A 72,089-nucleotide genomic window follows, 5' to 3' on the forward strand; every position below is an offset into this window, starting at 1 on the left:
TATAGTTGCACTATGCACCATCACATCTGCCCTGACTCTTCAGCTAAACTCAAACACAAGTGTATCTATTGGCACTGAGAAACATTGGAGTTACTGGCATCCTGAATGTGCAAGTAATTCCAGGCTTCCCATGGTGGGTTGTATCAATAGGCGCAGTAGACTTGTACCAAAATGATCACATGTGAATGCCATTTTAGCATAGGCTGCCAGAAGCGACACAACCTTGATTCTGAAAATCCACCTAGTTTGCTACAATACAAATATTTTATACAAATATGACTTCAGAAAATAAGCCACAAAGTGACTGAAACTCAGTCTTATTAGCTTCTGTGTTCCTTCTCTTTTCCAAAGGCACAACTTTTCCCTCTAATATCATGCCAGATATTTGAAGGCCAATAGGCAATTTATCACAAATCTTGTGATAAGTCTTAAATTCAGACCCCCGCTTCTTTGCCAGGTTGGACATAATTCCATAATTCATTTCATGGCGCCAGGATCCCCCAAAGGGCACCTCTCTCATCCTATGTGTAATTTGTTCTTTAAGAGGCCCCGCCAATTCAGTATGGAGGATTTCCAGATTGTATTTTTATTTCTTTTTCTTGTTAAGCTAGTGCCATGAGTTGGTTTTTCATGTATTATTATTTATGTATGTATTATATGAAGTCCAGCCCGTTGCACTCCAGCATACCTGGCAGCCAAGGGCAGGGCTGAAAGTACACATGTATTTCAAACATAGACTGTCAATGGCTGTAAAATATTGGGTTACAATTTTTTTCTGGTTTCCATGCAGTAATATGAAGAATGGATGCTCCTTTAAAGAAAAATGTTAGAACAGGAGAAGAACGAGGAAGCATTTCCTAGAGTTAAACATAAACACAGTGAAGGAAATACCTGAAGTGAATTCTGCAAGGATAAGTCAGCATTTCCTGCCTATGAATGGCCACACTTGCCTCTCACAATTCCCAAGGTGAATTAACTGCCGTATATACTCGAGTATAAGCTGATCCGAATATAAGCTGAGGTACCTAATTTTACCTAAGAAAACTGTAAAATCTTATTGACTCGAGTATAAACCTAGGGTGGGAAATGCAGCAGCTACTGCTAAGTTTCAATAATCAAAATAAATACCAATAAAATTACATTAAATGAGACATCATTGGGGTATATGTTTTTAAATATTTATTTCAAAGCAGTAAACTAGCTCTGTAAGTGGAGAAGAGGGTCAACAAAAACAATATGGTATCAACGATGATACCTTAAGAGTACTACCCCCTCTTAGCTCAATCAGCAACCAAGCTAAAACACAAAGAGTTAAAATCCTTCAAAACTATATATAGTTTATATAGAATATAAAGTGAAATGTCTAGTGCAGAATGGGACAGGTGAGGATGGTAGATGAAGATAAATTTGGGAGTGGGCCAGGGCACTGGAGGGTCTGGTTACGGGTGGCCTAATTTGCACACAAAGGACAGAGGGTGCTAGTCTGGAGGGACCCATGGCACCCGAATCAAGTGCTTGGAAGCTGCACAGTGAGGCTCTATAGTGAGTTGCATCACTACACTGTAAGTAAAATAGCCAAGAAATAAAGTCATGTAATAAAGTAGGGTAAATGAAATGCAGTGTAAAAAAATGACTATGTTATGGTTATGTTACTTTGATATGTTTACAGGACTATTCTGCTCTGTCTTTAACTAATCCAACTGCATCTGATCTCGTTGTAGGGAACATTTATACCAGAATTATTAAATATTATGGCATTTGCTTTAAAGCCATTAAAGATGTAGAGCAAGGGTTTCCTGGCTTTAGGTCCATCTTTAGGTCATACTTAACTAATAAGAAGGTTACTGAAAATAAATCAAATATATATATTATATATATATATTAAATAAATATTGCCATATCAGACATGGAGACATAGTTCCATGAATATGGCAGCAATTGAGAATTTGTCCTAAACCTTAACCTTGTTGAACTTCAAGCTGGGATTGAGTATCTAGGAGACCAAATGGGCATTCTTGCCAAATCTTACCCTTCATTCTACCCCCTCAATTACTGCTCCAGGCACCTACCTCTGGGGAAAGTAGCCCACAGTCTGGAAATCGGTGCAGTGAAGCGGCCATTGCTGGTGCCATAAGTAGCTATTTGGGGGTCCTTGTGAGCTGACTTTAACCCCCTCTGAGCAATCATGCATTAGCAAGCGTGCCATAAGTATGTTCTCTGAACAACTGACATTTAAATATATTATACTAAAATAAATAGCCAATATCCATTTTAAGTATCTAAAAATGTTTTTTACAAAAGCAAAATTAATATTTATATCCAAGGGTGACATGCTGAATGAATGGGTATAAAAGCAAAATCAATAGATAATGTTATGTTACTCTGCAGGGATAGTTAAATGAACTACTAGGTAAAATAGAAATTTGAGATTTTAGAATTTTTAAGATATTTGAATGCCATCTAGTGGTACGGTTTGTATATACAACTGAGTCTGATGAAAGGGTTCACTTACAGAATGGCATTCTGGCTGGTTTTAGAAATGCTTTTGACTATTTGGCAGTGAATATGTTCAACATACATAGATAGTGGGATCAATGGATTTTCAGAAAAAATTTAGAATTTATAAATAAAGCACCTAAGCACAGAGTGTTTTAAGGTCCCAATACATGGGCCGATAGTAGCTGCCAATATTGGTCCCTTATATCGATTCGGCAGCTAATCGGCCCGTGTATGGGCAGAACCTGCCTGGCCAACCGATATCTGGTCTGAAATTGGCCAGATCTCGATCGGCCAGGTTAGAAATCCTGTCGGATCGGGGACCGCATCGGCTCGTTGATGCGGCCCCCGAACTGACTGCCCCATGGCCCTGGGGCCAAACGATCGGATAATTTTTTTTTTTAGCTACTTGCTACCCGATATCGCCCACCCGTAGGTGGGGATATCGGGTGAAGATCCGCTTGCTTGGCGACCTCGCCAAGCGAGCGGATCTTATAGTGTATGGGGACCTTTAGTCTTTAATAGAATACTATTCCATTTAATGGGCACTGTTTCCTTTTGTAATGATGAAGAAATTGCAAGTGGAAGTTTTTTTTTGTTTTTTTTTGGTAATGTCCTATCTTATTCCATCATTCCAACATTGCATGGGCGTATTGCCCTCATCTAATACAATAACTATGAAGTGTGGGACATGCAGAACAGTAACAGACTAACCAATGGCCCAACACATTCAGCAATCCCTGTCTTCCCTTGAATGAATTGTAGCTTGGAACTTGAATGAACTATGCAGGATGGAGACTGTGAGGGTAAATTGAATGACTTCTGTACAGTTCACTGCCCCCTGCCCTCAGCTAAGGGTCAGTGATCACTGGAGAGCTCATCTTTGGAGTGGTATAGGAACATCCAATTAAATAGAAAATGGGGAGTAAGGCATTATATTTCCTGTTTATAAATTACAATGCCAACAAGCTACTGAACAATTAACCTTGCACGTGTGGTGGTATTGTGTGATACCCAACACAAAGGCTGGGTCACTGTAAATCCATTTGCTTGGTCTGTGAGGTGAATGAGCAGATCATAGGAGACTTGACACATGCGGTTTGCTGTATTGCTCTAATCAGCTAATTTGGATTAAGTGCTGAACTAGCAGATCATAAAAGAAATGGGCAGATGGTGTCATCACCTTGATGGGATGGATTTTTTTTTTTTTTAATGATTTTTACCTATTGCAGTGATCCCCAACCAGTGCTCGGGGGCAATATGTTGCTCACCAACCCCTTGGATGTTGCTCTCAGTGCCCCCAAACAAGGTAGTTATTTTTTAATTCCTGACTTGGGGGCAAGTTTTGGTTGAATAAAAACAAGATTTACTACTAAATAAAGCCCCTGTAAGCTGATAGTGTGCATAGAGGCTCCCTAATAGCCAATCTTAGCCCTTATTTGGCACCTCCATGAACTTTTATGATGCTTGTGTTGCTCTGCAAGTCTTTTTACATTTGACTGTGGCTCACAAGTAAGAAAGGTTGGGGATCCTTGACCCTTGATGATTTGTTGAAACTGCCTCCTAAGGATCAAAGATGATTGGGCCACTTGGTTACAGTTAGCCAATGTTTAACCCAAAAGCCTCAGTGCAGGGACAGTTGGGAGAAGATTACAGAATGTTCTCTTTCAATGACAAAACAAAATATGTTCACATATCTTCTGCAAGTTAATGTAAGTGAATATCTTCTTTGTTTTAATAGTTATTGAGGTGATTCTGGCGCCATGTGGTTTTGGTAGTAGTATTGGCTATGTACATTAAGAACAACACAGAAAATGAAATATATTTTAAAGCTTACCAAATTGTATGCAGCGCATCTTGATTCTCTAGTATTTCCAAGATCTGAATGAACTGACAGAAGTAGATGCTTTTCTATGTAAAAGTCAGACTGGCGACCTTCTTCTGAATCTAGTTTCAACCTTTGTCCATCTCATATTTTGTGCATTCTGTTATTTTTCTGGTTTTTTTTGTGCTGAACTTCAGGGCTTTGTCTCCATGTGTGCCCAGATGAAATTGATTTTGCTTTTTAAATTTTTAATCCACTTGAAACCATAAGTGAATTAAACAGATCTCTTCATCATACATTGTTTTGCTTTTAGAGAATAATTTATTCTTTATAAAAAAGATAAATGTTTCATGTGTGTTTGTGTTGTTTTTCTTCTGTCCACAACCTTTCAAAGGGTTTTCTTGCTACTTAGCACCTAATAAAGCCACTGCAATCTTATACAACTGATACTGGAGGAACTTTATTATCATTTTTTATTACAATTGGCTACCTAGCTAGGCGGCTGAGGCTCAGGACACCCATTGCCCCACGACAAACATAGCCATCCGAGACACAGTTCTTACAACTGCTTATATAAAATAAAGGTTGCAGAGTCTTCAAAACAGTATGAAGGGTATCAGAGCCTCATCCATACAGTTTGCATTATGTGCTGAGGTTGCAGATCAAAAGATAAGTTGGCATCAGGCGTGCTACCTATAATTTCATCGGCATACGATTGCTTCTAACATACACTAACTCATACAGAAAGTACCATACAACCCATCACAGTAACCCTGCCACTGGGAACCTTTCATCATGTTGGCCTTGGGGCAATTACAACCTACTTACATTAGCCTTTTATATGTTATTTAGGACATTCTGTTAATAACTCTTAGAAGTAACAACTATAGGCTCCTATAACATCTGTTATTTGCACAATCATTTTCTGTAGTAAACATGTATACAATGCGCAAGGGGCAGATTTATTGTGCTTTGTAAAAAAATGCAGACAAAGTTGGCCACACATCGCCAGGCTTTGCCATGTAAAAATGATGTAAAATTGGCTATATTTGCTGGAACTTACGAAATATAGCGGTGTAAAATCTGGCATTTGCACAGCGAACTTTTGCATTAATTTTACACAGCTTTTTACACAGTTTTTGGCGAATTTAATTTTACACGGCATAATAAATAGGCCCCCAAGTGTACAAAATATATAATAAAAATCTCTAATAATATCTCAGAGTTTTTTTAATTAGACACGTGTACCGGCCTGCAGGCTTCCAACTGCTAAGGAGCCTCTATGGCAGGAATCCCCAGCCTTTTTTACCCATGAACCAATCAAATGTAAAACAGTGATGGGGAGCAACAAGCATGCAAAATGTTCCTGGGGTGCCAAATAACTGCTGTCATTGGCTATTTGGTTGCCCCTGTATGAACTGACAGACTACACAAAGCTGTTTGGCAGTAAACCCGGTTTTTATGCAACCAAAGTTTGCCTCCAAGCCAGGAATTCATAAATAAGCACCTGCTTTGTGGCCATTGGGAGCAACATCCAAAGAGTTGATGATCAACATACTGCTCCCGGGCCACAGTTTGGGGATCAGTGCTCTATGAGGTTGTGGCAAGAAAGCCAGGACTACACAGAACAGAAAGTCTTGTAATACCATGGGTCCCAACAGAATGTAGTTAGGTAGTAAATGAATGAAACACCCACAGTGCTATGTCAGTCATGTATATATGGACAAAATTGACCCAAGGGCCATAACCGCAAGCCAGGATTCATAAGGTCACCTGACTCCAATTCTATAAGAAAATCTAAGGGATATCCAACTGAGACATGTCCTCTACTTTCAGTTGTAGAAAAATAATGCACCTATTATATAAAGCTCAATTTCATGACTGCGAAGTTCCTAAATGGGCTTTTATCAATATCCCTTCTGTCAAGAGAAGGGGGAAATGCTTATATGGACAGTGTTTATGAAAAGAGAACTCCAAAAAAACTTTTTATTGTTTAATTGTTAAATAGCAAAGGCCCCATCTAGAATATGCTGTTCAGTTTTGGTCTCCAGTGCTCAAACGGGACATTATTGAGTTAGAGAGGGTCCAGAGAAGGGCAACTAAGCTGGTAAAGGGTATGGAAAGTCTCGGTTATGAAGAAAGACTGGCCAAGTTGGGTCTATTTACACTGGAGAAGAGGCGCTTAAGTGGTGACATGATAGCTATGTATAAATATATAAGGGGATCATATAATAACCTTTCTAATGTTTTATTTACCAGTAGGTCCTTCCAACGGGCACGAGGGCACCCACTCCGTTTAGAAGAAGGGAGGTTCCATTTAAATATTCGGGAAGGATTTTTAACTGTGAGAGCTGTGAAGTTGTGGAATTCCCTCCCCGAATCAGTCGTGCTGGCTGATACATTATATAGCTTTAAGAAGGGGCTGGATGGCTTCTTGCCCCTCTTTGGCAAATTAGAGAGGTTTAAGATGGGGTTTTTTGCCTTCCTCTGGATCAACTAGAAGTTAGGCAGGTTATATATAGGGATTATGGTTGAACGTGATGGATGTATGTCTTTTTTCAACCTAACTTACTATGTTACTATATTACTATCAAGGCTATTTTTCTGAAAGGAATTTTTTTGTAACTAAGTTCCAAAAAAATTAATTTAGAAAAAACCCCAATTAAACAGAGTAGATTTTAATCAGAATATTTTTAAAACTAGATATTTTACTTCTATGTGTAAATAATACTGAAAAAGGCTATCCTAGTGGAAAATGTTAAAAATGCTCCTCCCAGTAGCGGCTGCAAGTAAGTACATCGTTGGAATCAGTGCAGCTCCTAATTTATTACATTCCGTAGAGTAAATATTAAGATTCATTGCTCCTTCAGGGGGATATTGACCTTGGCTTCTTCCTTTTCACCTCAGAAGGAGTCAATATCTGGCTGTTGTTATGTGAGCTGTTAATGGCTTTTTAGACATCAATAAAATACTTGTTTCAGAATGTCTGATGTTGCAAACCTTATAATCAGAGCTGTTAAGAAGGAAGTTCCTCCTAAGATGAAAGTAAATTAAGGACAGTGGAATGTTTTAACGGTTTCCAATTTATGTCAGCTTAAATTCTTCTACAAGAATTAGCCTTGTATGAAATATATTTTGGTTGGATTAACATTGCTTGAAATTATTGTAACACAATAAATGATTGCAAACGTTTTAAATCATTTTCCATTAATGTAGTGTTTCATTTTGTTGAATTTAATAAAGATAAATGTTTTGGCTTCTTTATATCTTGGAGAATAAAGGTGGTTACAACTACACCAGGGCTCTAAGGGGGCTCCATAGACACAAATAATAAGACCTTTTAAAACAGAAGAAAAAAAATCTGCTTTGTTAAGGGACTAATTCACAAGCCAACACTCAAGAACTGGGGTATATGGGTAGGTATTGGGGGCAGGAATAAAGGTGCCTATACACAGATATTGGCTGCGTATTCAGCCTAATGGGGATCATCAGTAAGGCAAGGCTGGCAATCCAAACAGCTCAGCGTTGATTTGGCCATAAAGGAGCAATATTTATTGGAAGGGATGTAATTCCCTATTTTTGCTTGCCTCTGTTTTATTGCATGTTCAATGACCCTGCCAACAAGTAGAATGGGGCCCCAATAGGAAAAAAAACCGCCCTGGATTCATGGACATGCCCTTGATCTACTGCAGCCATGCCCATCACAACAAAACCCAGCCACAATGTGACCAAGCACTGCCTACCTTCTCACCCAACCCAACCCTTTTGTTACCTGCAAAACACACTTTTATTTCTCTAGGGCAGGGATCCCCAACTTTTTATAACCGTGGGCCACATTCAAATGGAAAAAGTTTTGGAGAGCAACACAAATATGAAAAATGTTCCTGGAGGTGCCAATAAGAGCTATAATTGGCTATTTGATAGCTCCTATTTTGACTGGAAGCCTACAGGAGGCTCTGTTTGGCATTATATTGGGTTTTTATGCAACCAAAACTTGCCTCCTAACCAGATATTCAAAAATAAGCACCTGCTTTGGGGCCACTGGGAGCAACATCCAAGGGGTTGGCAAGCAACATGTTGCTCACAAGACACTGGTTGGGGATCACTGCTCTAGGGGGTGCCCTCTGCTATAGAGCCACTCAGGGCCGCCATCAGGGGGGCACAGGGGGGACAGTTGGGGACAGCCAGGACGATGGTTGCTTTAAAGGGGCCCGGCCGTGATACAGTTTTTTAGCTCGGGCCCCCTTTAAAGTACTCCGGGCCCTGTCATTGGTTCATTGGTGGCCAGCGGGAAATTTGATTGAATATTCACATGCAGTGGGGAGCGGGCACATATCAAGAGGACGCAGGAGAAGGAAGTCACCGGTGGGGGAGCTGGATGCCAGAGGAAGCCACAGGGGAGTCGAAGGAAGTATCTGGGGTGGAGGAAGGGGAGCCGGAGGAAGTCACTGGGGGTGGAGCTGGAGGGATACTAGGGGGAGACGCAGGAGGATTCTGGTGGGAGCTGGGGGGAAGCCAGAGGATGCTTGGAGGGGGGTTGGGAGCTGGAGGATGCTGGGAAATACTCTGAGGGGGGTGCTGGAGGTTTCTCTTGGGAGCTGGGGGGCAGCTGGAGGATGCTTGGGGGGGAGCTGGAGGATGCTGGGAATTACTCTGGGGGGGAGCTAGAGGTTTCTGGTTGGAGCTGGGGGAGGGGGGTAACTGGAGGATGCTGGGGGACCCTGGCTACCAATGTTTTAGGGGGCCCTGGCTACCAATGTCTGTGTATCCTTTGTACTGATGGGGGGGCCCAGAAAATTTTGTTGTGAGGGGCCCCGTGATTTCTGATGGCGGCCCTGGAGCCCCTGACTTAATTACCACCTGTCTACCTCTGATGGTGGCCCTGCATCACATTCAATTGTTACTTCATGTATTACTTTGCGATTGTGTGGTATGAACTGCCTTCAGGAACATATAACCAAATAAAAGATTAGTTTTACTAATCCACTTTTTAGAGGAGCTCAGAAGAGAACTTTCAAAGCATCATACTTTCATTTTATTATAATCCATTTCCAAAACCCCACCCCCAAAAGGGTAGAGGTAATAGAACATAGGTGACTGTTTGGCAAGAAGCATTCTGGAACAAGGATAAACACATGTAATAATTACTGAGGGTGTCATTGGATTAGGAAGATATTAAGAGATTTTCAGTGAAATCTATACAATGAGACAATTTAAGGCAGAGACAATGTTCATGTGAGTTAAGCAGACTCTTATCATGAAAATCTCAGATAAAGGCACTAATGTAGTGTTAATGGACACTGAGAAGTATAAAAAGAAGTATGTCGGCAGTTATTGGATAGTGCAGAGTATTTGAGATACCCAGGAGATCCAAGGGTAAGGTTAAAACAAATGTTAGTATATTATTTAGTTATGACTTAGGAGGGTATTATTAAGATGAAAAGGTTTGATTATCATTTTGTGGATTGTTAAAAAGAACCTACATTTTATGTAATACCAAAAATTCACAACATGTATTGGATCTATTATTGTAGGAGTGACACAGAATCTATATCCATACATTGATTAATGTTTAAGCTATTCTTCTTGCACTTTTATGAAATACCCAAAAAGGATGTGATGTAAAAAATAAACTTCCAGTCAATATTAATCTGGCCACACAGTATTTTAAAAGTTTTTATTCTCTCCATACTGCACAACACTGGAATAAAGTTTTGTAATGTCTAGAGGCAATAAAAATATTGAGCATTCCAAGGGGCTGATTCACTAAAAGTCATTAACGCTTATCGCATAGTTTTTTGCGTTAAAAAGTGTTTGATAATTAAGTACCAATTCATCAAAGTTATTTCGCATGCGTTATCACTCATATTGAATGCGCAAAAAAAACCAAAGCGTTATTGAGGTAATTATCGAATAGAAATAATACTAACGCATAATTCACAGACATATTTGAAGCGTTAAAAGCATAAAATGTGGCGATGATTACTGTGAAACTTAACGCATCCCAGGAGTAGGCGTTACTAAACAAAATTGCAGCTGGTGATTGTGGGGACAAGATGGAGTTTGCAGTGGGATTTTTTCAAGTCTGTGTTGGCCCTAGAGTGATGCAGCCTCCAGTTTGCAGGGAAATGGGCATTTTCAGAACAGTAGTTTTCAGAAAGTAACTGCTATGTGCGTAATAGCGTGCGCTAATATTGCGTGCTACGAAATAACGCATAAATATATTGCATGGTTTAAAATAACTCTTAAAAATATGTCATCGCAACATAAATAACGACAATAACATCGCTTCTTAATTCAGACAAGTGTCCTTTTAGAGAATCGATCGTTAACTCGCAATATATAAGAAGTGATAATATTTTACTTTAAATATCACTTGTTTTTTTACCTTTAGGGAATCGGCCCCCAAATCTCTTATCAAGCTTGCTTGGAGTATGTGCTTCAAAATTATGTATTACATCTCCCACTTTATTAGGGGTCTGCTGAAAAAAATATGTATGGGATCTGTTATCTAGAAACCCATTATCCAAAAAGCTCTGATTTACGGCAAGGCCATCTCCCATAGACTCCATTTTAATCAAATATTTTGTATTTTTTAATTTTTCTCTGTAATAATATAAAAGTACCTTGTACTTTATCCCACCTTCTTTAAAATAATGGTTTTCTTTGCAATTATGTTGGACAGTCATGAAGGGCAAGATGTGTGACCATACTTACGCATGACTTCTTTATTAATGTTACAATGTTCAGGCACCTTCAAAGGGGCCCAATCAAAATTTTCAGTCCTGCCCTATAGTCGAGACGACCAATGGCCAAGGCTTTTACAGATAACGTTCGCCTCATCTCCTTCCATACAGGCACTGATTATGCACCTCATGACATAAACGCCCCATGCACATAAGTAGGGGCGTGGTTTATCAACTTTTGAGTTTGATTTTTTTTCACGATTCCAGTTATTTAGCACTAAAACTCGCAAAATTAGAATTATGGTTCAAAAACTCAAATGTCTGATATTTATTAAGGAAAAAAATCTTGAATATAAACCTTCAGCATCTAAAAGCTTGAGAGTTTATGTAGAAGCCAATGGGAGTCCTAGGCAAAGTCAAGTCATATTTCCAATTCAAGATTTTCGATTTCTCAAGATTTTTTCAAGTTGAGAACCTCACAAATTCAAGATATTCAAGTTTTTTTTTATTCAAACGAGTTTTCTGTGTTAACAAATAAGCACCCATTCAAATTTTTTTATAATGCAAGTTTTAGAAAAACACTCTCTAATTGATAAACTGAAAAACTGATAAATAAGCCCATGAATACATGAAAGTAATGTAGGAAAGCATTTTGATGAGAGTCATACAAGCAATCCAGATTCTGACAGGACTTTTGGTAATAAATGTAGGCTTTAGAGGTGATGACCTAAATGAACTTTTGTTGCAAATGGTTGTGCTGTGTGTTGTTTCAGGCTCACACATGCCTTAATTACCCTCTGGAAAGGTAAGAACTGTGGATTGTGGTAAATGAGAACAGCAGTTAACAATCACTACACGTTACCAGCTCTCATTCAACCCCCTTCCAAATGTTGGGCCTCACTCACAAAGCAATATATTATAAATATATATAATTACAACTGCCTTCTGTCATTCCTCAGCTGCTGAGTGTATATAAACTGTTAGAAATAAAACACTAATGTAGCCAATACAGAAAAATCAAAGGAATATGCCATACTGTCAATAACACTCCAAGAATTCAGGACACAATCTACAACTGGAATTTTCCTTTCTTCTCTTTTTATTATTAAATGCTGTTTCTCTTCATAGGCACAGTGGGAAATGAAAGTCTGAAAGCATGGCTGTATAAACGTTTGATTCAAAGAACCCCAACATCACATCACACCACACAATAGCAAGCAATCTTTGGACTTGTTCTTATGCATTTTATCCAGATTGAGGCTGTAGAAATCATTTTTGGTGTGTTCCCTAACAAAGGGCATTCTAGGTAGCCTTAGCGGACACATTAACAAACAAAACATCTAAAAATGATTTTGTATCAGATTGTTACTATTCTGCTAATAAATATGGAAGTTGCAACTGCTACTATTGTCACAGAAATGTTGAAAATGTCAAATGCTGTGGGTGCACCGGCAAGTACTAAAAATTTGCTGAGGTGGCAGTAGTCTGAATACACTGCTTATATAGTTGCAAGAGTCCTATAATGAATACCAGGTACTGCCTGCAATAAATAATGGAGTCCTATGATATTAAAAGTGGAAGCCATTACTTCATCAGAATGGGCACAGAGTACACCACTTCTGAATTGGAATCATGAAGATAACTATACTATATATTAGAGATGCACCGAATCCACTATTTTGGGATTTGGGCAAACCCTGGATTTGGCCGAATACCGAACCAAATCTGAATTTGCATATACATATCAGGCTGTAGAAGGGTTAAAGAGAACCACGCACGTAGCATGCAGTGAAGAATTTCAACTTCTGTGTTTATGTGATGAAAAGTTACATTACTTTAAGAATTTGGATTCGGTTCGGCAAGGAACATGTATTTGGCCAAATGCCAATCCTGCTGAAAAAGGCCAAATCCTGACTGAATCCTGGATTAGAAAACTGGCCAGCAAACTGGACAAAGAGGTTCAAAGTTATGCACTTTGGTAGAAATAATATAAATGCAAATTACACACTGAATGGTAGTGTGTTGGGGGGATCTTTAATTGAGAAGGATCTAGGCGTTTTTGTAGATAACAAGTGCTGTCTTGTATAAAAAAGGGCATTGACTCAAGGGAAGGAAACATAATTTTGCCTCTTTATAGGTCCCTGGTAAGGCCTCACCTTGTGTATGCAGTGCAGTTTTGGGCTCCAGTCCTTAAGAAGGATATTAATGAGCTGGAGAGAGTGCAGAGACGTGCAACTAAACTGGTTAAGGGGATGGAAGATTTAAGCTATGAGGTGAGACTGTCGAGGTTGGTGTTGTTTTCTCTGGAAAAGAGGCGCTTGCGAGGGGACATGATTACTCTGTACAAGTACATTAGAGGGGATTATAGGCAGTTGGGGGATGTTCTTTTTTCCCATAAAAACAATCAGTGCACCAGAGGTCACCCCTTTAGATTAGAGGAACGGAGCTTCCATTTGAAGCAGCGTAGGTGGTTTTTCACGGTGAGGGCAGTGAGGTTGGGGAATGCCCTTCCTAGTGATGTGGTAATGGCAGATTCTGTTAATGTCTTTAAGAGGGGCCTAGATGAGTTTTTGAACAATCAGAATATCCAAGGCTATTGTGATACTAATATCTACAGTTAGATACATATTGGTACATATAGGTATATATAGTTTATATATGTGTGTGTATAGATAGGGCTGTATAAATATGTGCACTGGGTTCATTTGGAGAGGTTCAACTTGATGGATTTTGGTCTTTTTCAACCCATCTTAACTATGTAATTATATTGGTTCCATGATACATATGCTACTGTGCTTGTGTTGAGAAAAGCAAACCTTGAAAGCATGTAGGAGTAATATGTCTAAAGTAAATGGATCGTTAAGTAATCTTGAAAACATTTTTAGGATCACTTAAAGGAACAGTAACACCAAAAAATGAAAGTGTATAAAAGTAACTAAAATATAATGTACTGCTGCCCTGCACTGGTAAGAGTTGTGTTTTTACTTCAGAAAGTCTACTATAATTTATATAAATAAGCTGCTATATAGCCATGGGGGCAGCCATTCAAAGGAGAAAAGGCACAGGCACATAGCAGATAACAGATAAAACACTATTGTATTCTACAGAACTTATATGTTATCTGCTATGTAACCTGTGCCTTTTCTCCTTTTTTCCAGCTTGAATGGCTGCCCCCGTGGCTACACAGCAGCTTATTATATAAATTATAGTAGTGTTACTGTAGTAAACACACCAGTTCTACCAGTGCAGGGCAACAGTGCATTATATTTTTATTACTTTAAAGCTCTTTCATTTTTTGGTGTTACTGTTCCTTTAACAAGTCCTGCTGGATACTATATATTATGATCTTGTTGAATGAAGCTCTTCATAGACAGACTGTTAAAGATACATGGAATGAACTATAATTGGAAAGATAACTTTCATAATGGCTATGAAAATGTAAATAGTATTTTATAAAATTAGTAACATGCCTGTTTGAACCATATCCAGTCATATTAATATTGTACATAACGATAAAACAGACACAGACTTAAGTAAACACCTTCTTTAAGTGTATATATAGAGACAGGGAACCCTGTCTCAGGCTGACTCCATGATAAGAAAATGTTACCCCAAAATTAAGAACTGGCAACATTGGAATATATATATATATAATAAGATTAACTTATTTATTGTCTTTGCATTTAGCTCTTTCTGTAAATTATTTAGTTCATATCCAGAATGCTCAGGGCATGGGGTTTTCCAGATAAATGACCTTTCCATGATTTCCATGATCCATCTCCATACTTTCTATCTACTGAAAAATCATTTAAACATTAAATAAACATATATATCATATCATATATCATGGCATATATATTGCAGTCATTTGCTAAGACTTTCTCCTTTGTGTATGGATATCCAAATGTAAAATGTTTAGGAATTCTATTAGTTATATTATAACTAATATATTATATTAGTTTTGTTTTAGCACAAAAAACTGTAAAAGATTTGGGCCAAATATGACACTAAAGGGCAGATTTATTAATGTTGAATTGAAACATTAATAAATCTGCCCTTTGGTGTCATATTTGGCCCAAATCTCCACTAATAACTCAACTAATCTCTCTTGGAAAAACGTCCACAAATTGTTGATCTGTTTTGTAAGTAGTTGTGTGCCCTCATAGATGCCAAGATCTTATTCTCTTTGGGGGCTGCTTTCTTAGCAGCAATTTCCGACTGCATTTAACATAGGTATATACTTCATATCTGTAAAAATGTTAAAAAGAATTTTATAACAATTATGCCTATTGACGAATATACTGTGTTATCGTCACAAAAAGAAAGAGGGCAAGAACAAGTGCTTTGTGAATTGTAAGAACAATTTTTAAATGTATTGTATTAAAATGATGCACAATGTCATAAGGCCATATATTCACTATGGATGCTTATGGCCACTGTATTAGATACAGTGCATGTTATAATGGTACATGCATGTCATAATGGCATCTAGCAAAGACGTACTGAGATATACCTATGTATTTAGGTATTTAGGCACAGTTTTTCCATAGGAGGTGAATAAAATTGGTATTATTTGTTTCCCTGCTTCCTAAAAATACCAATGACAACTTTCTAAATTATTTTCCCACAAACCTGCCATTCCCTTAGCACCTGTATACAGGCTTAGGGGCATATTTACTAATCGGTCCGAATGCGTTTCTTTTGCAATGATCGGTATTTTTGCGACTTTTTAGTCTCCGTTGCAACGTTTTCGTATTTTCCGTGATTTTTCGTCACCGCGACTTTTTCGTATATTTTTCGACGCCGTCGAGAAAAAATCGTATTGTTGCGACGAGTACGAAAGTTTCGGATTTATTCAAGCTTCAGTATTGTGACTTTCCTTGGGCCAGGTTGGAGCTGCAGAGTGCCATTTATTCCTCTGTGAGGTTTTCAAAATCATGCAAAGTCGGAAAGGTTTTTCCGCCGTTTACGATCGTTCAATGCGACAAAAAAAGTCGCAAAATTTTCGTTTCCAATCCAAATTTTTGCCATTCGGAATTAGAATTCGTGCTTTGGTAAATCTGCCCCTTAGTCTAGAAAAACAGTATAACATTCAGCTCCCCTGGTTGAGCTACCCAGTTTAGGACCTACCCCACTCAGCACTATATGACATTCCTAAGATATGCACATGAGCAGTGAGCATTCAGTGACATGAGAAGAGCCCCCCAATAGGCCCTGCCCCCAAACAAATAGGTTATGCTCCTATTTTTAGCAGCACGCTGTGTGCACCACCGATGTCCTAGGATACCGTGTTGCAAAGTTGGTATCTCTAACACAGGTTGCTTTAGGCTGATGACATTGCTTCCCCCTGGAAAATGTTCTGCAGGCACCCTTGTCTGTATCTGACACGGAATAACGATTTGTAAAAACATAATAATTGTCAGCAAATCATTCTCTAAACATAATGTAAACACACACACGAATTGATGCAAAAATCAGAAAGAAATAGAGTGACTCCATAACAATGTCATTCTGTGCTGATGGAAATTTATTGTGCTTGTTTTTATGAATTATAGGGCATTACATACAGCAAGTTTAGCTCTGTACATTGCTCTTTTGTTTACAAAGAATTCTTACAAAGCTCTTTCATTTGGTTGATTGTTTTCAAGGATATTATCAGGGAAAAATTACTTTCATTGAGATATAAGTAAGCTATTTCTCCAGGATTCAGGCTAGTGGGGAAGAAAGACATTGGTTTGGTTCTAAAATTGCCCTGGCACCCCAAAACAGGTTTCAGCCATGAAGGTGGGAGCGAGCCCTGCACCATTCCTGGGTTTCCACAGCAACCATTGTGTTAGATATTAGACTGGTTTCCCACAGCCCCATACTTGAATGCTAAGCTTTTATTTATCTTATTGCCAAACTTATTTACTCTTTTCTTAGACTTGTTTTATTACCAGCTAAAATGCTGAATGATGGAGTAATAAATGTTATTTCTATTTACCAAGTAACAAAGTTCTACCAACCATTGTGCAGCTTTCAGTACTCACTGTAAATATATATACCTTTTTAAACAGCAGTGTTCTCCTTCTGCCCAAGTCTCACTTAAAATTATACCCACATGATCATAGATCCTACGCTGACCCAATGGAGAGCTGGAAACTGTGTTTTGGGGTAATAAGCAGAGTGAATATCGTTTCCCTCATAACATCGCCCATTGCTGATAATTGATTAATGTGGATATCTAGAAACATGCCTAGATTCATATTTATCTAGAACAAAGCCAAAACAGACTCTTTTTGCCAGACTTTTGTAACCAATAACTCTTGTTGGTTATTGTGCTTTTCAATGTCTACTTTGCTTGGTTCATCTGAAGTCAAGTGCCGGACAATGTGAGGCACTCCATATTTTCAGTGCTTTACAAGGAGAAGCAAATATTTAGATATAAGGTAAAAACAGACTTCTAACTAGAATATTTGGATGAATTTGTCCTAAGGTATGTTTGTCTATGCAGTCGAGTGAATGACACAGGCACTCTCATTGATTAATGCTAAAACCAGAAATGTAATATTGTCTGGAAATATTTTATATTTGGAGGAGACATTGGGATTTAATTTACATTTAGTTATGGATGAAACTAAAAATAAATTTCCATGCCAATATACATTTCCTTACAGCACCCACACTAAATGGAATTGAGATCATTTCTATATATATATTTAGACTGCCAAGTGTTTTTGGCAACAGCTGTGCTATACTGTTGTATAAACTGAATAAGGGACTCTACACACGACTCAAACACAGAATATTGCATTTCTACACGACTGCTCTTTTTTTGGCCTCCCGTTTCTAGGTATAAAATGCAGTATTTATCATAATGTGCTGCTTTGTCGCAGCAATAACCTATACATTATTAGCTGAAAGCCTAACAATTCTAGGGAGTGCAGTTTTCCATCTATTTTTATTACAGGAAAGGGAAACATATTAAATAATAAAAATTACACATATTCCAACATTTCTAGCAATGTGTATGTATAACACTCTTATATAACACATACTTGAGCACACACATTGCTAGAAATATATTGAGCCCGCTTTACTATATACTGGTTTTTTATTTTTTTCAAAAATTCAAGGTCTGTGACATCATCTTCCACCATTCCATCATCTCTTCCTTCTCTTCCTCCTTTCTTTCTGACAAGGACTCAAGGTCAAAGTCAATCTGTGAAAGAAGACAAATACTGGTGAATAAATACCTTTCTCTACCCCTATTAAAGGAAAAAAAGTGTTTAGTACATTCAGGTCAGTTATTTTTAAATATTATTTTAGGGAACACTAAATTTGAATTTTAACTTTCAAGTATTGTCCACAGATTTGACTAAGAAATCCATTTACAGATCATGTATTTTAGTATTTTGTCTACGTATAGTAGTCTGTTGGACAGTCAGTAGTCAGTACTCTTGGCTTTTGCTCGTAATACATTCTCTTTGAATAATCTACTTAGTGGGTCACTTTTGATCTAACGCCTTAACCTGTTATATTATGGGCGGTGGGTAGAGGGAAGATGCTGCCTGTGCTTGTTACCAAGGAAGGAGAGTGGTACCAAGAGATGGTACCAAGATGGTACCAAGAGGGTACCAAGACATGGCTCTCAACTGGATAGCTTATAACTTTATACTTATATATTTATGGTAGTTGGTTTCTTTATGGGGTGACTTAGCTTCTTTAATAGTCTCCATGGCATCATTTCCTGTCTCGGAAATTATTGTGTGGCTTTGATTTTTAGCAATGTGGGAAACCTACCTGTACAGCTCATGCCACAAAATAAAATATAATTTGCACAGGCACAAAACCCCCAAATATTAACCCTTTAGAAAAACATCTGTGTTTTAATGACTCAGTAGTACCCAAATAAATATTAATGAAACTTTGAGTATTTAACCTCTTTCCTTATCTTTGCTTGACACCTACCTTAACAGCTGGGCTATAAGGAACAGCTACTTTTTTTGCTACAGCCAAATACCCAGGCGCTGAGGCTGTAATTTTATAATTTCCGGGTGCCAGCAGCCTCCAGTAGTCACCGTCCTTTGCTAAAATTTAAACGGAAAAAAAACCACTGGAGTTAATATAAAGCAATGTGATAGCGTCAAATAATTACGATTATTTAGAAAGCACAAGAATAGCGCAAAAACAGTGTGTGACAGGGATGTGCTACACAGAAATACTCACTCATTATTACATTATATGTGTCAATAGTAATGAGCAAAACTGCTCCGTTTCGCTTAACCAAACAATTTACAAACTTGCTGAAAAATATCAAAAAATACACTGACGTCAGCGGACAGTTTTTCTTGCACAAATGCAGTCAATGCATTTGACTCCAAATGCATTGGAGTCAATGGGCATTTTTTTCTGATGTTTTTTTTCCCAGTGAATTAAAACAAATGGCAAATTTTAGCAGAAAACTGTTTTCCAATACAGTAAAGCAGTAAAACAGAGTTTTACAGTTTTGGTGATAATAACCGATTGCTTTTTCTAAGCACTAAGTACAGATACTTTAAGATTCACAAAGCTTTTGTCAAATTATTTAAGCTCCCACTAACTTGCACTTACATGCTGTTAATTTCTTGATAATTAGAGTTCAGTTCTAAAATTAACAGTATTACTACACTGAAAAACAATTTCAAACTGCTGGGAATCCCTCTGCAGTAAACATTAAACCCAATAGGATTGTTGTGCCCCCAATAAGGAGTAATTATATCTTAGTTGGGATCAAGTACAGGTACTGTTTTATTATTACAGAGAAAAAGGAATCATTTAAACATGAAATAAACCCTATAGGGCTGTTCTTCTCCCAATAAGGATTCATTATATCTTAGTTGGGATCAAGTACAGGTACTGTTTTATTATTACAGAGAAAAAGGAATCATTTAAACATGAAATAAACCCAAATAGGGCTGTTCTTCTCCCAATAAGGGGTAATTATATCTTAGTTGGGATCAAGTACAAGGTACTGTTTTATTATTATAGAGAAAAGGGAATCATTTAAACATGAAATAAACCCAATAGGGCTGTTCTGCCCCAATAAGGGGTAATTATATCTTAGTTGGGATCAAGTACAGGTACTGTTTTATTATTCCAGAGAAAAGGGAATCATTTAAACATGAAATAAACCCAATAGGGCTGTTCTGCCCCCAATAAGGGGTAATTATATCTTAGTTGGGATCAACTGCAAGGTACTGTTTTATTATTACAGAGAAAAAGGAAATCATTTTTAAAAATTTGAGTTATTTGATTAAAATAGAGTCTGTGGCATATGGTCTTTCTGTAATTCTGCACTTTCTGGATAATGGGTTTCCAGACAGATCCCATTCTTGTATATGTGTGTGTGTCTGCCCAAAGGTTTTTTTTTGCCTTTTTGTAAAAGATTTAAAGTATATAAAAGCTTTAAAAGTATATAAAAATATAGTTTATTAAAAAGAGTTAGTAACTTTACAAAAGAGGAGGGCAGATAACAAGTCAAGGCAAATCTTAAACATTTTCTAGACTGGTTAATATGTGCGTGCAAGCATAGCAAATCATATAGCCTAACCACTGCTAAACACATACTTTATTATAAAAAAAAAAAAGTATTTCTGCAGATCCTAACAATGGGAACAAATATTTATATAAAGTCTGAATAGCTTATATCCTCAACAGCTGCTTTAATACACTTTTCTAAAATAAAATAAAAAAACTTAATAGAAAACTCAGACACCAATTTGTTTAAACTGTGTGGATTTCAGGCCTGCCTTAACAATTAATAAGGCTATTCCCAACACTATACAGTATGGAACTAGCACAATACATGTGCAAATATATACAAAGATTTTGCACAAAAAAATGCTTCTATGGGGAGAATTGATTATTTCTTGCCCTTTAAAAAAGTCACATTTGCTAGGGAATGTTTTCTGTATTGTTTAATTATCAAATCAATTCTTAAGCACCTCAGCAGCAACATTGTTTTTAAAGCCTCAAAAAAGAAGAAAAAACAAAGAGTAATAAGAAAGGGTAGCCTACAGAGCTTATTGGTCAGTGTACGCTTTGGAACTGTCCCCATTCAGATCTGCTCATTGCACCCTGAGTTGCACTTCTAGAATAAAGCACAAAGTGCTGTGTGCATTTGGCAGAACTGTGTACAGGAACACACGCGTCATCTCTTATATAAATTCCAACATTGTGTTTAGTCTATTTAGGGATATATTGTTTGTAAATTGTGTTTATGTACTGTGTGTATATTTATGGATTTGTTTGCTGCATTTATAAACATGTTGTTCATTAAACTGCATCATATGTTACTGCTGTAAGCCTTCAGGGGGCCCTTTCTCCTGTTGGGTCCCCCTGTATTTTACAACAAGGAGACAAGGAGGACGGAGTAGCACCCCTTTCTCCTTTCACCCTCTTGCTTTTTGTTATTTCATATTCAAGTGTTATTGTTTGGTTTTCCCCTATTTCACTTCTGTTTTGTTGAGTGAGGGCTCACCTCTGAGTATAAATAAATAAGTGATTAGAGCCATTGGCACAGCTTAGTGATGTTTTCTTTTCATCTTTTTTAAATTATCAGGTAATCCCAATCTAGTAATTCAACCTATGAGGACAGAATTAGTTGTACTCAAATTTTCTCTGGGGTGAGCCTCTCCAGTTTCTTCCCCAGACCATTTGTTTTGGGACATTACCATAGATAAAAAAATAAACTGATATTCTCTCTTCATATTTTCGTTAAAAAAATTATATGATTATTTTTTTTTTATAAACAACCATACACTAAATAAATCATCAAAAAAGTGCTGTTCTCTCCAGTACTCTTATAAGACTCATTTGGAGAATAAAAAATTGCTTGGTTTAATGTCAGTATTAAGGTATCTGGTCCATTCTTTGCAGTTTTTGATCTGATTTATTTCATAACCAAACTCTACATACATATAATTGATCTTAATTAAATTAGGTTTTCACCAAATTCTAATACAGGTATGGGACCTGTTATCCACAATGCTCGGGACCTGGGGTTTTCCGGATTAGGGATTGTTCCGTAATTTGGATCCCCATAACGTAAGTCTACTAAAAATCATTTAAATATTGAATAAATCCAATAGGCTTGTTTTGCCTTGAATAAGGATTAATTATATTTGGGATCAAGTACAAAGTACTGTTTTATAATAACTTGCTTATAATGGAGTCTATTTGAGATGGCCTTTCCAATTCTAATTCAGAATTTTCTGGATAACGGGTTTCTGGATAAGAGATCCCATACCTGTACTGAAGTTCCAAGTAACAGATTGCTTACAGAGACAGATGTTTTACTTTGAATATAATTTGATACAGGTTTTAGTTATTATTATTATTATTATTATAATAATAAGAATAAGAATAAAACTCTTTAAGGTCTAGTTTATCTGGTAACTCTTTGACTATTTTTTTTTGTCCATGTATTCATGGAATATAACAGAGTTCATTTATTTAAAGGAGAAAAGGAATGTAGATTTTTAACTGGAGAGAAGGGAGTCATCTGGTAATTCAATTCATGGTGACTAAATAATAGTTTCCACAAATTTACTGTGAATTCCTAAAAAGTAGGCTTTGTTCCAGTTCAATAAGTATATCTTTCTACTTTCAATGTAACATGATTACAGTTGGTTTGTTATGGTTTATTTTAGTTAATTTCAAGTTTATTTAGTTCTCCTGAATATATTTTTAGTTTACGGCATTAGTGGAAATAGCCACTAGATTACAGACTCATTCTATATCAAGCTATTTTAGGTCTCTTATTTTTCAATCAATAGCTCATAAACCAGTTTTTTGTTACATATATAAAGAACATTATTGATGGCTGGAGTTATAAACAAGGAAGTAATATTATCCCTACATATTCTGTTCTAGACTTTTTTTAGTTCAGATTATGTAAAACATTTTATGATAGGGAGCCAAATCAAATCAAAATGTGTTTAATATCCTCAGATACAACTAAATTTTTTCAAGTGATCAAATGTTTTCTCTAAAGAAGTATTTGGTTTGTGAACAATAAGTAGCAAATCATCAGCAAAAACTGTTTATTATTAATAGGCGCCATAGGCTCCAAGAAAATGTTGGAAAAGTAATTGAAAGAGACCCAATAATACTACAAGCTTCTGTGCATTCAAATAAGTGTTCCTAGGAAATGATTAAAAAATGCCTTTTCTGTATCAATATTTCTTTGTCTAAAAAGGTGACAATTAAAAGAGCCCAAATATTCTTGATTCCCAAGCAATGCTTCATTACTACTACAATTCTAGAAGGCAGTGTTACAGCCAGTCTAGCTCCTTACATTTTAGTGAGTAGTTTACTATCTTGGTAATACGTAAATGAAAAAGGATCACACTCCAAAACCCATTAACGCTACCTGGGTACCAGAGCAAAAAAAGTGAAGTATATTAAAGCTGGCCATACACGCAGCGATAATATTGTACAAAACCTCGTTTCGTATGATATTCGGTGCGTGTATGGCAAGTTGGTGAGTCGACCGACATCGCAGGAGGCTGCTGATATCGGACGACTCGCCGATCGGGCAGGTTAAAAGATTTTGATCGGGTGCCATAGAAGGCGCTTGAGCAAAATCTGCCTTCAGAGCTGAATCGGCAGAAGGAGGTAGAAATCCTATTGTTTCTACCTCCTTATCTGCCGTTTCAGCCCTGAACGGTTAGTGGCTGATTGAACAATCTTTCGAGCGACCGATGGTCGAACGAAAGGTCGCAAATCGCCACGTGTGTGGCCACCTTTAGTCTAAATGACGGCACTTAACAGGAATTTGCACAGTTAGATGAATGAAACAAGTGTAAGATTTATTATATTGGTTTCTAAATGAGATGTGTCAATAAAAGTAAGGAAGTGAAAGGTCTTTGCCTTTTATGGAACCTCAAATTAGACACTACACTAGAAACAATGTTTCCATGAAATATAATCTCATATACAGATGTGTTAGAACAGGGATCCCCAACCTTTTTTACCCGTGAGTCACATTCAAATGTAAAAAGAGTTGGGGAGCAACACAAGCATGGAAGAAGTTCCTGGGGTGCCAAAAAGGGCTATTATTGGCCCTGCTTTGAGCACCTGCTTTGAGGCCACTGGGAGCAACATCTAAGGGATTGATGAGCAACATGTTGCCCCCGAGCCACTGGTTGGGGATCACTGTGTTAGAAAATGCCAGATATGTAATCCAGTGTGAGAAGGTGGAGAATGCATCTTGCCTCTGGAACAGTATTTTAAATGGGCACAAAGCGGAGTAATATTTATGTTTAGTTAAAAACTACTATTTTTGAGCCTTCCACAATCAAAACCTTATTTTCTATGAAATTCAGAAACTCTTGCAAGCTACAGTGTGCTGCAAACACTGATATACTTTCTTTACATACGTACAAGGACTTGACAATAAACATACAGCATGAGTCAGTGGGGCCGATTCACTAAAGTCCGAAATAAGGAGTGCTATTTATAGCATGTGTTAAAAATCTTCTTCTTATTTTTCGCTCGATTCACTAAAAGGACACTTGTCATAATTAAGAAGCGATGTTCTTGGAGTTATTTATCTTGCGACGACATATTTTCAAGCAATATATTACGCAGCGCACAACATATTACGCAGCACGCGATATTTTACGCAGAGCGCAAAATTTTCAGAACGGTAGTCTTCAGAAAGTAATGGTTATGTGGGTAATATATTGCGCTCTGCGTAAAATATCGCACGCTGCGTAATATGTTGTGCGCTGCGTAATATATTGCTTGAAAATATGTCGTCGCAAGATAAATAACGCCAAGAACATCGCTTCTTAATTATGACAAGTGTCCTTTTAGTGAATCGAGCGAAAAATAAGAAGTGATAAGATTTTTAACGCATGCTATAAATAGCACTCCTTATTTCGGACTTTAGTGAATCGGGCTCTATGTGTGTTACCTGAAGTCACGTCATGATCAATTCCATCAACAGATATAGTGGCATTGGCAATTGGAAAGCCATGATGATCTTTGACAAATCCTGTTACACCACGATGCACCTGAAAAGAAAGTAGCGGAAATGCAGATATTTACAATAAAAGTAGATGAGATAGAGAAATAGAAAATTAGAAACAAGTGCAATTTATTTTAGTACATCATAGTTACATAGTTACATAGTTACATAGTTACATAGGGTTGAAAAAAGACCATTGTCCATCAAGTTCAACCCATCCGAGTAAACCCAGCACACAACCTATACTAACCAATCTATACACTCACATACATAAACTATATATACAACCAGTAATACTAACTGTAGATATTAGTATCACAATAGCCTTGGATATTCTGCTTGTTCAAAAACTCATCCAGGCCCCTCTTAAAGGCATTAACAGAGTCTGCCATTACCACATCACTAGGAAGGGCATTCCACAACCTCACTGCCCTCACCGTGATAAACCACCTACGCTGCTTCAAATGGAAGCTCTGTTCCTCTAATCTATAGGGGTGACCTCTGGTGCGCTGATTGTTTTTATGGGAAAAAAGAACATCCCCCAACTGCCTATAATCCCCTCTAATGTACTTGTACAGAGTAATCATGTCCCCTCGCAAGCGCCTCTTTTCCAGAGAAAACAACCCCAACCTCGACAGTCTAACCTCATAGCTTAAATCTTCCATCCCCTTTACCATCAGACTGCCAAAAACTGAAACTGAAGAAGGTACGAGTACACTTTGGTAGCGGATGTGTGTGCCCTATGTACAGTGCCAGCTAGTCATGACTAAATGGGTCACCTAAATTGTCCTAATCTTCCATTGGGAACTTTGGGAGCATGTGACCATGATTTCATTGCATTCTATATAGGAAAAAAAATCAATCACAATGAAAATTGTATATTCATTTTTACAAATTTAAATGTTTAAGAGAAAACTCAAGAAATAGAATAACTTCAATGTTAAAAATACACCTCCCTTTGGTTTATACAGAAGCTGTACAGGTTTTAGCTGCCAATTTTTTTCATTTGGATTTTTAAGATTTTTTTTTATTCTAAACTGAAATCGAACAAAAATTGATGATTGCGTTTTTTATATTGTGGAAAAAGTGCAAATGAATTTTAATAACAGTGCCCAAAGCAATATGACAAACAAAAGGCTATAAGGCTATATAGTCTATAAAGGATGTCCTATTTTATTAAGCGTTTACTGAAACATAAAGTAATTGCATTTCTTATAAATGTATTTTTTTACCTGCATCAAATAGTTCACTAGAGAGTCTTTATTTTCCTCCCAGTAGGATTTCAGCATTTCTTCTGGAGGAAACTTGTCACAACCAAGCTCAACTGTTATCTCAAAACAATTGCTGCTTAGGTAGTTGAAATCTTGCATACCTGCCAATAATTACAAACACGCAGATGTGATCATGGGTCCAGGAACAGTTTTTGCTGGGGGCCAGGGGAGCACAGATTTAGGACCATGTCATATAAAATATACCACTCAAATTGTTTAAAGGAACAGTAACACCAAAAAATGAAAGTGTATAAAAGTAACTAAAATATAATGTGCTGCTGCCCTGCACTGGTAAAAGTTGTGTGTTTATTTCAGAAAGTCTACTATAATTTATATAAATAAGCTGCTATGTAGCCATGGAGGCAGCCATTCAAAGGAGAAAACAGCAGATAACAGATAAAACATTATTGTATTCTACAGAACTTATCTGTTATCTGCTATGTAACCTGTGCCTTTTCTCCTTTTTTCCAGCTTGAATGGCTGCCCCCATGGCTACACAGCAGCTTATTATATAAATTATAGTAGTGTTACTGTAGCAAACACACGAGTTTTACCAGTGCAGGGCAACAGTACATTATATTTTTATTACTTTAAAGCTCTTTCAGTTTTTGGTGTTACTGTTCCTTTAAGAAAAGAAGAGGAAGGAAAATGTTCACTTTCTGGAGAAAAAAGTCTCTACAAAGAATTGTTTGCATGAAAGCAAGGGGCAATGTAATAGTGCATAGTTTGCCCCTGGTCTAGTAAAGCCTAGCAATAAGAAATTTATTTTATCCATAGTCCAGTGCTTGATGAATTTGCACCTGTAGGTACAGGTACCCCACTCACAGGGTAATCTAATAACAGATGTATGTATGTATGAATGTGTATATATATATATGTTTGTGTGTGTGTATATATATATATATATATAACTTTATATATAAGAGAAAGAGAGAGATTTTCCCTTCAGTTAACTTGGACCATGTTATAGAAAGTCCTATTCTTAGCATTGATAGACAGACAGATAGATAAAAAGAGATAGATAGATAGATAGATAGATAGATAGATAGATAGATGATAGATAGATAGATAGATAGATAGATAGATGATAGATAGATAGATAGATAGATAGATGGAAAGATATATATATGTTAGATAGATAGATAGATAATAGATATATAGATATATGATACATAGATAGATAGATAGATAGATAGATAGATAGATAGATAGATAGATAGATAGATAGATAGATAATAGATAGATAGATAGATAGATATATGATACATAGATAGATAGATAGATAGATGGAAAGATAGATAGATAGATGATAGATAGATAGATAGATAGATAATAGATAGATAGATAGATAGATAGATAGATAGATGATAGATAGATAGATAGATAGATAGATAGATAATAGATAGATAGATGATATATAGATAGATAGATAGATAGATAGATAGATAGATAGATAGATAGATAGATAGATAGATAGATGATAGATAGATAGATATACAGACAGATGATAGATAGATTATAGATGATAGATATATAGATAGATAGATAGATAGATAGATAGATAGATAGATAGATAGATAGACCAATAGATAAATAGACAGATAGATAGGTAGATAAATGATAGATAGATCGACCTATTGATAGCCTAAAAATGATTGCTCTGTGCAGCTACGATTTTATTGTCAATTTTGATATTTTTCGTTCATTTTCATTACATTCTAGTGTATCTACTGCCTGGCTGCTAGGGCAACTGAGAAAAAACACTTACCTCCAGGGACACTATACCAAGCTGCACCATTTGTTGTCCCATCAATGAAACTGCTATCATCATCAGATTTGCGGCATGGCTTCCTGTCAGGGTCTGACATGGTAGGGTTAAGGGATGAGTAGGAACGAGCTAAGCTTTGGAAAATACCGTCATCTGGGCACGCGCTGTACTCATGTGTACTTCCTATAAGAGAAGGAACAATAACCAAGAATCAATGTTAAATAAAAAGCAAGTTGACAAAATATTTAGTTATCAATGGAGTAACTAGCATACAGAAGACCCCACAAACACAGGGAAGGCCAGACGATCACAGGGTCTGCTGTATGCTTTCAGCTCCTCCTCTTCCTCCTAAACTTTACGCCACTCTTTTTTAATTGTATTAAATGTTTATGTTCGTTCACTGTATTACAGGTCTATTACATTTGTCCACTTTCCACTATGAGTAGTAACCATATAACAGAAAGATCACACTTTTGCTAAGCAAACAATTAACTTTGCAGCTGCTATAAGACATGCAGGCAGATTTATCAAAGGTCAGATTGGGGATTTCTTGCATTTTCCCAGCAGCTCAAATTTTATGGACTGTCATGAAACTTTTCCTGACAGCCAGCATAGTGTTGGGCTCATTTATAAAAGCATTCCCCCTTTCCAAATGTAGCTTTATAGCAGAACGTGTCTGATTGCCAAAACCAGTTGAATTTCATTGTTTTCTTATAGGCAGAGCAAGGGAGCTCTGAATCCCTAAATTCCCTAATTCATTCAAGTCAGCAAAAGCATCATGTTAATGCAAGTCTATAGCTGTCATTTTGATAGCAAAAATAGTGCAAATAAACCAATGATAAATCTAAAAAGATCATTCTGTTTTTGTAAATTATTGCTATTTGTGAAAAAACTAATTCTTACAAAATGTGAGGTGTTTTAATAGGGCAATGACAGATGGATAATATAAACAGTATTAGACAGTGTCTAATAACTTGTGGGTAAAATGATGATGCAGTTTAATTTTTACCACAAATGTATCATTCCAATACAGCTTCAGTTTTGATCATTTCTTCCATGTTCTCCATATTTATAACTTTGTCACTGACTGCCCAAGATATAACTTGAATACTTTTGCCAAAAAGTACATAGTTACATAAAGAACCACCATCGCTACTTCATACGAAAATTCAGTTCATGTCCAGACACTTGTGGGGATGGAGATTGGTCGCCCATGGTGAATCTGCTCTACAGTGGGTGAACAATCTTCATTTGTGTCATAGCCCTAAAGAGGTGAGTTCTTGTTCTTTGATCATTTTACATTTCTTTCTAAGCACAAATGTTGTGTTTCAAGCCAATATTCTTTAAGACAATCAGTAACTTGCCATATAAAATGCTTTAGCAAGTCTAAGTAGATCACATCCATAGCCACCACAGAGTCTTGGTTTCTACTCACCTCCTCATAGAAGTCAATTTAATGCTGGTGCAAAGTCAAAGTATTGTGATTTGCAATGTATTCAAGTATCTTATCCCTTATTACCCCTTTCAAAAGCTTTCATACCACTGATGTCTAATAGGACTATAGCTATATAAGAACTGGGTCTATTAAAAAGGAAGCCTCCATTATTTTCCATTGTTATCTCAGTTGTGCAGACAGATGGAAAATAGTTCAGAACCTTAGCTTTATCCATATTTTCATCAACCAACTCTTATACTAAGGGTTCTAGCCCTTTTTGCTTTTTTTTTTTTACTATTTATATATTTAAAAAACAATTTGGGATTTATTTTACTCCTTGCTTGAATGGCTTTTCATTCTCAATTTTAGCCTGACATTTTCCTTTTTGGTTTTTTTTTTTCATTTGACTCTTTGTACCTGATAAAAGTCTCAGCTGTGCCAGATAACTTAAATGTCTCAAATACGGATTTTTTTCATGCCAACCTCAACACTTATGCTTCTATCAAACCATAAAGGTTTTGCTTAGAAACCTCTTTCCGTGTTTACAAGGGGAATATACTGAGAGGTTTATTCATAAACAGAATTTTAAAGACACTGCATTTCCTCTCTGTGTGAAAAGTATTTTAATATATAATAAACATAATATATAATCAGATTTAATATTTCATAGTTGTTTTGGTAGATGAGCTTTCTGTTATTTGATAATGACCAGCAGAGGGCTCCTGATATCATAAAAATAAAGTGCTATTTTCAGCTTAAAGCTATTGGAAAGGTGCAAATAAAAAGACGGTGCAAAATTAAAGAAATAAAAGAATGAGGGTTTTTTCCATGATTTTGGGAAACGTATTTCAAAAAAATGAAAAACTCAGATTATGCCATGTAAAATCAAAATGCCATAGAAGTCAATAATACTGTATATGTATCTTCGGCAATCAAGCAAGCCTAAAATCATGATTATTCTGCAACTCTGAATTAACTTGCTTGAAAATGCGCTGTGCCACTTTTTCCCTTGACTTTTCAGCTCAACAATCGCGATCTACCCATTTCTGATTTTTCATAAATACAATCAAAATTGCAGAAAGAATTTCCAAATTAAGGAAATAGATATCAATTAAATTATCCACAAACATTTTTCCCTACAAAATTTACCAAAATAACACGTAAGAAATAATTACAATAAGGATCATCTCACAAGGAAGCCACAATAAGGAATCACTATAAAGTAGTAAAAGGCATCAATTAGCTCTAAAGCTGGCTATTAATGTCTATATTTATATACTGTAACCTTCTGTGCATGTATGGCCAGTTGGGGGGCAATTCAGACCAATAATGCTTTGATCCTTGGGAATTATTGGTGCTAATGGAAAATTACCATCGGGGCCAAAAGGAAGTGAAGAGGAGTTACTGCTCTGCGGCTTCTCTTCACTGCCTGCTCTGATCATTTGGCCCTAATGCCTTGAGAAAATGCCATGAGAAAAAGTTCCTTACCTGAGGTTTGAGGTTTCACTGGACAAATAAATTCCAGCCCCACAAAAGGACCCATTTCTAACATGTAATTATTCATGCAGCTTTTGGATTACACTAAATGCCTGATGGTGTGGGTCACTTACCACTGCGTGTCTTGTCATATGGATAGTTTGCAACCAGATCTCCTCCATGAAGGTTGGCAGAGAGAACAAATGGGATATCCATAATCCAGTGGATTACAGCTACTGTTTCCGGAGCAAGCTGAAATGATTATATCAATTTTCCCTTAGTTACAATAAACACAAATTATCCAACACAAACACATTGTTAGTATCTAGCATATGAACTAAACAGCTTGGGCCCTGTAACTATGTTTATTATCTTAATGTTTCAAATAAATATAGCACAGGCACGAAGCCCAGGTATAGCCCAGGTACAATAAGGAGGCACCATGCCAGCATTATTATAACTCTGTAAAGTACAGCTACACATTATGCATGTAACCTTCTGCCAAATCTTTACTACCAAGTGCCTCCACTCCATCTCCTCCTATTTTAACATGGTAAGACATTTTCCTTTTGCATGGTTACACATTTTTTATTGTTTTTGTATATATTTTATCATATATTTTTTTTTTCTGTCCCCACACCACAGTCCTACAACTGTTCTGCTACAATGACACCATGTTTGCATTACTCTTTGTACTAACCTTTGCGTTTTCATCAACAGACTTCTTCAGGTTCTGCAGCAAATGATTGTTAGTGCCTCCTTCCCGCTCATTTAAGTACACAATGCGATCAAGATCAGGAAAGTTTCGGTTTAGGTCTATACCCTGAGCGTTACTACGTCCTACAAACCAGTCCTTTATGTCTCCAGGCTTGTAACCAAATAAAAAATAAAACAGAAGAATTAGAAACAATAATTTCTATAATAATGTCTAGTTACAACATGAATGATATGATCTTACACCAGCTAAGGTATACCACATCATTAACTTGCCTCAGCATATTATACCCTATTGGTTTTATGTCTGCTATGTGCCCACTCCTATATCCATGCACTTTCCATTTCCTCCCAACTCCATTAACAATCTCTCTCGACTCCCTTGTCCTTTGCAGTCCTTCTCCATCTTTTCTCCCTCCTCCCAGATACATCCATTATGTATGTATGGTCTCGAGCTCTTCTAGTTAATATTAATATTTATAGAGAGAAATTCTGTTTTAATCCAGAATGTATTAAAAACCATCCAACTCAATCTGATCACATGTTACATTAGATACACAGTTGCATGGCAAGATTTGATTGGATAGAGACATTTGGTCCAGTTGGTCACATAAAGCTTGCCCCCTGATTCTATATTGGCAATGGCCGCTCATTCTGTGTAATAAAATCTTTTTTTCCAGCCAAAGAGATATGCACTATTAGGCTATTATTTCTGTACCCACCTGCTGGGCTGCTTTCTCAAAGCCATCGGGATTCAGAGAAGGCATAATGTGGATACGAGTGTTGTGGATCAGATTGACAATGGTTTCATTTTCCCTCTGGTACTCATTGCACAGATACTGGGCAAAATATAAAAGCAGCTCTCTTCCAACAGCTTCGTTTCCGTGCATATTACCAACATATTTAAATTCTGGTTCACCTGTAATACAAGAGGACAACCACTGAATATACATAAAGTGACTTGCGAAAGCATTCAAAACCTTAAACAGTTCTCTAGTTTTACCAAACAAATCTGCTCCATGTGGCTGCACCCCGGCCCGACGCAATGGTTCTGGGTGCAGGCACAGGAAAGGCTGATGACAGCGTAGGGGCCAACTCTTGGCTTATGTTTATCAGCAGGCTGAGAGTTAGCCCTGTCTGGCATTAGCCTTAAGGCTAACGACCCATAGAGCGGTTCAGTCACCCAAGACAGATCTTGGCTATCGCGGGCAACTAACCACTCCAAAATGCCTTTTCATCGGCAACTTTGCTCAACTTCGGGATAATTAAACAATGCGATGGCCTTTCCACCGGCGGCTCCTATTGTTGCATTTTGGAGTGGTTAGTCACCCGTGACAGAAGAGATCTATCACAGGTGACTGAACCACTCCATGGGCCGATTCTAGCTGCCGATATTGGTCCCTTAGACCGATTCGCCAGATAATCGGCCCGTGTATGGGCACTACCGACGGGCCTGCCCGACCGATATCTGGCCTGAAATCGGATCGGGGACCGCATCGGCTTAGCCTACATGCTCCCCGATATCGCCCACACGTAGGTGGGGATATCGGGTGAAGATCAGCTCACTTGGCGATCTCGCCAAACGACCGAATCTTAACGTGTATGGGCGCCTTAAGGCAGGAATTCTAGATTTCCACTCAGTGTCAGCCACTGTCCCAGAAAGCAAAACATGAACAATTACACTTTACCTGAATAGTTCATTTACATTTACTATGGCTAAAATAACAATAAGTGTAAAAGAGATAAGGAGGCTTTAATGAGAAAGATGCGCTAAATATATAAACAATATGTATATTAAATACATCAAAACTCAAATATGACCACTTTTATACTACTGTTATTATATTTATAAAGTGTCAACATATTCCTCATTGCTGTGCAATAAATGGCTGTATACATTCGCATACAAAATACACCCAATAACTGATACAAGAAGTAAAAACAGCCCTGTTCAAATTATCTTCTAGAATAAAAATAGCATTATTATATAACCATAATGTGAATTATGTGGGAATGGTATCCTTTAAGTCTTTTGGGAGCATGTTTCAGTTCTGTACACTGGTCAGGGGTGATTTGTGTCCTACAATGCAGATTTGCTCCAGGTTGGTAAGGTAACTTGGATGACACTTGGATTCCATTCATTTTTAAATGTAGCTAAAGATACTCTGTTGGATGGGGATCAGAGCATTCTCCGTGCCATTGATACCACCACCATACCATTGTAGGTATATTTCAACCACACCGACAGTTCTACCAAACTAGGCTCGGAGTGGGCCGGCGTGGCATTGGGAAAAAACCACAGTGGGCCCTGCCAACCTAGATCTGAACCCCAACAGTGCTCCCCTGCTAATTTCTCTCCCCCAACCGAGCTGAAGGTAAGTATAATGTAGTGCACTGGCACCTTCATAAAGCAAAGGTTTACTTGTGTGACTGCACAAACCAAAATGGGTGGCAGAACCACACCCCAAATGGATACTGGCCTCATCTACAAGCCTGCCCAGGGCCCCCATGTGATACAACCTTTGGCATGGGGTTGGAGGTGAGGATCAGGACGAGGATTTGTAGGAACAGTCAGCAAACCAACATGTACATTGTATGTTTTATACGATTCTTTAACTCTAGACAGTTTCCTTTAAGCCAGACTCCAAGGGATTTTTTTGACACGCAGTCTGCATAGAACTCCATATATATCTTTATATGTCATCGCCATTTTAATGTAATTTGGCTCAGGTAAACACAATTTATAGTATAAATATTCTGATACACTAAAAACATCGCACAGCATTGCTATGTGAATAAAATAAAAAACAGAGTTATTTGCAGCGAACAGAGTTTGAGCTATTGTTTTACCAATTAGTGAGGAGAACGCAGACTGGGAATAAACAGTAAACACATGCTTTTGTGTTGAAACAGGGCTAAATTGTAATAATGAATGCTTTCTACAACTTGGGTCTGTAATGTTTGCTCTTTAGTTTTCCACTCCGAAAAAGTACACCTTGTGTATTAAATTTAATCTAATAAATAACTCTAATTCTAAAAATCAACTTCATTTACATGCTGGTGTTGTTCTTTGTGCTGGTGAATTTAAAACTATCCCACTGAATTGCTATGGGCCACTCTGAAGGCAAGTGATTCACTTACATGTGGCTCAAAGGGGTTAAACTTGTTGCCCATTTTTCCCCCAAATGCTTGTTTAGGCTCTTACATACAGACTGCTGATTATGCCCCTCAGTCAGAAGCTGCCAGTACTGGGTCTGCTGCCCATCAAGGAAATTCTGTTCTACCTGTTTTAAAGAAAGTAGAAGGGGAAGAACAGGAGCACCGCCTAAGGGTGTCAGTTAAAGGAACAGTAACACCGAAAAATGAAAGTGTATAAAAGTAATAACAATATAATGTACTGCTGCCCTGCATTGCTACAACTGGTGTGTTTGCCTCAGAAAGACTATATAGTTTATATAAGTAAGCTGCTATGTAGCCATGGGGGCAGCCATTCAAAGGAGAAAAGGCACAGGTTACTTAGCAGATAACAGATAAAGCCCCATTATATGGGGCTTATCTACTAGTTATCTGCTATGTAACCTGTGCCTTTTCTCCTTTTTTCCAGCTTGAATGGCTGCCCCCATGGCTACACAGCAGCTTATTTATATAGTAGCTTTTCTATAGCAAAAACACCAGTTTTTTGCAGAGCAACAGTACATTATATTTTAATTACTTTAAAACACTTTAATTTTTTGATGTTACAGTTCCTTTAAACTAAAAATCACCTAGCTATTGCCGCTCATAAGGGGGCAGGGGGAGCTGATGGGTACATGGCGGTTTGGAACTAAAAATACCAGGGTATATGCCCTTGCTGTCCTCCACTAAAACCAGAAATGTATATTATTAGTAATAATGTCCTTTTAAAAATGATCTAGATCAATTGTACCTGAATGGTAAGCTCAGAATGTATGTGTAAGGTTTATATGCCGAGTAAGCTGTTTGCTCTGAATCATTTCCAAACCACAAAAAAGCCCAAAATGTACGCAAGCAAGTAACCTGTATAGAAAAAGCAAAGAGACAGGGACAGTCGTGCAGATAATAATTAGCTAACCTTTTCTGTCAGCATGACCATTCAATTCCACATACGCACTGAGCGCCAGAAGGGAATGGGTTCTGGTGACGCAACTTATGGATATGTGTGGGAGGATAATAGGAAACACTGTGGGCAGACAAAAGGGCCGTATGCATGTGTACTCAATGGGAGCCCAGACAAACAACAGCTGTTCACTTCATTAAGGTAAATACATTAAAGTCGCGCTCTGCCTTTACAGTCCAAGTCAAGACAAAGCTCTTTTCCATCACTATATTTGCATAGATGGCCTGAGTAGCAAAGTACAAGCAATTACTGAATATGTATGGGAGCCCGCAGTATGTATTCTGACCATCACAAGCCATTTGAGTGACAATGTAGGTTGCAGGCAAGTTTGTGTAGAGATAAGCAGTAAAGCCCAGCAAGTGGGGCACAGACAAAAGTAAACCCTGTTTTATGGGACCCCAGTTGTGAGCATTTTTAATAATACCTATGTCATTATTAATAGACAAGATGCTGAGACATTCACACTGACTTTTACATGTATGTCAAATATTAGACATATATGGTACTTTCTAAAATTGAGACTTTTTTTTAGCAGAAATGAATAAGGAAGGAAAGATGTAAGGTAGTAAAGAAACACAATCTGCCCAATGTTATTTACTACTGAAGCTTTTAGCCGTCACTTTTAATGTCTTACTATGTCTGACTATTAGAACAAACTATTATTTTCCTTCAGCCAGGACTCCAATTCTAGCATTGCTTGCATACATATTTACATATGTGTTAATCTATCTTTTCCTTATTCATCAATAGCCAGACCCAGAAGTAATACTGCATTCTTGAATCTCCAAAGAAAGGGGGACAGTGATCCCCAACCAATGGCTCAGGAGTAACATGTTGCTCACCACCCCCTTTGATGTTGCTTCAAGTGGCCTCAAAGTAAGTGGCCATTTTTTAATTTCTGGCTTGGAGGCAAGTTTTGGAAGCACAGACACACAGTTTTACTCCAAGCAGAGCCTTCTGCAGGTCAACAGTCCACATAGGGCTACCAAATGTATTTGGCATCCAAATAAGTTTTTCATGCTTGTATGCCTCCCCAACACTTTTTACATCTAAGTGTGGCTCACAAGTAAAAATGATTGGGAATTCCTGCTTTGCTTAAATGGGATATAAACCCAAAATCGGTTGGTTTAATCTAACTCAGTGTGCTTCTCGGAGCACTTCTGCAGTTTACATTCATTTTCTATTTTTAATAGTTTCTGAGATGTTTGTATTTTAAGACTACTAATAAAAAAAAGCTTTTGGTTTAAATGAGCATCACCAACCAGAGGATTAACTGAATACAGGAAATGAATAGGTACTTAGGGCTGCTGACCCAATAAGCCTTCAATATGCTGTACAGCCATGCCTTATATTGGCAGTCCAAAACTAAAAATGAATGTAAACTGCAGAAGTGCTTAAAGGCCCATCTGAGAAGGTTGTAAGACTACACCAGTTTTTGGGGGTATGTACTTTTAAAGCAAAGCTGTATTTGCTATATATTGTTATAAAATAAAATTAATCCTTTTTGGAGGCAAAACAATCCTATTAGTTTTATTCAATGGCTAAATTATTTTTTAGCAGGCTTGAGGTATGGAGATCCAAGTTAAGAAAAGACCTCTTATCCAGAAAGCCCCAGGTCCCGAGCTTTCTGGATAACAGGTGCCATAGCTGTACATTGCTATAACTGTGCCAGTAGTTTAATGAAACATTAGGTAAGCTATATATTCAGGGGCAGATTTATCAAAATGTGAGATCAGAGTTCACCCCAGAAAAATCCACCCACTTTCTATTTATTCCTATGGGGTTTTAAGAAGTGTATTAATCAAACATTAGGGTTCAATATTTGATAAATACACTTTTAAAAACTCCATAGGAGTGAATAGAATGTGGGTGAATTTTTCTGTGGTGAGCTATAATCTCACTTTTTCACAAATCTGCCCCTCACTCTCAGTCCTCATAATTACTAAAGCTTAAACCAAATAACCAAGTAGTCTGTCTGAATTGGAGAGGCAGAGGCTTCAGATGTTTTTTGCCTGGTTTTGCAACCTAAATGACTTTGTTACTATGTAAATTAAAGCCATACACAGCTAAAGCAATACATCAGCTGACTAGTGCCCCATAAATCTTCTGTTAATTTGCCATATCATTTCCCAAAGGCTACGAAACAGATGTGTCCAATCAATATTGTGCTATACCATAGAGCGTTCACTCTAGTCTCACCCCTTAATAAATCTGGTCTTAAAAGTACTATATAACTGTTGTAAACAGTTGAGTGTTGTAAATTTCCCTCTGGCAAATTGCAGTGAACTTTATTTTTACTCTTTGCTAACTATGCCCCAACAGTTTCACCATCGGGCATTGCTTATACTGACAAGAGCATAGCATAGAACCCATCTGCAGCCCAAAAAACACCAAAGGAATAGGGATGTAGCGAACCTCAAAAAAAAAGTTCGCGAACCTGTTCGCGAACTTCCGCCGAAAATTGCGAATATTCGCGAACTTTGCGAACCCCATAGACTTCAATGGGAAGGCGAACTTTAAAACCTAGAAAAGCCATTTCTGGCCAGAAAACTGATTTTAAAGTTGTTTAAAGGGTGCCACGACCTGGACAGTGGCATGGAGGAGGGGGATCAAGGGCAAAAACTTCTCTGAAAAATTGACACACACCGTTTTTCGAAATGATCGGTAATTTTGCGACTTTTTCGTAATTTCCGGTGCTTTCGTAAAGTTATCGTAAGTTTTGCGACTTTTTCGGAGCATTCGTAACGTTAGCGTAAGTTTTGCGACTTTTTCGGAGCATTCGTAACGTTATCGTAAGTTTTGCGACTTTTTCGGAGCATTCGTAACGTTATCGTAAGTTTTGCGACTTTTTCGGAGCATTCGTAAAGTTATCGTAAGTTTTGCGACTTTTTCTGAGCATTCGTAACGTTATCGTAAGTTTTTCGACTTTTTTGGAGCATTCGTAACGTTATCGTAAGTTTTGCGACTTTTTCGGAGCATTCGTAACGTTATCGTAAGTTTTGCGACTTTTTCGGAGCAGTCGTAACGTTATCGTAAGTTTTGCGACTTTTTCGGAGCATTCGTAACGTTATCGTAAGTTTTGCGATTTTTTTCGGTGCCGGCGAACCCAAATTGCGAACATCACGAAAAGTTCGCGAATTTGCGGACTTGCGAACACCCGATGTTCGCGCGAATTAGTTCGCCGGCGAACAGTTCGCTACATCTCTACAAAGGAATAGATAGATGCCAACTATATATAAATACTGAATGTGCCAGTCCTGATCACCCAGAGGATGATGTGGAGGAGAGCCAGGTTATAGGCATATCACAATCTACCTGTAAGTAGCACAACCCAACACAAATGTCCATATTCATTTATCATATGATTTTGTTCAGTATATAATTCAAAATCATATTCACCCTTCTAGCAACTTTAGCAGTGATGTTCTAACAAGCATAATGGTTTATGCCCACTGTCATGTGGCAACTACATTTTGCACAAATATCTGGCAACTAGTCTCTTAACTGGACATTTAGTGTTTTATCTTGCCATTTAAACAAGAGGAAACAAAAGAAAATACTAAGGGAAATAGTATATTAATATATTAAAATGAAATAATAATATACTGTTGCATTAATTTCCAAAGGAATATTTAGAGCAAATAACATGATTTCTGGCATACAGCATATTCTTTTTTTACTGCTATAGAAGAAAGCGTATATTTTTTTCTCCAAAAAGGCTTAATTCCCCTGAAGAATAAACTTCTCTATGGCAACAGTATCTCTACTCCCACATTTGCGTCCTTGAGGATAGAAATGTATAGTGCATACTAGGGGAAAGTTGTACAATATAGCCTCAGCTGCTTCTCAGCACTGATCCAGGTCAGTTTTATGTGTCCTTTATTTCAGAAAGGGCAGGGTTAGCACAGTATAGTGTACACTGTAGGAAAAATTCCATCCATATCCAACACAGTTTCATGCTACCTCTTCACAAATTGCCATCCTTTCTGACCCCTCCTATCCCTGGGGTGTCAGTGATCCTTCATCAGTGTCCATTGTTCTTCCCTTGTCTCTTCTCTACAGATGCTCAGCCCACCTCAACCTTGCCTAAGGAGACTGTCAATCTAATTTGTGAAGATGATATTTCCAGTTCTTGCCACTGGACTGTCAACTGGGTTATTGGTTGCCTGTCAGCCCATGATTGATCAGTTGGCATGTATCACTTGTGGAGTGTGTAATTAAAACACATAAAAGCATAATTCTAGCCCTATCCCTAGGACTAATGAAATAGAATGTTTTTATTAAATGAGTTTATTTTTTTAGATTTAGTTCTAGTGAGGGAGAAGGACAGAGAAATAATGTTGGAAGAGGGTGGAGGAAGATTAATAAGCAATGAAGGAAAGCTGAATAGAGAAGAAGGACAACACTGAAAGGAAAGTTATGAGGAGGGCATGTTTAAGTACTGAGTCACACATGCTGGACAAGGTTTGGGCAAAAATGTAGATAGATGTAGTACATAATTGAATACATAAGCCTGTTACCTTACAGATAGAAACAAACTGTAAAAAGCATCACATATAGAAGCTACAAACATGCATCTTGGCAGCATAACCATAAATGCTCTTAGGATATATATACAAGGCCAGATACAGGTCCCTTTAAGCAGTAGGAGCATTGCTAAAAGGCACTTTATCCTCTGACTCACTGCAACACCATATGAAGTGAATGAGGGGGAGATGTGACTCAGTAAATAAAGCAGCTGCACACAATAATGTCTCTTTTCTGCCTTCATGCATAAGAGCGGGTCCTGCTATAGTGCTTGGATAAACGGAGGTATTTTCCATAGACTTTACCAACACTGCTTATATATGAGGTATCATTTACTGATCATGTATGAGCGTGTTTTTGGGGTGGGGGTATGTATATTTTCAGCCCATAAATCTATACGTATGCTGGGAATAGGGCAAAGCAAGCCTTTTCATCAGTACTTCATACAGAATGGAACCTTAAAAGGTTTACATTGGTGACAGATGGTGACTAGTAGTTCAGCAGCCGGAGTGACGATATTAATGCTCCTAATAACAGCCGGCAGAGCCAGAAACAGACCAGTGAACTCATCCCCTTCTGTTAATCCTCTCTGTCACCATAGCAACAGCTCTTTTTAACAAATCTTTCATGTCCAAATCAAATAACCATGGTACAATCATTCAGCAGTCGGATCCTAGCATTACAGTTTTGCACTGAAGTCAAATGTAACGGAGAGCATTATAAGAGAAGAACAGATTTATGCCATTTTTATGGACTGAAAAGAAAACAGTTTTTGCCAGCTTATTAATTCTACATGAAACCTTTCCAATCCCTTACAATGTGGGATTTTGGTCCAATCTCATTAGGAAACCTTTACAATCTCTACAAAAACAAAGTGATCAATGGGGAACTCCACCCAAATAATAAATTATTACAAATTTGCTTAATAACAGAAATGTTATTCTAAGCAACCTTTCAATACGCAAAATGTATTTGCTATAGAAAGCTCTATCCATATATCCCTTGCTATTCCCTTCACTGTTCATCCTGACTATAAATATAATTGAAACAATTCAGCAGTAAGTAACTCTTGGTTACTCTTTATTTGAACGATACATGTAGCTAAAATGAGCAACACAGAGAATAGAAAGGAACAGACTTCTATATTATGAAAATATTTAGAAATAGTGTAACAATGGGCTTCCCTAAAGAGAAAATATACTTCCCTTTTTAACAGGAGCCCAATTTAAAAACTGTTTTGAAAACTTCCAAAAATAAATATAATTGTATTTTTTTTTTTTTTACACAGACATACCTGAGTCCATATATTGAAAGGAAACCATGATATAACCATGCTCGCTGGGACCAGCTACTCACCCCCCTTAAGATAACATAGTCATGCAACCCACTTCCTCACCTTGTTCCATTGTGAAGTGATGGATTCTGAGATTTGAATTCCCTTTACTTTTTTTTATATAGGTTGGTGCACAGATTACCTAGAAAGCAGGGGGTCTTTTTTAAAAATTAGTTGTATAATTATAATCAGTTACCTGAGACCCTGGATCTGTGCTCCTGCTTGCTGAAAACTGCCCCAGCCCAGGGTACCACTCTAGGTCTTCTATTTTTTAGTGATCCCTTCTGACGGAGTGCAGGGTCAGACTGGGGGGTGCAGGGCCCACCTGGGCTTCTGTCTCAGCGGCGCCTGCACTCCCCAATTGCCCCTGCCACCTTCACCCCCCCCACTAATCAACGCACCAGAGGTCACCCCTATAGATTAGAGGAACGGATCTTCCATTTGAAGCAGCGTAGGTGGTTTTTCACGGTGAGGGCAGTGAGGTTGTGGAATGCCCTTCCTAGTGATGTGGTAATGGCAGATTCTGTTAATGTCTTTAAGAGGGGCCTGGATGAGTTCTTGAACAAGCAGAATATCCAAGGCTATTGTGATACTAATATCTACAGTTAGTATTAGTGGTTGTATATATAGTTTATGTATGTGAGTGTATAGATTGGTAGGTGTGGGTTGTGTGTGCTGGGTTTACTTGGATGGGTTGAACTTGATGGACTCTGGTCTTTTTTCAACCCTATGTAACTATGTAACTATCCCACAGAGGCCCCCAACACCCTCCGACCCCCTCCCCCGAGCGCTGCTAAAAGAAACATACCTGTGGCACATCGGGGCAGGGAGGATCGCAGGAGTGCCCTGGGGGGGATTGGATCTGGGCTGCCGGGGTCCATTGGGTTTTTCCCCGGTACACTGGTGGCCCAGTCCGACGCTGACCATGTGTGCTGTGTTCATGCGTAGTAAAGTAAAAAGGCAAGCTGAGAAGCAAAAAATCTGCATTTTGCTCTGCTGCGGCAGCCCAGGGCCATACAGAGGATCCACAAAGAGAAAGGCAACTTGGGAATCCTTGGCTAATGCCTCACTAACCTCTTCAAAATTCCTTTCCACCAGCTACAAAGACAATCGCCGGTGGAAAGGTCTACGCGTTGCTTCGTTTTTCTGAAGTCAAGCAAAGTTGCCTGCGACTAATCTCTCCATGGGGCATTAGCGTTAGGTTAATGTCCCACGGGGAGAATAGTCGCTGCTATTTTTAAAAAGCGAGTTCCAGTGACTAGTTGTTCGTCTTTTCCTAACAAGTGATTACTAGAGCCATTCTATTTCCTGCAAGTCAGCGCTTCATAATCCCCAGCATTTCCAATGGGGAAATTTGCAAACAATCGGAGCAACCTCCTGCCCAATGGGTTTTCCAATAGTTTTGAATGACAATGCTTTCTTTGTAAGGTCAAAAAGGGTCTCTCAAGGTGGCCACACGTGGTTATTTTAGATCTTTAGATCGTACAATCTGCCACTAACCGTTCAGGACTGAAACAGCAGATAAGGAGGTAGAAACAATAGGATTTCTACCTCCTTCTGCCGATTCAGCCCTGACGGCAGATTTTGGTCATGGCCTTCTATGGCGCCCGATCAAAATCTTTTAACCCGCCCAATCGGCGAGTCGACCGATATCAGCAGCTTCCTGCGATATCGGTTGACTCGCCGACTTGCCATACACGCACCGAATATCGTACGAAACGAGGTTGCATACAATATTATCGGTGCGTGTATGGCCAGCTTTAGCAATTCTGGGCTATTTGTGATTCAAAGTAGTATCTTCGTTTAAGGTACTGGAGATTCATAATGTTCTTTATGTAGAGACAAAATAAGCGACTTGTCACTGGAACTCGCTTTTTAAAAATCGCAGCATCTAATCTTTCTGTGGGACATTAGCCTTGAGTAATACCTTGGGCTGGTGAATTTTTTAGCAAACAGCCCCGGGTATCAGGTAGCATATGTAATCACTGACTCCACCCCCCCAGTGATAATGCTTTTCCTACTCCTTTCTTTCTTAAAACACTTTGCTATGTGCCCTGATGCTGTGAATCACTGATTCACCTGCTCTAATAGGCTGATTCCAGTAATTTTATCAGTCTGCAATACACTACTGACAGACAGCATGGCTGGGCTGAGTGCAGTATGAAAAATGGTAAGTTAAATAAGCACATTTATAAATCATTTGTGTTTCAAATGAAAATAAAAAGTAATTATAAAGCCCCAACTATATGCATGGAAGCTATTATACCAAATGGAACCTGGCTTTTCTGTAATTTTGATCCCCATACTTTAAGGGGGTGATTTATCACAAGCTTTTTCACAAGTTTTTTAATGCTAAAAATCGAATTATGGCTCAAAATCTCAAATGTCTGATATTTATTAAGTGTTAAAGCCCAAAAATATAAAACCTCTGCATCTAAAACTTGTGAGTTATTGTAGAAGTCAATAGCAGTTGTCCTAGTAAAAGTCAAGCCATATATCCAAATTAAGATTTTCAAGGTTTTTTGTGTGTATTTAAACTTGCAAATTCAAGATACTCAAGTTTTTTTTTTATTTGAACAAGTTTTCCATATTAATAAATAAGCAAGCATTCGAAAGTGATTTTATTTGAATTAGAAAAACACTCTTGAATTCAACTTGAAAATTGATAAATAAGGCCTATTATAAAGTCTATTGAAAATGCATTAAATTAAACCCAACAGGAATGTTTTGCCACCAATATAGATTTATGCAGCTTAGTTACCATCAAGAAATGGATAAAATAAATTAGAAATATTTGATTTAAATGGCCCACAGAGTTTTCTGTATATTAGGTTTCTGGATGAACGATCCCATTCCCCAGTTTAGTGGCTTCAAGTTTTATCGTCATATACAAATAACAATGAAGCATGATTACTGTAATGAAATTTTGTTGACCCGTGTTCCTCCCAACTTTACATAAAAATACAAATATTAAATATAATAAAAGTGTGCTTGTGTATAATAGTGACAGGTCCCCCTTAGTGACTGATACTATGTTCATGTCTCTATACATTGCTCTGTAGGAATAATATTATAGCTGGTTAGCAATGTTGCCTAGATATATTCTCCTTTCACTTTCTCCTGCGCAACCCGCTGGCACATTTCAGGCTTGGCAGTGAGGTATGCAGAGAAGCAGCCGAGTTACATCCCAAAGAGGTTGCACAGAAATTAATATGGGGGTGTCTGTAAATCTTACAGCCGGCTCTTTTTATAACGAGCTTTTGTAAATGACATCATGCACTCCTAAAGAGATTTCATTTTCTTACTGACAGGCAGGAGGAAAAGGCCTACAGGGATGGAAAAATATTTTTGTTTGCTGAAATTACAGCATGGACATTTTGTCCAGCGAACATTACAGTTTTACAGGTTTACAGGATGCTTTCTTGTACTTCAGACATTTCACTTTTTCAACGTATCACTGCCATGACATAATGAACTGCTGGGTATAGTCCTATGTTGTATTTTTACATAAAAAGGGTGGTTCAAATTTAAGTTAACTTTTAGTATGTTATAGAATGTTATGTTATTGTCAGTTTCGTATTATTTTCTTTCCTCTTCTGACTTTCAAACTTTGAATAGGGGGTCACTGACCAGACAAATTTTTTATTTTTCTGTGAGGCAACAATTTAATTGCTGTTTTGTCTTTTTATTACTTATGTTCCTATTCAGACCAACTCTTATTCATATTGTAGCTTCTCATTTAAACCACTGCCCCTTGTTAGGCTAATTTGGACCCTAGCAGCCACATAGCTTATAAAATTCCAAACTGTAGATTTTCTGAATATAAAGCTAAATAATTCAAAAACCACAAATAATAAAAAAATGAGTGTTTCAGAAGAGTACTCTCTACAACACACTAAAAGCTAATTTAGTTAATGATAAGAAGTTCAGCCCAAAACCAGCAGAACTGTTAGGTTTATCCACGGCCTAAAACAGTATATGTGCAGACCATGCTAATATGTTTGGCCACCCTATGAATGGAGGGCCCATGCCAAGCATGGAGGAAATGTGTATCGCTGCAGGATGTTTTTTTCCTCAACAATTTATAAGGGCTTTTTATGATCTAATTCTAAGCTATCAGGTATGTGGAATTTTGGTCTGATGTGATATCATAGCAGTGTGGCCAGTTGAGTGGCCAAGCTCTCCAGAGAAATACATTTAGAGAGAACTTTGTTTTGACTTGATGTCCATTTGCTGGGACATGGTGTGCATAATCTGTACCATAGGTGTTTTCTTGTTTTATCTTTAAAGTTTTACACTAGAACACAATGAACCCAAAGACATTTTAGTAGTGCTCTCTAGCTATCACTCCTAATTACCTTTCTGCTACACAAAGCAGCTGCTTTGAGCACCTAGGTGCTGTACAATGCAGCCCTACTTTTTATACCTGAATATACTATGGTTTCTGGCTATTTGGGTTGTCACCAGATCTCGGTCACATGGGGGCTATTAAAGTACTGTAACAGGGGAGGAGCGTTTGCATTTTCTTTTCTTAGCAAATACAAAGAAGAGACATATTTGCTTAGTAAGCACTTCCCTGAGGTACTGAGGCATCACCAGCCTTCAGGCAAATAAACATTAATCCGCTAATGTAAATATCATGGAGATATTTAAAACAAGCCTAGTTTATCGTCTAAGGGCTATGATTCACGGTGCTACTTGTGGCCGGCTACTTGTCGTGGCTACAAAATGCCAGAAAATACATTGCCATAGCCAATATTGAGAATTGCCTCTACTAAAATACATGTAGAGACAATTATCAGTATTGTCTATTTTGTAGCTGTGACAAGTAGCTGGCTGCAAGTAGCTCCTTGTGTCATTGCCCTAAATAACACACAGCATGATCATGAGTTAACATTTTCTTAGTTAGTGAATAGGAGTATCCACTGGAAGATGGACATGGCCACAGGTTGGACAGCTATTAGGCTGATGGCTGATAAATTACCCGCAATAGATCTCTGCTACCAGGGGCGACTGACAGTTTCAGAATGCCTGACTGAAACTGTCAGTCGTGCAACTTCGGAAAAGCAAAAAAGTGTCTGCCCACTCAAAAATTACAAAAGAATTTTTAAAATACACACTATATCTGACTTTCTGACAGTTATTCGTAAAGCCTTATTATGTGCTATGAGATCACTGATATCATTTATTCACCACTTTGGCTTATGTTGTTTGAAACCCTGCATGTTCAGCTAAACATTTAATGCCTTTCTGAAAGTCAAACCTACTTTGGCAACAAATAATGTATTCTGTGCAATGTAACCTGCCAGCGGTGCAGAATTAATCTGAATTTGTTTAGAAAGGGATGTGGTATTTTATTAGGTAACTGAGACAAGGGAAATATCTTGACTTAAGTGAAGCCTATTGTGCATATTGTTAAGTCAGCTTCTATTTAATTGCTCTAGGTTTTTGTGCCATTGCTCCAAAAAAAGTCGTCTTATTCAGATCTATATTGATTTAATCTGAAAATAATTCTGTCTGCCTCTCCCTGGCAGTGAGCTTTCTAAATCACTTTCATCCTCCCCTGCTGCATGGTAAGAATGTCACAAAAATATTTCTGTAAACCCTAAACCCATGTGCCTAGGATAAGATATGCTTTTTGTTTAAATGTCCTCAAATTTAAAAAGAATATGTATGTATTGCTGCTCTCTGGGGGTGCAAGTTTTGTCCCAGGGCCTGTGGGGCTGCGGTTACATCACTGGCTGCTTTGTTGCATAGCACTCTATCATGGGGCAGTGTGTTAGAGCAGCGGCCCTAGCAACCCTCAGGAGCACCAAGAGGAATGCTGACACAAAAGATCCCCTTGGTGATGCTCTGAGGGCATGCCCATGTTGCCTGCTATATGCTGATATATACTATTATGCACACACTGTCAGATCACTATCCACAGCAACACTGGCAGCATACAATAAGAGGAGCTTTGAGTAGCTGTTTCTTTAACAGAAAATCACTCAGGTGATAAGTTCTACAGGGCAGGGACCTCCTTCCTCTTATCCCTTTAATTAGCACTTAATGGTGAATGTAACTGTATTCTGTTTTTATTATTGTATTGACCCCTGTTTGTTCTATGAATGTATTATTCTGTTGTACAGAACTACTATATATATATATATATATATATATATATATATATATATATATATATATATATATATATATACTGTATATACACACACATCAGTGTTACTGTCTGTCCCATTTGCTACTGCTATGCTGCTCTGAAAACAGTGCCTTATAAATAATGGCCTCTACCATAGTATAATTTGTTTAGCACCATGGATAGGGAATATGCAGCTTGTATGGTTTCAAAAGAGGGTAGATCTTTAAAGCTCAACAAAGGACTAGTTACTCTACTGTCCACCCCCAACAATCAGTAACCTGCAGTTAATCCACAACATGCAGCTCCTCTGGGAAGTAAGAAGGAGGTGCCACACTTATTATTCTGGGTTCAATCAATGCCACCTCTAAATCCTGCTAAGAATCATAATCCTAGAATTTTTGTCCCTCTACATTTATATATAGCAGTGGTTGTGGTGCAGAGATCTAAGGGGTGCAGTTTCAACAGATCATGGTACTTCCAATCAACCAATGACCTTCTTTTTATATGAATAGGGATCATCAGCCAACTGGATCTTATCAATCTTGAATTATTGATTTCAGTCCACTTGTACATCTGTTGAACATCTGTTGTCCAGAAACCCATACACATAGTGCAGTGATCCCCAACCAGTGGCTCGTGAGTAACATGTTGCTCACCAACCTTGGATGTTGCTCCCAGTGGCCTCAAAGTAGATGCTTATTCCTGAATTCCTGGCTTGGAGGCAATTTTTGGTTGCATAAAAACCAGGCATACTGCTCAGAAAAACCTCCCATAGGCTGCCAGTCCACAGAAAGGCCATCCAATAACAGCCCTTATTTGGCACCCCCATACCTGTGTTGCTCCCCAAGTCTTCTTACAGTTGTATGTGGCTTACCAGTAAAAACGATTGGGGACCTCCAACATAGAGCATGCTAAATGCACTTAATGGCCGCTTTAATTTCCTCAGTTGGTGTATGTTTTTTAAAGCATTTTAATATATCCTTTCCAGACTGCATTTCTCAATTCTGTTTCATGGGCTTGCCAAGATTTATTAAGCCGTGCACTACCTGTGTTGGTTTAGGCTCACACCTCCATGTTATACAGCCAAGAACCAATTTGTACATGACTGTGCTGTGCCGTGCATGTGACTACAGCCCCAGATGATGCACCATGTGTGACTCTGGCCTAAGGGTTGGCCATTAAGACTTTTGTGGCATTGTTAATTGTATGACTAGTTATTTTCCTGGTTTCAAGGTTTATTTCCCTATTAGGCTTCTGTGCTAGTGGAAGAACTGGGTGACCTCCTCGTTGTGCATCTTATATTAAACCTGCCTGGACTGGGACAATAATGGAAGCCCTGTATCTGAGACAAACGTCAGAAAACATCCCCTTCCCTAATGAGCATGCACTCACACTCACTGCTTTCCTGAAGTGCTGGAATGGGACACCTATGGATCACCTTCCATTAGGCCTTTTATGGCTGTGCCAGGTTTGTGCCAATCACTGGACAAGTCAGGAAACTTAGCAATGGGCTAAATGTACACCATACCTATGCTGTTCACTGAATAGACCCATATGGTACATACATTGTATTTCTCTGTATACTCTGGTGCTTTGCAGGTTGAAAATGACCCACAAGAATGCAGTCTCCACAGCCGGTGCACTGTGTTTTGCATACCTTCTGGGCACATACCTTCTGGGCACATACGTCCTGTACAACAGTAAAACTGGTTTTACATTTACATGTACTCTGCACCTGAGACATCATTGGTGCCATTTTTCAAGCACTGTGCACAGGGAATGGGTCACTTGGTTGTTAGTATGCCTTGAGAAAGATTCTGAGCAGAACCGAAACGCTGACAAATAAATTTTAAGCCCCATGAGTGCTCCTATGTTCTTGTTTTGCATTGTATCTCTTGAGGTGGCCATACACTAGTCCCACCCACATGTTCCACTTCCTGCTGCCTCCTTTCCTAGACTGTGCAGGGGGGCCAGCGGCACTCCTCACACTGCACTGTAGGATAGGAACCAATCAGCACCTGATAGGGAACTGAAGCCTGTCTTCCCTGTGACTGCAGGGCTGTGATTGGATATCCCCCTCCTACTGTGCTTCTGGCAGAGGCCGTTTTAATGGATAGTATTAATTTTTAGAGCAAAGTGAAACCAGCACCATATATTATTCATAATTGCCTACAAGAATAGAGTGTTTTTGTTTATCCTATATGTCTCCTTTAAGTCTGGAGTGCATCTCTACACCAGCCTTTTTCCTGTACTGCAGTAAATAGACTTTTGCACAATGTAGGACAGTATCAGTACTGTAAAGCAGTAAACCAGTGCTTAAATGCAAATGCACCTATGTATTAATTATGGTATTTTAGTACTTTCAATATAATATTGTGTGATCACAACAAGTGTTTTTTACATTTTGAAAACTACTACATATATAGTTCTATTGTTATTTGTTTTTATCTCATTTTTCCTTGCAATTAAGCGCTGGCTTACTGCTTTACACTGTACTATTTGTTTGTTCGGGGACTCACAGTCCTTCCCACTACAGATAAGAAAAAAAACCCATTTATATTTCAATTAGCGCTCGCGCTCACCCAGTTAAATAGTGGGTTGGGATGCTTATGCCCCGAACCTTTCGCTTATCACTTTTTTCTCTCTTCGTTCTGGGCAATATATGCTCATATGTAAGTTCAAAATGCAGGATGTTCACTTCCTTTTGGTGGCCCGGGTGCCATGCCCCAGACTTGCAGCGTGAGGAGATTCAACTTCAATAGCCAGCACAAAACGGCATGCACTCGTCGGACTCCAGGACAGCGGATAAAAATTCAAAAAAGCTTTATTAATGATAAAAACATGTTTCGTGTGAATACGTGTGCAGTCACACGAAACATGTTAGGTTTTTATCCTTAATAAAGCTTTTTTGAATTTTTATCCGCTGTCCTGGAGTCCGACGAGTGCATGCCGTTTTGTGCTGGCTATTACTGCTTTACACAACTAGAAGTTTTTGAGTAGAACTTTATAACCATTTTAGGAGTTAAGTGGTAGTTTGTACTCTTATAAGCTTTGTATTGTGTTGTGAACACTTCCAGTTATTTTGCGTTCAAAGTGTAGTGAAGCACTAAGGCACTCAAAACCTGTCTGCATTCTTCAGGGACATTTCAGGGGCGGCTGCATGAGGTGTGTGACTTCTATTAACTCTTTTTTTTCAATAAATTTTTTTTTATGTTTTAGAACCTTTAGTATCTTATCGTACACACAAAGTATTACAGTTACCTGTCTTTTTTAAATTATGTATTTATAACACTTATGACAGGGACCGATAAAAACTAGCCATTTCTGTGTATTATTAGTATTATTATTAATAATAATATTAATTAGAGAGGAAATATCAGCCTTTGGAAAATCTGGGCCCTTGTACCTTGGGGCACTGCACACAAACGTTCTGTGTTATATTGTTTGTCTAAATGAATTGCGTCTCAGCATTATATGTAAAAATGTGTGCCATGAGGTATTATAATGTATACAAATCTTTAGTGAGGTGTTGCATTATATGTCTAGGTGTGTTGTTGGCGTTGGAGCTACATTGTGTACCACCACACGGTGCAAGACTGTATATTGCTATGTATCACACCTGAATACTAATACACTCCAGAAACCAAACCACACAGTCTGTAATGTTTCATATGGAAATGCTTTGTGTATGAACAATCTGTATTCTGTTGAGTTCCATTTTGACTGCATGATGTACAACACCCATTGTAGACTGCTTGCAGTGTGTATTGTAATGTATCACCATGACTTATTTTACACACAATTTCCCTGCTACATATTTGTTTCTGTGCTCATGCCATGCTCTAGTCTTTGCATCGAAATGGATTGGGGAGAAAGGGACCTATATTTATTAACTTTCTAGGGACAATTATATATTATTATTATTATTATTGCTGAGAAGAGAGTCCTGTCTGGTATGGTGCAGTGGGGCCAACATATTGTTGAAACTGGGTGTACTGATAAATATCTTATAAATAAGGCATTATATACTGTGTATGTGGCACAGGTCAATGGAGCAGACATATTGCTGAGGGTGGGGGTACTGACAGGATATATATATATATGCTATATGTGACATTACATATAGTGTGGCACAGGTCAGTGGAGCAGACATATTGCTGAGGGTGGGGGTACTGATAGGATATATATTTATGTGACATTACATATAGTGTGGCACAGTGCAGTGGTGCAGCCATATTGCTGAGGGTGGGAGCACCAATAGCCATAGTGCAGTATAGGTGCCACCATCTGCCATTGCCATCACACCCAGTAGTGCCTGTGAATAATACAATAGTGCTACACGATAAAGGAGTAGTCCTTACCGGGCTCATGCTCCCCTGGGTTGTCGGAGATCTCTATGACAAGCAGCTCCCGGCCCTCAAAGCTCCGTCCCACCGTGTAGATGCGGCTGATGGAGGGACACTGCAGCCACACGGCCACTAGCGCGTCGCGCATCTCCGGGTAACGGTGATACTCATAGGAGATGTCCCCCGGCTCCCGGCTCAGCCTGCGCCCCCGGGCCAGAGAGCTAGAGCAGCCGAGCAGCACCAACACTGACAGGCACAGGGAAGCCCATACTCCTGCCATCATATCCCTGTTACACACACACCTGCCTGGGAACGGAATGGAGAATGGCAGAGCAATAACACTACATGCGCCCAGTAGCACTAAACTAGCGCAGCGCCCCCGGCCACACGCACTATTGTATAGGCAGTCGTTGCTACTGATTCATGCGATGCACTGCGATTTCCTTCCTTATTGCTTCTCTCCTTCCCCTTTGTCTGCCTTCTGTCGTACGCTCCTTCTGTTACTGTCTATTTCTCCTTCCTACCCTCCCTGACAGCCGCCTCCTCCTCCTCCTCTCTCCCCCCCCTCCTGTCACCTTCCTCCTCTCCAGCTGCTCCAGCTCAGCCCCAGCGGCACAGCCCCATGGCACCTACTGACACAGAGGGCTGGGGATGGCACAGCAACACAGCAATCGCATACTGTTAGTGACAGCGATACCAGCTATTATTACTAGCTCTAGGGGCACAGGGGCACAACTATACTCTCAGCCCAGGGGCAGAATATGGCTTTTGTTGTATATGTCGCGTACAGCGCTGCATCACCTTCTGGCGCTATATTGGTACATGAGCAGGAGAGCAAATGGAAATTTATGTAAAAGCCACCAATGGTTATTGACAATATAGTATCTTTTATTGGCTCATAGTATTTAATAGCCGAATAGGTCGGAATGATTAGGGCGAAGGAAGGGATGAAGTAAAGAGAGACCAAAGGAAAAGGTAATGAGGGGCCATGCATGGTGGCAAGGTCACCCACTTCCATCGGTTATACCCAAACCAGATGAGTCAGAGAACATAGCACACCCATGGGCCATGATAAATTATTTTATTATTTCATTATGATTGCAGTGTAGCCATAAGCATCTGATTTTGAGCAACTAAACTAAATGACCATTAAGCTGTCCATACACATGCCATTGCTGGCTGCAACCACCCCTGAGCAGCAACACAGCAGCATATTTGCCTCTGTATTGGGCCAAAATGTCAGCATCCACAGCCATATAAAGATCATAAAGACAGGGAAATCTTGGTTCAATCCAAATTGGCTACCACTTGCTATTTTTCAAAATGATTTCTTTTACCTGACCCTATGCACAGTGTTGTATATCAAGTACATAAATAAAGCTCTTTGCTTTTTCCCCCTGTGCTTAAAGCCAGTTCATTTATTAACATTGGTCAAATTTAGACCTGAGCAGTAACCCATGGCAACTGATCAAATTTCATTAAATTGATTGGTTGCCCTGGGTTAGAGCCTAGGTGCAAATTTTTAGTGCTGGTAAATGAGGGGTAGATAATAATAATAATAATAATAATACAAATTCTAGTTATACAGTCAAGCATTGTTTTTACATTTCCCAAAGGACTAAAACAAATCCAGTAGAACTAAAATGGGGGTATGTAAAATCAAATTTTTCTGTAAAAATGGTTTAAACTACAAAAAAACTTTAAAATGTATTGTGCCTGATTCTGAGCTTTCTAAAGGACCCAGTGCTATACAATAAAACTGCTTTTAGATAACCTCTTGTTTCTTCTACTCACCTGTAACTGGAGAAGTCATGACCATGGTGTTTTACTATTCAGTGCTATTCTCATTTCTACCTCTAGGTGGGGCATGGGAGCATTTTTAGCAATACAGGTGTCAGGGAGCTGTTATCTTGTCACATTCCTATTGTTCTGCTGTTTGGCTGCTGGGGGGAAAGGAACCAGTTATATCACTCTGACTTGCAGCACAACAGTAAGGGCAGTGGCACACGGGAAGATTAGTCGCCCCACAACAAATCTTCGTTACCTCAGGTGTCTAATCTCCCCGCAATGCCATCCCACCAGCAAGAATGTAAATCACCAGTGCTATGGCATATGTGTTGCTACGATTTCCCAAAGTCGCCTGAAGTTACCTCTCAAGGCAACTTCAGGAAATCGTAGCAACGCCTATGCCATACCACCAACGATTTACGATGGCATTGCAGGGAGATTAGTTGCCTGCAGTAAAGAAGATTTGTCACAGGGTAACTAATCTCCCCGTCTGCCACTGCCCTAAGGGTGAAGACACACAGAGCTACTAGTAGCAGCTATTTTTTCATGGGTATGTAACGCTTTTCTGACCCAATTTGGAATAAACCCAGGCTAGTAGTAAATAGAGAGCATGGGTTACATTTGCGACACTTAATACAAAGGGGTGAGCCTCCGCTATATGGGAGAATCAAGATGGAGCGAGGGTGTAGTGGAACTACAACTAGCTGAGGTGTGGTGTGCAGATGGTAAAAGATGGACGCCAGAGGATTCTTGCTGATCAACTATAGTACAATTTATTGAAAGGCACAACTGAATAGTGCAGCAGGGTTATACTCACAGACACAGCAGTGTATGATGGTCACAGATAGTACATCAGATGTGACACTTTAGGCACAGAATAACCCACTTGGAGGATGCACAGAGGATTAGTTGACACCTGAGATATAGACCTTTCAGAAGGGAGTGTTCCGGCCGACTGTGGTCCAGGGGAGAGCTCCTAACACTGGTACCTGGCGTCTAATAAAACCGGTCCCTAAAGAACGACTACAGAGCCGGGGTGGACTAAACCCTTTTACAACTCCTGGTTGGGGCTATAGACTGCCCTTACTAAATAGACTGACTACAATCACCTCTCCTAGAGGGTGCTATAACAAATCTGTCTGTGCTGGCTTAACCTCGTTCACGGGGCCCTGTCCCCGACTTAGCACTAGGGTAGGTGGTCCCCTAGGGTACAAATGGCTTCTGGGCCTATGTTCTGGTCCAGGCTCAGTTGGGATCTGTCCAGAACACAGCATGCGGCCAAAAGAGGAAGCCACTTCCTTGTGCAAGACACTATATAGTCTGCCAAGGGGAGTGGTCAACCTGGGCTAAACCTATAGAGGGCAGCCTAATAACAGTAACCTGAGATCAGAGGGCTCTGCCCTATAACAATGCAGATAAGATAAGGAATGTGGATAACACCATAGGGAGCTTAACCCTATGGGTCCCTACATTCACCCGGGGGAAAAATCCATTCCGACCCGGCAATGGCAAATAATATTAAGTACACATTTCAAGCAATAACTGTAGTGCATTGATTTAGTGCAAAAATACAGTACCCTTACATCCGTTTCTGATACCCTCTCCTGAGGAGTATCCGGTACATTGGATAGCTGTAAAATGAAAATTTTAAGGCACAGAAAATTTCAACTGTTTCGTTACTAGTTTCGTTTCTGTAAACCATTTACAATACATGAGTGTCACTATGGATCACTCAGGCACATTACTTATATAGATCCTTGAGATACCTTCTGGCTCTGCAACAGAGGTAAAACAGGCAAAATACTTAGAATTCTTGAGTCACCTTCCTGACCACTAAACAGGGGTGCTCAGGTACACACTTAGGTATCCTAGATATACCACCTGTAACCTGCAACAGGGGCACAACAGGTACACTTACACATGAGGACGATCCTGCCTTCACTCAGGGGTCCCCAGGCACTTGCTTGGCTGTAAAGAAACTGTTACTGGGCACAACTTAAACTGTAATACATCCCCACCCATCAACTTTGTTAAGTCCAGGCCTTCCACCCTAACCCAGTGTTCATGAATCTTCCGACATGCACTCCGTAGGTGTGGATTAGGCAAAGGGTTCTACCCTTAGATGAGGTAGATGAAAATAGAAGTTGAAGTGGGATGGGGCGCAGCAGTCTTTGTTTGTTCACCCAACTGGTAACTTTACAGTCTCTCCTTGAGAGAGTTCCAACTTAATAGAAAACAAGTCCACCACTGTGGACATAACTGGAAGAACTGGGTCACCCTATGGCGGCAAAAATACGGCAGTCTCTTTAGGGGTGCCCAAATATGGTGGGTAATCCCTTTAACAGCTAGGGAAATTCTACCCACCTCCCACCCGGGGGAAAATCCCATCAGGGAGGGGTATCCTGAACCGCATGGGGTTTTCCACCCACCTAATGGAGGTTGCGGTCAAACTTTGCCTTTGTCGCCTCATAAGAGATGTAGTAGCCCGGATGGGGCTTGTCGATCTTGCCTCCACTGGGGAGGTCAGACAACAAAGAGAAATTGCGGTCCTCTTGATACTTGCCACAGGAGCGAACCCGGTGTTTAAGGACGGTCTGGCCAAACCACCACTCTCGGGCGATGTTTGCAAGGTAGTCCACATCCTGGTGGCGTCGCTGTGGGTTGGTGGTAAGCAAGCCCCCAAAGCCAATCTTCTCTCTACGGGTCAGCTCCCCGTAGATCCACTCATCAAGGTGCTTGTCCACCTCATCGTATACCCACTCGGGGGCATAAGGCATATAAAATTGCCAGAGTTCATAAACTTTAGAGTTTATTAGTCTCTGCACCCGGGAAACAGCCCGGTACTTTTCAGGGTCTGCACGGCCCGGAGCCACCCAGCAGGTCTCATCCTTACTGAAACTGTAGGGAGGTGGCGGGGTATCCGGCATTCCAATGGCAGCCTCAGATTCCTGTGGAGGCAACTGTGGAGGAGTGGCTTCCTCTCCCTGAGGATCTCTCTCTATGGGGCGCCCGAACTCCATGGCACTCCAATTGGGTTTGGGGTATTTGCGCCTGGATTGTCCAGGTACTGGGATACCACCCGGTGATAATCCTCCACTAGCCCCATCTGGTGTGGTAGAACGGCCTCTGCCCAGCCTGGCAGAGAGCCCCAGCAATTGTAGCTGTTTCTCCACAGGGGTGACCTCAACCCCCACAGAACTGGCGGTAGATTTTGCCTTCCTGTTATAGGGCCATATGGCCTCAGACACACTGTCCAGAACCTCTCCTGAGTGGTCGGAAGAGGACAGCAATATATCCCCAGATGATTCGCCCTGGGGTGGTGACAAAATTTCTTTTTGTTCGGGGATAGGAATTGGGGTAGTGGGCCTCATGGGGCTTGTACTGACTCTGAGGGGGGTCTCCACCCTCACTATGGGGTCGGTCCAGCATTTGTTGGTGCAGGCAGGGCAGCTGGCTCTCACATCCTGCAACGCCTTACAGACCTCCTGTCCACAGCACCCACAGTATGGCACTACCACTTCCTCCCCTTCATCTCCATACTCCACTCCAAAAGTGCCCAGCCACATATACCTTTTCTGTGGCGGTGGGCTATCAGTGCGGGTCGCCATCTTAGGACCAATAAAGTTATGGCTGCAGCCGCAGCAATGTAGTGCAAACCCCTGCTGTAAAATATCCCACACTGCAAGAGCCTCCTGTAGACGTGCTCGGGGGTCACTGGCCAGTCTAATGTACAGGATTTTGGCAAGATATTTAATATTGAGTAGATCCGGTATGCAGCCGTTATCCGGTCTAAGCACAGGCACAGTCCCAGTAGCGTAGGCTGTGACGCTGGTATTTATAGCTTTCTGCTGTATATGTCGGTCGCAGCCGCGATCCGACTCTTTATGCAGGTATGGGGTACCCACAGCCGTGGGATACTCACTGTGTCTTGCGCACCTCGGAGCGAGAGTACCCAGGCCGCAGCCGCTGGTCCTGGGGTGCGCAGGTATCCGTTCCAACTGCAGCCGCAGTGGCAGATAATTTCTGGCAAAGGTATTGCAGGTGATTTTAGCGTGTTGGCAGCCGCGCAACACGTAGGCTCAGAAGCTTTTGAGGGAGCTCACCCACACGCGTCTCTTCTGCTCAAGTGAGAGGAACAAGATGGCCGCCGTGACGTCAGTGTCACGGAAAATGGCCGCCAAATCTCACAAACAACCCGCCTCTCGCGGGATTTCGTAGCAAAAGAGCGCCAAAATTATAAGGGCGGTGATTGACAGCTCCGCCAGCCAATGGGAGTAACGGGAGGAATCATCAAGCCCGAATCCACGGCCAATTAGTTATCTGAGATTTCGATCAGGACTGCAGGCGCCTTTTGCCTAACGCGTCCGGCAGTGCCTGTCAGCAAGTTTTAAAGCAACACACACACTTTTACTCAGCCCCTCAGGTAATGGCTCCGATAATTTCAAAATGAATTTAACCCTTCGGGCCCCACGTTGGGCGCCATAAATGTAACGCTTTTCTGACCCAATTTGGAATAAACCCAGGCTAGTAGTAAATAGAGAGCATGGGTTACATTTGCGACACTTAATATAAAGGGGTGAGCCTCCGCTATATGGGAGAATCAAGATGGAGCGAGGGTGTAGTGGAACTACAACTAGCTGAGGTGTGGTGTGCAGATGGTAAAAGATGGACGCCAGAGGATTCTTGCTGATCAACTATAGTACAATTTATTGAAAGGCACAACTGAATAGTGCAGCAGGGTTATACTCACAGACACAGCAGTGTATGATGTCACAGATAGTACAGCAGATGTGACACTTTAGGCACAGAATAACCCACTTGGAGGATGCACAGAGGATTAGTTGACACCTGAGATATAGACCTTTCAGAAGGGAGTGTTCCGGCCGACTGTGGTCCAGGGGAGAGCTCCTAACACTGGTACCTGGCGTCTAATAAAACCGGTCCCTAAAGAACGACTACAGAGCCGGGGTGGACTAAACCCTTTTACAACTCCTGGTTGGGGCTATAGACTGCCCTTACTAAATAGACTGACTACAATCACCTCTCCTAGAGGGTGCTATAACAAATCTGTTTGTGCTGGCTTAACCTCGTTCACGGGGCCCTGTCCCCGACTTAGCACTAGGGTAGGTGGTCCCCTAGGGTACAAATGGCTTCTGGGCCTATGTTCTGGTCCAGGCTCAGTTGGGATCTGTCCAGAACACAGCATGCAGCCAAAAGAGGAAGCCACTTCCTTGTGCAAGACACTATATAGTCTGCCAAGGGGAGTGGTCAACCTGGGCTAAACCTATAGAGGGCAGCCTAATAACAGTAACCTGAGATCAGAGGGCTCTGCCCTATAACAATACAGATAAGATAAGGAATGTGGATAACACCATAGGGAGCTTAACCCTATGGGTCCCTACAGGTACTTAACACCAGAAAATACTCCAGACAATAGACAATACTAAGAATTGCCTCTGCAAAAACACATGTAGAGACAGTTATCAGTAAATGATTAACATTGTCTGTTTAATTAGCCACGACAAGTAGCTGCTTCTAGCAGCTCCATGTGTCTTCAAGAGTCTTCGCGAGTCTTTTTCGGCGATTGCGGGAAATCGCGCTGCCGCGTGTGCCATCCCGCCGGCGACTTACATGTTCGCCGGCGGGATGGTGGGTCATGGCAACTCGGGGAGATTAGTCGCCCGCGAACATGGAGTTTTGTCGCGGGCGACTAATCTCCCCCGTGTGCCAGAGCCCTATCAGAGCACAGGTCACATGGCTGTGGCACCCTGGGAGATAAAGAATATGGCTAGCCCCATGTGAAATGTCAAAATCAAATATAAAAAAAACTGCTCTTTTGAAAAACAGATTAAATGCAGGATTTTGCTGGAGAAGCTCTACTGTATTTACTGATGCATTTTGTAAAAAAAAAAAAAACCTGTTTTCCGTGATGGAATCCCTTTTAGATCTGGAAAATGCTCCCTATGAAATTCAATAAAACATGAAAGGATTATAAAAAAAAATCTACAACGGGGGTACATAACATAAGGGTTTGATTGTAATTATAGTACTTTTAATGTTGGCCTCCCATGTCATATAAAGTTCACATAGGCTGGAAAATCTTGGATCAGCCCAGTTTGGCTGCAACTTGCTACATTAACAAAATAGTGCACCCAGTATAGGCAGATTTGATTTTTTTTTTGAGTTGATGGACCTAAATGGGAAAGAAGTTTGACCAATGGGACGATTCAGGCACAACTCGATCAGTCCAAAGTAAAAGTATAGATGGAGCACTGGGATCACCCCTTTGTTAAAAAATAACTTTTATTGTTTGTATTAAAAGCATCACAAAGTCTTTAGTAACAAGCTTAACGCGTTTCATGGCTTCACGCCACTTCATCAGAAGCTGCTACGGTGCCTCCCAACAACCAGTCTTATATACACAAATCTACCCACACCCAACTGTGTATTAACCCCATATGCACAATTATTTAAAAACAGTAAAAGCATCATATCAAAAAGGCCATAATGCTCATTAAACAAGAAATAGACCCCTGTGTACATATTTTTCCTTTTTACCGTCCCTGTATTGAGATTTCTTATATTATTTCATATTTATTTTATATTTTGTTTACATCATTTATTTTGCGTTAATTTACGTTAAAATATTTACATTAAACTTTATCTTTAGTTCTTAAACAATTACAGGTCAGTTCCATCCCCATTAACTCACTGCATAGGCTAATTCCTAAATAGATGCAAATGGGTTCTTCACCATTAATTCACTATATACTAGCACAGAATTAACTAGAAAGGGAAGTTTGAGAACATACTTTGTGTTGGGTTGAACAACGTGAAGTCACTGAATGAAATCTGATCTGTTGTTGGCTCCGCCCACTTTTTCTAACCTTGGACCACAATTATATAGTAAAAACCACTGTGCAAAGTTTGGGGACCCTGGTTTTAATAGTGTCTGAATGGCAGCAATTTAAATTTCCCCACTGAAAGTCAACGAGTGACATCTGATTGATGGCTCCACCCACTTTTTCTAACCTGGAACTGCAGATACCCAGTGACTAACTCTGCAAAGTTTAGGGGCCCTAGAATTAATAGTTAAATAATGGCAGCAGTTTAAATTTAAACCAATAAAAGTCAATAGGTAAATTGTGATTGGTGGTTGGTGGGTGTGCCCACTTTTTCTAACCTTGAGTCGAAGTCACCCAGTGACAAACAGTGGGCACCCTGGCATAAATAGTGTGAGAATGGCAGCATTTTAAATTTTAACCAATAAAATTCAATGGATGAAAGCTGATTGGCTGTTAGTGGCCCAACCCACTTTTCCTATTTTTGAACTGCAGTCCCCCAGTGACCAACTGTGCAAAGTTTGGGGACTCAGGCATAAAAATTGTGAGACTGACAGCATTTTACACTTCGCCATTGAAAGTAAATAGGTGAAATGTGAGTGGCAGTTGGTGGCTCCGCCCACTTGTTCTAACCCTGAATATGTAGTCATCCAGTGATTGACTGTGCAAAGTTTGGGATCCCTGACATAAATAGTGTGAGAAAGGCAGCTTTTTAAATTTAAACAAAAAACAAAATCAATAGGTGAAGTCCGATTGGCTGTTGGTGGCCCCACCCACTTTTAAAAACCTAAAAATGCAGTCCCCTAGTGACCCTGGTATTAATGCTGTGAGAATGGCAGCAGGCTACATTTCCCCATTGAAAATCAATAGTTAAAATCTGATTGGCTGTTGGTGGCTCCACCCACTTTTTCTAACTCTGAACCGCAGTTACCTGGTGACTAGCTCTGCAAAGTTTAGGGACCTTAGTACTAATATTTAAAGAATGGCAGCAGTTTAAATTTAAACATACAGTATGAAGTCTATAGGTGAAATCTGATTGGCAGCAGTTAAAATTTTCCCCACTGAAACCAACAAAAGAAATGTGATTGTCTTATTGAGGCCCCGCCTACTTTTTCTAACCTTGAGTGCGTAGTCACCCACTGACTCGCTGTGCAAAGTTTGGGAACCCTGGCATCAAACCAATTCAATTTAATAGGTGAAATCTTATTGGCTGTTGGTGGCTCCGCCCAACTAACACTGCAGTCCCCTAGAGACCAACTGTGAAAAGTTTGGGGACCCTGGTGATAATACTGTGAGAATGGCAGCAGGTTGGATTTCCCCATTTAAAGTCAATAGGTACAATCTGATTGGTTGTTGGTGGCTCCACCCACTTACAAAAATACAAAAAACCTTAAATGTGTAGTCACCCAGTGACTAACTATGCAAAGTTTGGTAACCCTGGCAACAAACCAATAAAAATCAATAGGTGAAATCTGATTGGCTGTTGGTGGCTCTGCCTACTTTTTCTTACCCCTGGTGTTATTACTGTGAGAATAGCAGCAGGGTGAATTTCCCCATTGAAAGTCAATAGGTAAAATCTGATTATGTTATTACTGTGAGAATGGCAAGTAATAAGTAAAATCTGATTGGCTGTTCACAGCTCCGCCCACTTTTGGGCATCCAACAATCATCATATTTTCATTCAGGCTGAACCCATGACTGTGTGATTCAAGTTTGGGGAGTGTAGCCTCAAAGCTGTAAGATTGGCAGCAGTTTCAATTTCCCCATAAAAGTCAATGGGTAAAATTTGATTGGCTATTGTTGGCCCCTCCCACTTTATGGGTTTTTAAAAAAAAAAAAAAAAAAACTTGAATGCGTAGTCACCCAGTGACTGACTGTGCAAAGTTTGGGAACCCTGGCATCAAAGCATTAAAAATCAATAGGTGAAATTTGATTGGCTGTTGGTGGCTCCGCCTACTTTTCAAATCTAAAACTGCAGTCCCCTAGTGACCAAGTGTAAAAAGTTTGGGGACCCTGGTGTTATTACTGGGAGAATGGCAGCAGGTTGGATTTCCGCCAAACCAATAGGTAAAATCTGATTGGCTGTTCACAGCTCCGCCCACTTTTGGGCATCCAACAATCATCATATTTTTATTCAGGCTGAGCCCATGACTGTGTGATTCAAGTTTGGGGAGTGTAGCCTCAAAGCTGTAAGATTGGCAGCAGTTTCAATTTCCCCATTAAAGTCAATGGGTTCAAATTGATTGGCTGTTGTTGGCCCCTCCCACTTTGGGGTCATCCAACAAATGTCACTGTTTCATTCGGGGTGACCCCATGATTATGTTATTCAAGTTTGGGGGGTGTAGCTTCAAAGCTGTAAGAGTGGCAGCAGTTTGAAAATCTTCCCTGTCAAAGTCAATGGGAAAATTGGGGGGTTCAGAGCAGCGCCAACAAAAAGACGGGGGGCGGGATCGCTTAGAAAAGCACAAGCAACCTGCTCCGCTATAGGGCGAAGATGTGTGGGGAGTTTGGGTATTGTACCCTAAAACTGTAGGAGGAGTAGCGTTTAGAAAATGGGGGGCGCTAAGAAGAAAAAGCTGAAGAATAAACCAAACACCAATTAGAGTGATAATAATGGGTTGGCTCTGTGATGGGAGCTGACTTCATACTTAGGGGTGTGACAGTTGGTTCAGTCCGTTGGTTGCCACTGTGATGAGAGGTAAGAGCACAGCCCTTCTGAGAGATTTTTGGCCAAATAACCCTAATTTTAGATTAAAAAAGGGGGATAAATAGTTGGATGTTGCCCCCCAGACTAGGGGATGTTGTCTCTTTTACTGATTTTAGTGAATTTGGAGAATTTTCCCCTAAAATGGGCTTTGGAGATGCCTTTAATCTTAGGGCTGGTTCCCCTTCAATAGCAGCACTTGTCATGTGATGGGAGCTGACTTCATACTTAGGGGTGTGACAGTTGGTTCAGTCCGTTGGTTGCCACTGTGATGAGAGGTAAGAGCACAGCCCTTCTGAGAGATTTTTGGCCAAATAACCCTAATTTTAGATTAAAAAAGGGGATAAATAGTTGGATGTTGCCCCCCAGACTAGGGGATGTTGTCTCTTTTACTGATTTTAGTGAATTTGGAGAATTTTCCCCTAAAATGGGCTTTGGAGATGCCTTTAATCTTAGGGCTGGTTCCCCTTCAATAGCAGCACTTGTCATGTGATGGGAGCTGACTTCATACTTAGGGGTGTGACAGTTGGTTCAGTCCGTTGGTTGCCACTGTGATGAGAGGTAAGAGCACAGCCCTTCTGAGAGATTTTTGGCCAAATAACCCTAATTTTAGATTAAAAAAGGGGATAAATAGTTGGATGTTGCCCCCAGACTAGGGGATGTTGTCTCTTTTACTGATTTTAGTGAATTTGGAGAATTTTCCCCTAAAATGGGCTTTGGAGATGCCTTTAATCTTAGGGCTGGTTCCCCTTCAATAGCAGCACTTGTCATGTGATGGGAGCTGACTTCATACTTAGGGGTGTGACAGTTGGTTCAGTCCGTTGGTCGCCACTGTGATGAGAGGTAAGAGCACAGCCCTTCTGAGAGATTTTTGGCCAAATAACCCTAATTTTAGCTAACAAAACGGGTTTAAATAGATGGATGCCGCCCCCCCAGACTAGGGGATGTTGTCTCTTTTACTGATGTTAGTGAATCTGGAGAATTTTCCCCTAAAATGGGCTTTGGAGATGCCTTTAATCTTAGGGCTGGTTCCCCTTCAATAGCAGCACTTGTCATGTGATGGGAGCTGACTTCATACTTAGGGGTGTGACAGTTGGTTCAGTCCGTTGGTTGCCACTGTGATGAGAGGTAAGAGCACAGCCCTTCTGAGAGATTTTTGGCCAAATAACCCTAATTTTAGATTAAAAAAGGGGGATAAATAGTTGGATGTTGCCCCCCAGACTAGGGGATGTTGTCTCTTTTACTGATTTTAGTGAATTTGGAGAATTTTCCCCTAAAATGGGCTTTGGAGATGCCTTTAATCTTAGGGCTGGTTCCCCTTCAATAGCAGCACTTGTCATGTGATGGGAGCTGACTTCATACTTAGGGGTGTGACAGTTGGTTCAGTCCGTTGGTCGCCACTGTGATGAGAGGTAAGAGCACAGCCCTTCTGAGAGATTTTTGGCCAAATAACCCTAATTTTAGCTAACAAAACGGGTTTAAATAGATGGATGCCGCCCCCCCAGACTAGGGGATGTTGTCTCTTTTACTGATGTTAGTGAATCTGGAGAATTTTCCCCTAAAATGGGCTTTGGAGATGCCTTTAATCTCAGTGCTGGTTGGCAGGGCTGGGTGTAAGTCTGGTTGGGAGACACAGTGCCAGGGTTTGGCAGTGACTGTATGCAGGGTACTTTTTCCCACTGGAAATCCCCATAAAAAGATAACATTTGCTGCATCATAAAATACTTTTGTTCCCAGAATTGACAGGCTCCACAGAATTGTGCCCCTCTGTCCCCAGGTACCTGCCCTTATATACCAACCTTATCATGTCACTGACTGTAACGGAATAAATACCAGGACTTTGGCCTCTGTCTTTTATATCCTTGCCCCGCATTAATTGCTTCCTATGGCAGAGGGGCAATTACCAACACTGGGCAGTATTGCTTGTATAGTTCTACCTTCTGCCTAGGGGCAATCATGCCCAGTGTTGATAAATGAGCCCAACTGTAATTTCCCTTTCTGCCTCCAACAGGCACTTATACTTATTATAGGCACAGGGTCTCATTTACTATTTCTTACTACTGAAGAGGCTGAATCTCAATCAGTAGATAAGAAATTATGGTGATGCCCCTTAGAGGAATGATCAAAGCTAAATGCTGATTTGTTGCTACTAGCAACATCACTTTTGTCTGTGGTTCATAAATATAAAATATTAACTGGTTGCTATAGTCATTAGCCCCGGCAACATGAAACCAAGCTTTATTGTCTGGCAAAATATTGTTAATGTGAGAATGGTTTCTTCCTGAGAGAATAGCACCAATGCACTTTAGGTTGGGCCCCATGTCCTGTCCTCATTTCAACTGTACCAACACTCACTTACTGTATGGTATGAACTGAGCTCTAACGCTTTCATGTTACAGGAACAACTGGAAGAGCCGGAGAGGATTTATAATTCCCTGTGCAGCGAAGCGACTCTGTGTCCAGTAGGTGCCATTATTATTAACACTAAGGTAAGTGAGCAAAATGTAAAGTGCAGCAAGAGGATTAACCCATTAAGGTAAGTGAGCAAAATGTAAAGTGCAGCAAGAGGATTAACCCATTAAGGTAAGTGAGCAAATGTAAAGTGCAGCAAGAGGATTAACCCATTAAGGTAAGTGACCAAAATGTAAAGTGCAGCAAGAGCACAGAAGATTTACCTGCCCCCTTACCGACATACCAACCCACACAGAAACACGCACCCAACCCCACATTGACACATGCACCCACCTACTGACACGCACCCACACCATCACACCCACCCACCCCCTCACCATCACAACCACCCCTTAACCGTCACACCCACCCACCCCTTAACCGTCACACCCACCCACCCACCCACCCCTTAACCGTCACACCCACCCACCCACCCCTTAACCGTCACACCCACCCACCCCTTAACCGTCACACCCACCCCTTAACCGTCACAACCACCCACCCACCCCTTAACCGTCACACCCACCCACCCCTTAACCGTCACACCCACCCACCCACCCTTAACCGTCACACCCACCCACCCACCCCTTAACCGTCACACCCACCCCACCCACCCCTTAACCGTCACACCCACCACCCCTTAACCGTCACATCCACCCACCACCCCTTAACCGTCACATCCACCCCACCCACCCCTTAACCGTCCACCACCCACCCACCCACCCCTTAACCGTCACACCCACCCACCCACCCCTTAAACCGTCAACCCACCCACCCACCCTTAACCGTCACACCCACCCACCCACCCCTTAACCGTCACACCCACCCCACCCCTTAACCGTCACACCCACCCACCCACCCACCCCTTAACCGTCAAACCAATTCACCGTGACACCCACCCACCCACCCCCTTCACCGTGACACCCACCCACCCACCCCTTCACCGTGACACCCACCCACCCACCCCTTCACCGTGACACCCACCCACCCACCCCTTCACCGTGACACCCCACCCACCCCTTAACCGTCACACCCACCACCCCTTAACCGTCACACCCACCCACCCCTTAACCGTCACACCCACCCACCCACCCCTTAACCGTCACACCCACCCACCCACCCCTTAACCGTCACACCCACCCACCCACCCTTAACCGTCACACCCACCCACCCACCCCTTAACCGTCACACCCACCCACCCACCCCTTAACCGTCACACCCACCCACCCACCCCTTAAACCGTCACACCCACCCACCCCTTAACCGTCACACCCACCCACCCCTTAACCGTCACACCCACCCCTTAACCGTCACACCCACCCCTTAACCGTCACACCCACCCCTTAACCGTCACACCACCCACCCTTAACCGTCACAGCCACCCACCCCGTAACCGTCACAACCCACCCACCCCGTAACCGTCCCACCCATCACACCAGTAACCGTCACACCCACCCTGTAATCGTCACACCCACCCGCCCCTTAACCGTCACACCCACCCGCCCCTTAACCGTCACAACCACCCACCCCTTAACCGTCACACCCACCCACCCCTTAACCGTCACAACCCACCCTTTTAACCGTCACACCCACCCACCCACCCTTTTAACCGTCACACCCACCCACCCCTTAACCGTCACACCCACCCACCCCTTAACCGTCACACCCACCCCTTAACCGTCACACCCACCCACCCACCCCTTAACCGTCACACCCACCCACCCACCCCTTACCGTCACACCCACCCCTTAACCGTCACACCCACCCACCCACCCTTAACCGTCACACCCACCCCTTAACCGTCACACCCACCCACCCACCCTTAACCGTCACACCCACCCCTTAACCGTCACACCCACCCACCCCTTAATCGTCACACCCACCCCTTAACCGTCACACCCACCCACCCCTTAACCGTCACACCCACCCACCCCTTAACCGTCACACCCACCCACCCCTTAACATTCACACCCACCCACCCCTTAACCGTCACAGCCACCCACCCCTTAACCGTCACAGCCACCCACCCGTAACCGTCACACCCACCCACCCCGTAACCGTCCCACCCATCCCACCCCTTAACCGTCACACCCACCCACCCCTTAACCGTCACACCCACCCACCCACCCCTAAACCGTCACACCCACCCACCCACCCCTAAACCGTCACACCCACCCACCCACCCCTAAACCGTCACACCCACCCACCCACCCCTAAACCGTCACACCCACCCACCCACCCCTTAACCGTCACACCCACCCACCCACCCTTAACCGTCACACCCACCCACCCACCCCTTAACCGTCACACCCACCCACCCACCCCTTAACCGTCACACCCACCGACCCACCCCTTAACCGTCACACCCACCCACCCCTTAACATTCACACCCACCCACCCCTTAACCGTCACACCCACCCACCCCTTAACCGTCACACCCACCCACCCCTTAACCCGTGACACCCCACCCCTTAACCGTGACACCCACCCCTTAACCGTCACACCCACCCCTTAACCGTCAACCCACCCTTAACCGTCACACCCACCCACCCACCCACCCACCCCTTAACCGTCAGACCACCCCTTAACCGTCACACACCACCCACCCACCCACCCCTTAACCGTCCCACCCACCCCTTAACCGTCACACCCACCCACCCACCCTTAACCGTCACACCCACCCACCCACCCCTAACCGTCACACCCACCCACCCTTAACCGTCACACCCACCCACCCCTTAACCGTCACACCCACCCACCCCTTAACCGTCACACCCACCCACCCACCCCTTAACCGTCACACCCACCCCTTAACCGTCACACCCCCACCCTTAACCGTCACACTACCCACCCCACCCTTAACCGTCACACCCACCCACCCACCCTTAACCGTCACACCCCACCCACCCCTTAACCGTCACACCCACCCACCCCTTAACCGTCACACCCACCCACCCACCCCTTAACCGTCACACCCACCCCTTAACCGTCACACCCACCCACCCCTTAACCGTCACACCCACCCCTTAACCGTCACACCCACCCACCCCTTAACCGTCACAGCTACCCACCCCGTAACCGTCACACCCACCCACCCCGTAACCGTCCCACCCATCCCACCAGTAACCGTCACACCCACCCTGTAACCGTCACACCCACCCGCCCCTTAACCATCACACCCACCAACCCCTTAACCGTCACACCCAACCACCGACCCCTTAACCGTCACACCCACCCACCCACCCCTTAACCGTCACACCCACCCACCCACCCCAACCGTCACACCCACCCACCCACCCCTTAACCGTCACACCCACCCACCCACCCCTTAACCGTCACACCCACCCACCCCTTAACCGTCACACCCACCCACCCACCCCTTAACCGTCACACCCACCCACCCACCCCTTAACCGTCACACCCACCCACCCCTTAACCGTCAACCCACCCACCACCCCTTAACCGTCACACCCACCCCACCCACCCCTAACCGTCAGACCCACCCACCCACCCTTAACCGTCAACCCACCCACCCACCCCTTAACCGTCACACCCACCCCTTAATCGTCACACCCACCCACCCCTTCACCGTCACACCCACCCACCCCTTCACCGTCACACCCACCCACACCCCTTCACCGTCACACCCACCCACCCACCCCTTCACCGTCACACCCACCCACCCACCCCTTCACCGTCACACCCACCCACCCACCCCCTTCACCGTCACACCCACCCTTCACCGTCACACCCACCCACCCACCCCTTCACCGTCACACCCACCCACGCACCCCTTAACCGTCACACCCACCCCTTAACCGTCACACCCACCCACCCCTTAACCGTCACACCCACCCCTTAACCGTCACAGCCACCCACCCCGTAACCGTCACACACCCACCCACCCCGTAACCGTCCCACCATCCCACCCAGTAACCGTCACACCCACCCTGTAACCGTCACACCCACCCGCCCTTAACCGTCACACCCACCCACCCCTTAACCGTCACACCCCCCACCCCTTAAACCGTCACACCCACCCACCCACCCCTTAACCGTCACACTCACCCACCCACCCTTTTTACCGTCACACCACCCACCCACCCTTTAACCGTCACACCCACCCACCCACCCTTTTAACCGTCACACCACCCACCCACCCTTTTAACCATCACACCCACCCACCCCTTAACCGTCACACCACCCACCCCTTAACCGTCACACCCACCCACCCACCCCTTAACCGTCACACCCACCCACCCTAACCGTCACACCCACCCTTAACCGTCACACCCACCCACCCACCCCTTAACCGTCACACCCACCCACCCACCCTTAACCGTCACAACCACCCACCACCCCTTAACCGTCACACCCACCCACCCCTTAACCGTCACACCCACCCCTTAACCGTCACACCCACCCACCCACCCCTTAACCGTCACACCACCCACCCACCCCTTAAAAGTCACACCCACCCACCCACCCCTTAACCGTCACACCCACCCACCCACCCCTTAACCGTCACACCCACCCACCCACCCCTTAACCGTCACACCCACCCACCCACCCCTTAACCGTCACACCCACCCCCTTAACCGTCACACCCACCCACCCACCCCTTAACCGTCACACCCACCCACCCACCCTTAACCGTCACACCCACCCACCCACCCCTTAACCGTCACACCCACCCCTTAACATTCACACCCACCCCTTAACCGTCACAGCCACCCACCCCTTAACCGTCACAGCCACCCACCCCTTAACCGTCACACCCACCCACCCCTAACCGTCCCACCCATCCCACCCACCCCTTAACCGTCACACCACCCCACCCCTTAACCGTCACACCCACCCACCCACCCCTTAACCGTCACACCCACCCACCCCCCTTAACCGTCACACCCACCCACCCACCCCTTAACCGTCACACCCACCCACCCACCCCTTAACCGTCACACCCACCCACCCCTTAACATTCACACCCACCCACCCCTTAACCGTCACACCCACCCACCCACCCCTTAACCGTCACACCCACCCACCCACCCCTTAACCGTCACACCCACCCACCCACCCCTTAACCGTCACACCACCCACCCCTTAACATTCACACCCACCCACCCCTTAACCGTCACACCCACCCACCCCTTAACCGTCACACCCACCCACCCTTAACCGTGACACCAACCCTTAACCGTCACACCCACCCCTTAACCATCAACACCCACCCCTTAACCGTCACACCCACCCACCCACCCTTAACCGTCACACCACCCACCCACCCCTTAACCGTCACACCCACCCACCCACCCTTAACCGTCACACCCACCCCTTAGCCGTCACACCACCCACCCACCCCTTAACCGTCACAACCACCCACCCACCCCTTAACCGTCACACCCACCCACCCCTTAACCGTCACACCCACCCCTTAACCGTCACACCCACCACCCTTAACCGTCACACCCACCCACCCACCCCTTAACCGTCACACCCACCCACCCACCCCTTAACCGTCACACCCACCCACCCTTAACCGTCACACCCCACCCCTTAACATTCACACCCACCCACCCCTAACCGTCACACCCACCCACCCCTTAACCGTCACAGCCACCCACCCCTTAACCGTCACACCCACCCACCCCGTAACCGTCCCACCCACCCACCCACCCCTTAACCGTCACACCACCCACCCACCCCTTAACCGTCACACCCACCCACCCACCCCTTAACCGTCACACCCACCCACCCACCCTTAACCGTCACACCACCACCCACCCCTTAACCGTCACACCCACCCACCCACCCCTTAACCGTCACACCCACCCACCCACCCCTTAACCGTCACACCCACCCCTTAACCGTCACACCCACCCACCCCTTAACATTCACACCCACCCACCCCTTAACCGTCACACACCACCCACCCCTTAACCGTCACACCCACCCACCCCTTAACCGTGACACCCACCCCTTAACCGTCACACCCACCCCTTAACCGTCACACCCACCCTTAACCATCAACCCACCCCCTTAACCGTCACACCCACCACCCACCCACCCCTTAACCGTCACACCCACCACCCACCCCTTAACCGTCACACCCACCCACCCCTTAACCGTCACACCCACCCACCCACCCCTTAAC

The 72,089-nt window shown here is 41.4% G+C and overlaps 1 protein-coding gene across 1 annotated transcript; it reads right to left on the reverse strand.

Annotated features, from left to right (window-relative positions):
• Positions 1–18,103: 18,103 nt before the first annotated feature.
• cpe (carboxypeptidase E) lies at positions 18,104–52,694 on the reverse strand. The gene is given in 9 exon segments (NM_001112946.1): positions 18,104–18,208; positions 18,958–19,076; positions 24,950–25,049; positions 26,236–26,375; positions 28,043–28,225; positions 31,088–31,205; positions 31,654–31,821; positions 32,390–32,586; positions 52,163–52,694. Coding segments are annotated over 9 exon segments (1,389 nt in total). The 5' UTR covers positions 52,428–52,694; the 3' UTR covers positions 18,104–18,109.
• Between the last annotated feature and the right edge of the window lie 19,395 nt (positions 52,695–72,089).

This window comes from Xenopus tropicalis, chromosome 1 (assembly GCF_000004195.4).
Source record: "Xenopus tropicalis strain Nigerian chromosome 1, UCB_Xtro_10.0, whole genome shotgun sequence".
NCBI lineage: Eukaryota > Metazoa > Chordata > Amphibia > Anura > Pipidae > Xenopus > Xenopus tropicalis.